This window comes from Neltuma alba, unplaced genomic scaffold, assembly GCF_004799145.2.
Source record: "Neltuma alba isolate B1F8T4 unplaced genomic scaffold, ASM479914v2 tig00005857_pilon, whole genome shotgun sequence".
In the NCBI taxonomy this organism is placed as follows: Eukaryota; Viridiplantae; Streptophyta; class Magnoliopsida; order Fabales; family Fabaceae; genus Neltuma; species Neltuma alba.
Genome location: NW_021634257.1, coordinates 243,957 through 316,045, shown reverse-complemented (window position 1 = coordinate 316,045; position 72,089 = coordinate 243,957). Strand labels below are relative to the sequence as shown.

The following is a 72,089-nucleotide window of genomic DNA, read 5'->3' as shown; positions in this document are numbered from 1 at the left end:
AAATGATTTAACTTAAATTTAACTAGTAAAAATATAATATATGTCATATATATAGATTTTTCAACTAAACAAAATTAATTTAAATACTAAAAACTAATAAATAGGCAAATCTAAATTATTAAAATTAACTACTCATTTATTTCTAATTTTCTATAGTCATTTATTATCAAAACTCAAAAATTATATTATATATAAGTTTTAAAATTTTTTCTAATCACTATAATAATACTACTATTAAGAAATATAAAATATATAGAAAATATTCATGAACAAAATTTGACGAAAAAAAGTAATTTTATGTACATAAATTATATTCAAAGCTTGCCCTCTTCTTCACTAGTCTGCTCCTCTCTCTCTCTCACGTACTATTTCTCTCTTCCTCATTCTCTCTCTTTCTCTCTGCATGCACCTCATCTTCTGCCTCCCCTCTCTCTTTTGTTCTTTATTTTTCCAACCACCATCACCAGTTTTTCTTCTTGCATTTAATCCTCCTCCCCTAAAGTCTTCCTTCTCAATGTCATGCCCCAGCTTTCCACCGAATTCCATGGAAAGCTATTTCCCTTTTTTTTAATATATTAAAATATTATTATTTTATTATTATAATAAAATATTATTATTTATTATTATTTTAATTTTTTTATAAATTCTAAAATAAAATTTAGGATATTACATCAAAAACTCATTTTACATCAAACACAAGATAATCGGTGTTAATTTTAAATATTACATCAAATTTGATAACATCTAGTGTAAAGACTCCCAAAAAATAACTAATTACCAGTTCTTCTCTTTATTTAAACTAAGAATATTTTTTATCCCAATTTTAGGGTTCATTGTTATTAATCAAGAAGAGAAAAATGCGTTTAGTAGATAATCATAAAATAGATCACATATTATATATTTTTGGTGGGGATGTGAAGGCCACCTTTACAAAATATTTTTTTAAAAAAAGATTACATTTTTATATTATAAAAAAAAACTAATAGTTGAAGGATGGGGAGGCTTCTTCATTGGACAAGGAGGAGGAGGCAGCAGAAGGGTCATCCATGTCACCATACTCGATATGCTTGTTATTGAGTAGGAGGTTGACTTTGTTGTTAAGGGCATAGAAGTGAGACACCATGAGATAGAGGCCGCAACCAATTGCAGCTACTCTTGCAAGGAGCTGGTCGAAAGGAAGTGGAGGTTGGGAGGGGGGGAGGGAGAGGAGGGAATAATATAGGACACGTTGGGACAGTTTTCTGCCATTTCACCATTGTGGGGCTACTACTGTAGTAGACAACGAAGATGGTGGAAAATAACAGTTGGCTTCTAATCTTAAATAAATAGTGAGAGGACATGATGACTGTTCAAGTTCAGGCTACTTTAAGGGAACAAAAAGGCAAGGGATATGCCAATATAAAGATTAGTAGCACTAGTTATTTCCAATAACTAACGTCATTTAAGTATGTTTATATCGGTTAGGTTAACATTCAACATAAAAAGTAATAATGATATCAGGCGTAATAATAAACGGTATAAACATTGTATTGTTATTCACAAAAATACCACTACCTCGTTTAATTTATTACATCATTGGCGCAATAACCGGGATAGATAAAGCGATGTAAAGAGATGTCTTTCTAGTAGTGAATATTTGATTACAAATGATTGTGCTAAGTTGTTAGTTTAAGTATTGAATTTGATTTTTTAAGAGATGATTCGATGATTCATGATTAAGAGGTATTTAAATGGAATCAAAACCATGATTTTAAAAATATTTTTACGGTGTACGAAGTAAATACGTGAAAGGGGGTTTATCTCAACTTGCAGACCCAAACACACCCTAACTCAATCATTTCATTTGAAAATCATGCTTGAATTAAATGTTTTATGCTTGTAATAATTTGGAAAATTTAAATATTTGATATTTGTGATTGTCAATAATGTATTTAAGTGATTTAAATTTGTGAAAAAAAAAGTTTCATCATATTTTCATATATATATTCTATAAGAAAAAGATATAAAAAAATAGAACAATAATATGTATTAAAAAAAGTGGAGTGTTAACATGCTCAAATTAGCTAAAGAAAAAATGATAAATAAAGACCCTCAATATGTGAAATTATAATTTGGGATCCTCAATTTGAAAAATGGCAAATAAAGACCTGGTTCCATATTTCGAATATGAAATTTTGGTGAAATGTCTGAAATCATAACTCATGTATGCCAAATGACAAGTTGACTATGGAAAATAATAAGCTCACTTTAGCGAATGACAACTTCAATTAACCAAATCACAACTTGGCTGAGGATATGTCAAATGACAAGTTGACTATAGGAAATGATAAATTCATTTTAGCGAATGATAACTTCAGTAAACCAAATCACAACTTGGCTAAGGGATATTTCAGATATTTTATTAAGATTTTATATTTGTAATATGATATTGAGTCTTTATTTATTATTTTTTAAATTAAAGATCTCAAATCATAATTTTATATAGGGTTAAGGTGTGCCCAGCACCCCGAACTATTTACCCAGGTGAGTCCAATGGCCTAAAGTAATTGTGGGTGCATCCAGTGTTCTAAACTAATTAGAATGGTGTGTCCATATCCTAGGCTAATATAAATGTTATGTTTAACCGTTACTTTCCTGACTCAACTTAAAGTTGACCCTAGATATTCTATATGGTAGACACATGGGCACCTGATGTGTATTATTCTTACTCAAAAGTCAATTTATTTAGAAGAAGAGGAAGGAAATAAATTTAATTTTGAGTAAGAATAATACACATCAAATGTCTATATGTCTACCATTTAGAATATCTGGGGTCAACTTTAAACTGAGCAGGAAATTAACGGTTAAACATAATATTTCTGTTAGCTTGGGATATGGACGCACCATTTTAGTTAGTTTAGGACACTGGATGCACCCAAAATTACTTTAGGCCACTGGACGTACCTGAGTAAATAGTTCGAAGTGCTGGGTGCACCTTAATCTTTTTATATATTGAGAGTCTTTATTTGTTTTTTTTTTGGGCTAAATGCATATTTGCATGGAGGCAGGCTTTTTCAGTGCCACCCCGCTAGGCCTGCAACAGGCGGCCCGTTGACACAAATTATTGGCTTTCTCCAAAATCAATCATGATACTTTATTTTCATAAATAGGTACTTACCTAGGCGCTTCTAGAAGCTAAATAACATTCATTTAATTTCGATGATCTTAGCGATGGCACGGTTATTCTTTTGACACGTTTGCGGAATATTTTTGATACTTTACTTTTATAAATTCACATTATTGTGGGTTTGGCTGTAAAAGGACCCGCCAATTAATTATGGTAAAGAGATAAGGGAGGACAGCAACAAATTGAGACAACCAAATAAGTTTGCTAAACTTTTCATTATTTCAAAGGGCAAATTCTCAGTGTTCGTACACATTTCTATCTCTTCATAACTCATTCTTTATGGGCGCGAGCCGAAAGAAGTTAGAGTGCGGCCCCAACACCCTTCATTTCTGGATTTTCCCCTTCTTTTTGGTGATTTAGCGTATCCCCTTAATTGCCTCGCATCACATGTTTAGATTTATAATCATTTTTAACTCAACAGTAATATTACCAACGTCTTTGTCACTTACTAGCGCGGAAACTCCTCCCTTTCAAAAACAATTTTAAAAATATTTTCATGTAAATTGAAATAAAACTCTTTATATATTTATTTTATATACCGTAAAATTATTTTTAAAATTATGATTTGTTTTCTATCCAAACACTATTTAAATAAAAAATTGTGCATTTGATTTATAATATTGAGTTGTTACTATATATCTCTTTAATTAAAAGAAAAAATTTAACAATAATTTGAAGAGGGTCTCGCGGTGCATGAAAGCACTCATAGAAGCGTACGCTGTGAGGAAACTAATTGGTGCTACTAAGTGTGGATATTTCAAGAAGGTATTTGGATGAAAACCAAATTATGGTTTTAAAAATAATTTTACGGTATACGAAGTAAATATGTTGAGAAATTTATCTCGATTTATGAAAAAAATACTTTTTAGAAATATTTTTATATGATACGAAACACCCTTCAAGCTCTATAAAAAATAATTGCAAATAAAGGTGAGATGAGGAGAATAAAATGGAGGAAAAAGAAAAAAAAGAACAAAGATCCTTCCAACTACACACAAGAGTGAATGTCTCAAGTAGTCATTTTTTTTCAATATGGCAGCGGGTGCGTCGTGGTCAGTAGCTAGCCAGTATGCTGCAGTTTGTTTAAACGTTTGATATAACTTGGGTGTGTTTAGATTAACAGTAAAAAAAATTAACTTTTATTCTATCTAATTTTTATAAAAATTAGTTAAATTAAAAATTAATTAGTGTAATATGATTTATATCTACATTGATTTTTTATAAATATTAGTTTGTTAAATTGAAACTTGTTCAAATGAGGAATGGAAAAATAAGCTTACTAACATATATCTCATATATATAATTTGATAAGTTTCAGAAAAATAATAAATAAAAATAAAAATTATTAAAAAAAAGAGTTAATACATTATTAAAAAAAAGACAATATTCATATCAAGTTCCTTATATCTATTATGTCAAATTTTCCGATTATACATGACTCTGTATTCTACTTTTAAAATATTTATATTTAATAGTATTTAATTATAAACTCACATAAAAAAATATAGCACACGGCCATGTGTGATTGAAAAACTTGATATAATAAAACATATGACCACGTTTAATTGGAGAATTTGATATAAAAGATATAAAAACTTGACCTGAGTATTTTTTTATACAAAATTGTTATGGAGAAAGTTTTAAGTACTAAAAATATATAATTAATTAAATATATTTAATTTGATTTTTATACACATGATTATTGAATATTATTTTATCTTTACAGATTTTTTTGAAGGTTTTAAATTTTAGCCCGACGTTAATATATTTATATGGTGTATATTTAAGGGGGAAAAAAAACTTGAAAGATGCTGTGAACTTGCATTGCACATTAGTTTATAACTGTACACCAACCCTATTCCTTTTTTTTTTTTTTTAACCAGGACAAGCATATTCCTTTCACACAAGAAAGAGAGAAGGGCGCCAGATCAAATACGAGTTCTTTTGGACGCAACATGGCGTGGGTGCCAGTCTCAGCCTTTTACAGAGGCAAGTTATGATGTAAGCCGTGAGCGAAAGAAGGGGGTGATATGATATGACAGCACCGACCTGACTTTATCCTTCCCTCTCCCCGTGCCGGATGCGGCTCTAGGATGCTCATAAAAATGATATTTGGTACGAAATATTAAAAATAAAAAATAAAAAATAGAATTAAGATTAAAAATATATGTTAAAAAATATTTAGGATGAGTGATTTTTTATCATATAGAATTAGAAAATCTTATATAAATAGAATTGAAGAATACCACCTCTTTTTATGATATTTCCTAATCCTACATATATGAGTTTGTCTAATATCAAATATCATATAATTACTCATGCTAAACATTTTTTTAATATAGTTTATACTTTTAATTTCAATTCATATTTCAGGGAGATATATGAATAAATTAAATAAAAAAATATTTAAAACTTAACAGGTTCACAAATTTTATAAAATAGCTAAATAAAAATATCAAAAACTTTAAGTTCTTAAAAATCAGTTAAAATAATTTAATAAACAAACACTGAAAACTATCATAATGAGAGTATTATATTACTAGGGCCTTCTTTTTTTTTTTGAGTAGGATGTGATCGCTGCCTCCCCCGGTATCCCACCCGTATCGTGGGCAGACTAATCCGGGGTTGCCCCCAAAGAGGGCGGGTGGGGTATCGAAGCGAGGACCTCGTGGCGGGAGCGCGCCTTGCGCCCCACTTACTGAACCACTAAGCCAACCTTCACCCCCTACTAGGGCCTTCTTTCAGAGTGAGAGTGTCATGTTACCCTAAATAATTCAGGGAAAAACAAAAATAAATTAGATAAGAATGGGTATTGGAGAAAAATAAGAATATTTTAAGTGATTTTAAGAACTTGAAGTTTTTAATATTTTTATCTAGCTATTTCATAAAATTTATGAACATGTTAAGTTTTAAATATTTGTTTATTTAATTTATATATATATTTTCTTCTAAATTTAAGTACCAAGATAAAAAGTAATTTTTCTACAAAATCTACTAATATTTATTCTACTTAGGAGAAGATGCTGGGTAAAAGAAAATGAGTAGCAGATATGATGAGGATGGGTCCTTAACGGTAATTTGCTCCACAATTTTAAACGAAGGGACGCAGGCCGAGGTTGCTGAAATTGGGTCCTCTGTTGTAATTTCCGTCAAAAATAAAAATGGAGATAGTTGAGCTCTGGCCCGAACGATTTCACTTTTTCACTTTAAAAAAATGTGAAAGTATAGCATATGGGTTTTGGGTAATTATTTTTACTGTTTATAATATTTTGATAAAATTGCCTGTTTGTTGGTTATAAACCGGCAAATTAATAATAGACACCTATATTGCTTAGACTTTCGTTTGGAGTTAACTTCATGAGCATCATCTCGACTTTTCACTAAATAAATCTTTTTTATTTGGGAATTATTAATTATTAATTTGATTCCAGCTTCTTTTACGACCAAATCTTTTGACCTTCTGCGACCAAATATTTGGTGGGACCCGTCTTTTGTGTGGAATTATTAGAGGCTGTTTCATAAGAACCACAACTGGCAAAAATTATCGTCAACCATACATGTGTCATTATTTCTTTTAGATTAAAAAAAATTAAAGAGATAAATTATAATTACTATAAAATCCATTTTGAATTTGTCTAAATATTAAATACATTTTTACTAATTTTATCTTTAAGTAATATATTTTTCATTATCTTTTTTTTTCATACATTCTCTTATCTTTTTTCCCTCACTCTTACCTACCCCCTATAAATAAGGCATATTTAAAAAATAAAATACATTTTTTACATACTTATTATTTTTAATTAATTTTAACAGTTTTTTTAAACTACACAATTCGATTATTTGGAGGCTTTTTTCACTCATATATATACCGTAAACAGTAAAAAAAATCCCTCAGATCCCATACAATTAAAAGTATTTACCAAGACAACGTATTTAAAATCGTCCAGGGTAACCAACAGGAATTGGTCCAAGTGGTAAACGGCTTGGTATCGCTTAAGCGAGGTCTTGAGTTTGAGCCTCAGTGTATACAGAAATCCCTATCGGGAGACTCATTCACCACAGCTAGGTGCCCGACCCGGGTTGGATTCAGATGTAGTCGGAGCAAAGTTCCAGTGAACTGGATGGGCAACAAAAAAAAATCGTCCAGGGTAAGAACAAGTTTAAAATTACAAGTCGTCCCAAACTAGTTCCCTTTTATGAATAGGTATGCTGCTCCAACAGAGAATTTCCTGTCTGAAACACTTCTCCACATAAATTCATCTTCTCTATCACTTGTAGGAGGGTTAATTTTCATCAGGAAATTTATGATCCAAGGAGGAAAGTATCTTTTCCACTGTTCTACATTCCCGTTACCATTTCGTAGGACAAAGCCCCTTACCAAAGCTCCTGGCTCTATTTCATTCAAGTATTGGGAGACAAAATCAATGAGTGGTTCCTGAAGGGGTATCCAATTATCCCACCAAAAATGAGTACTGTTGCCATTGTTCACTTTCTTACCCATTCCTGGGATGAAGGACTCCCATACACTGACTATACTCTCCACGTCCCAGACTGGGAATAAGGAAATTAGATCAATATTATTACCTTCTATTTAGTTGACTAATTTGGATAGATTAAAAAAAACTAAATAAATTACTTAATTATAATATATGTTATGTGATTTTTTGGAAATATTTGAGTGTGTTATTAGATTTTATATCAACTTATAAGTTAAGCAAATTAGTTTGAAAGAAAATCATGTATACATACCTTAAAGAAATTTATTTAATTTTTTAATATTTTCAAATTAGTTATCTGAATTTTATATTAAGGACGTGAGGTAGTGTTAATTAGATGTCGTTGGCAATAAAAAAGTAACAAAAAGTTAAGTTGAATAGTTAAATAAGTACCGATCGGTCAGGGAGTACTACATTATTGATCACAGGATATGCGAGCTCGACTGTTAATTAAACCACTGATGCGGAAAACTAGTAATGGTGCATTTCATGTGGTAGAAATTGTTTTTAATTCCTCCATTTTTATTTTTATTTTTACTGCTTCCCATCTTGAATTCATCTTCTCTCATCCTCAGTTCTTGACTGAAGATTTTTTTTCCCACCAAAATAAGAACAAGCACGACAAAAAAACGGTGACGAATATGCAATTCAGTTATATCATTCTTTCTTTTTTAGACTTCATGCCTTCGTACCAAAAAAAAAATAACTTTCTTTCTATTTCATGTCAACTAAACATATTTTAGACACACCCCCACACACACACAAGGTTCTCCATGGAAAGCCCAACCCTTATTTCCCTCTCATCTTTTCTTTCCCCTGGAAAGAGCTTTCATATGCTACCCAACACGGCTTCATATCAAGACGAAGACTACTAATTATCAAACTAGAAAGTTCTCTTAGAGTTTGATTATTATTTTTTCCCCAAATGAGAGTCATGTGAAAAATTTTTGAAAGTTAGACATAGTGGGAGATACACGACTAAAGATTAAAGCAAAATTAAAAAGGCCAATCAAGGCTATTTAAAATTCATACAGGAAAATGGTCGTTGATTAAATTACGCATGTTTAAATTTACCTAAATCACTTTAAGATACGTCTAAGCTCATTTTCAAAGTCTTCTTTGGTGAGCTCAAATTAGTTAATGCTGGTGTTCTGATGCTTTAACACATTCTTTTCTCCGTATTGATGAACACGTGAAATAGTTTAAAGCTTAAAAAGCTAAACTTTTGGATAGTGGAGAATAAATTAATAAAGAAACCATTGAGACTGTCCTATGTATAGAAAAAAGCCAGTAAGACCGTCCTAATAAATTGGAGCACTAGTTATCCTCAACCGGGCGTGGTCCTTGCGATGAAAATGGAAACCAGTAGTCCTCATGAAGATGAGAACAAGAGAGTTCTTTATGAGGCATCATACGAAGGGTGTGTTTTTGTCTTAAACACACCAATACAGGAAGATCCACTAATCCTACACAAAATTAACTCGAGAGCAATCTTCACTGAAACTCCCTTACACATATCAGCTTTACTTGGCCGCCTTGAATTCACAAAACTCCCTCTTACTCACAAACCCAAACTTGCCCTTGAGTTTGACTCCTTTCAAAGCACAGCCCTTCACTTAGCTTCTGCAGAAGGCCACGTCCACATTGTGAAGGAGTTATTGCAAGCTCGTGACCATGCATGCTTGATTCCTGATCAACGAGGTAGAATTCCATTTCATTATGCAGTTATAAGAGGAAGAACAAATATCGTGTTCGAGCTAATTAGTGCAAAGCCAGAATCACTGTGGATCCTTGATAAGAGGAAATATGTTTTCCACTTGCCTGTGATGTACAGTCACTTGGACATTCTTAAAGCTCTGATGGATTTCGATATCGAGGCTCGCATGCTCCTCAGTTTGAGAGACTTGGATGATAACACTACTCTAGATTTGGCTGCCATGTTGAAGCAAGTTGACGTAATTTTTCCAACTTTTGTGTTATTTTCAAAGTTGCGCTCTATTACTGTATTACTGATCATAAAATTTTTGCTGTATTATTACTGTGTAGATCGTAAGGTTCCTCGTTTTAATTCCAGCAATAAGAGAAGCTGCAAGCGTGCAAAATGAGACGGGGTTTTACAGATCACAAGAAAGTCTCCAAAAGCCTTCACATGCAACTCATGTTGATGAATTCTAGCAAAAAAAAGATTCAAGACAGCAAAATGGAAAGTCCTCTCCAGCCTCCACCTTCAACGACTATCCCGCAGAAGGGTTGGAGAAAGATTATAAAGATCATGGAACATAACTTGAAGCACAGTGGGAATTGGTTAGAAGAGATGAGAGGCAATTTGAGTCTGGTGGCTACAGTAATCTCAGCCATAATCTTTCAAGCTGTAAATAACCCTCCTCGTGGTTTCGTTCAGCAATTTATAAATCCGGAAGATCATGATGATCCACTTGGATGCTTTAAATACAAAACTGGTGGCAAGGCATGCCCTGGAGATGCAGTATCAGCAATTAATTACCCACCTTATTTTCATCCCTGCTTAAAGTACGATACCATAGCTTTCATTTCATCTCCCAGTGTCGTCCTCATACTCGTAAGTGGGGTTCCTCTCAAGCATAAGGCTGTGATGTGGATGTTGTCGATTGCTATGTGGATAACTCTCACATTCTTGACACTCACCTACATTAATGGCCTCTATATGGTAACCCCAGCTGGTGAAATTTTTGACTCAGCTTAGAAGATGGTTAGAGTATCACTGAGGATTTGGATTGGCTTCCTTGGGGTGGCTGCTCTGCTTATAACACGGCGCCTGACTATTTGGCAAGGCAAGAAAAAAGTTGAGAGAATTCAAGCGTCAGATTCATCCTAGCATCGGCAACGACAACATATGATGCCACTGTGTTTTGTCATGAGAACCATAGTAGTTAGGGATCTTTAGAATATGTTGTCATAGTCTTGGGCCAAACATAAGAATTGATGCTTCTTTCTAGAGTTAATCTGAGTTAGTTTTACTTACTTGGAAGTTCTAAATGCTCTGACATTTCCACAAGATTTTAATTTCCTGATGTCGGTTTTGCAAGTGGGAGTTGGTAATTGATTGGAATCCAGCATTAGATCTATTACATCATGAATAATGAAGTTTATTATCATCGCACAGTCCATTTATATATCTAGTTATAGAGCAAATGTGCCATCTTTTTAACACTATTCAATTACATCCAAATATGATGGGAGATTAAAATACTGAGACGTGTTGTTGCATCCTTCAAATAAGAGAAATCTTGAGGGTAAAGAGTCTCTCTACTTCTCTTCCTCTCTATTTCCATCCACTTTCCATCTCAACTATTGAGAGTGAAAGTTTAACAGTCCAGATTTCATGTTTTTGAAAATAGTTTTATAAAATATTTTTTATTATTGTTTTGAATTATACTCATTAAAATTTAGTAGTTTTATTTGATTTTTTTTTTATTTTTGAAAGTTTAACATTTTATTCATAATTTTAAAAATATAAAATCTAAACTGTTAAAATCTTAATCCTATGGCTGATATGAGAAGTAGGTGAAAATGGATGAAAAAGGAAATGGAGACACCCCTTGCCCAACTTTTGAAGTGTTTTCTATATCTTATTTGTGGAAAAACTGTTGTTAGATTATTCATTATTGTTTACCTCATTAAAAAATATTTCTTCAAAGAATCAATTATTAAAAATCGTTATAGTCAATCATTAAATGAGAGTGATTTGGTAAAGAAATTGACATCTGTTAACATATTTATTGAATCCAACTGATTTTAACTCTATTTCTTGAATTTTAACAACTAGTAATTCATCTCTTATAAAAAAAAAAAAAGAGAATGTGCAGAAAATTAAGAATGAAGAATTATTCGGAATAGATAGAGACTCAAGAGAAAATAGGCTTTTTATTTTTAAGTTATTTGAATAAAGCTCCATTAACAAATGCTTGGAGATTATTCTTTGGTATCAGCCATCATCCACGAGCTCAAGAGACACACGCACGCAATAATTCAATTATGTAATGAATGGGCTTTGCATTAATGAGAAGCAGGAGGAAGTTACTAGTGGGGCGAAATAAGTTACTACTCGGCGCAGGACGTATGGGCTGTCATCGATAGAGATATCAGAGAATTTTGCAGAGTCGTTCCTCCCTCACTAGGGATTAGGTCTAGTGAAAAAAATTAGTCCCTCACAAATTAGTAAACTAAAATTCGTATCCCTATTAGAAGAGGTGCTAATGACATTAGTACCCAATAGTGTCTTGAATATAATTGCTTCCACTAGTAAGATACATGTGCTTCGTAGGAAAAAAAAACTAAATTACTAATTTAGAGATATAAAGTAAGACGAGATCTAATTAACTAATTTAAAGAAATTAAGAAAGTTACTAAATTACTTAATTATAATAGATGTTACATGATCTCTTTGAGATACTTATGTGTATCATTAGATTATATATCAATTTGTAAATGAGAAAAATTAGTTTGAAGAAAAATGATAAATATAAATATTTTAAAGTAATTTAATAATTTTCTTACCTTTTTAAAATTAGCTAATAAGTAGATCTTATCTTGATGACTGAAGGTAATAATAACAATAATAATAATAGTGCCTCCCCAGTAAAGTATTAACCTAACCAATATCATTGTTGAGCAGTATAAATTTTGGAGTCCCAGCAATGCCGGCTTCAATATATTCTGGAAGCATGTTGTTATTAATAAAGATAAAAAAAAAAAAAGAGCATATTATTAAGCATGTGATGGGTCGTCTCCCAATGATTATATTTTATTGCTTTTGTAAATCAATAACACAAGTAACAACTTGTATGTTATTACAGGAACTTGCATGTGGGTGCTTGCTGATATTTACTAAAACTATCTTATTTAAATAAAACCGAAATGAAAGGCAGAACATGACAACTATCGTAACTGTTTTAAGTCATGTCTAACAATTATAGTTTTAAAATAAATTTCCTTTTTGAATAAACAGTCCAGTGTCCAATCAACTGCATAAACGTTCAAACTTCAAACCTGCTTCTATAAGAAACTTCACCCTCCCTCCCCCAGACACAGAGAGCTATCGCCTCGAACTCGAACTCTCTCTCCAGTCTCCAGTCTCTCCCTCCTCTGTCCTCAGGTCAGTCGTCGGTCTACTCTCCCTCTCTCAGCTTCCCTTCTCCCTCCTCACTCCTCAATTCTTACTCAGTCCTAATTTCTGAAATTAGGCCAAACTTGCTTGTCTATACTAACTTGGTCCTCTTTCTCGGATAATCCACATTCCCTCCCTGTGGAATCAATGAGCAGGGGGTCCTCATCCCCCAAACGGCAGTGTTTGGGGATGACTGACGTACTTTGTTTTTGTTTTTTTTTTTTAAATACAAATTTATTCCTGATCACACAACACTGGATCTTTTTAATGGCGCAGTTCTACCCATGATTTTTTTTTTGTGCATCAAAGATTAAGGGTAAAATCGCACCAAGAAAATAAGATCATGGGTAAAATTACATCAAAAAGAAAAAGACTATGGGCAAAATTATATTATTAGAAAATTGGGGTGCTCACGAAAAATAAGATTGGAGTAAAATTGCACCTTTAATGTTTTGAACTTTTTATTAATTTTTAATTTTTCTTACTTATTTGGATTAAGTTGTATTTAGCACACTAAATTATTTTCTTAATAGCACCTAGTATAATAAAATATTGTTTAGTATTACTTAGTATCTTCAATCAATTAATTTTTGATGTATCCTGCACACTGAATTATTTTCTCAGTAGCACTTAGTATTATAAGCCAATTTTTTATGCAATCAAACACCCTAGAATATTTTTCTAATGGCATTCAGTATCCTAAGCTTAAACTGCACCAAAATTAATATTTAGAATATTGGGTGTTGCTAAAAAAATAATTCAGAGTATTGATGAATACAACTTAACCCAAATAAAAAAAATTAATAAAAGGCACACAAGTTTTTTTACAAAAAAGGGTTTCCTGGCTCATCCCAAACGCTGCTGTTTATGGGACGAGCATGCCCAATTATGAGGAGGGCATGCGGACTCTCTTGTTCTGGGTTTTCTAAAACAAAATCATATCTTGCCAACTAAACTCATGCACTAATTTGCAGACCATTGATTAATACTTTTAACAATTTGTATTGATTTTCTGTTGATAAGGACGAGAACGTTTTGTTGAGCATTGGTTTGGCAGCTGGTGGTTGGTCTATAAATAGTTAACAAGCAAACGCACACAGCCACGTCAACAAACGAAAATGGAAGTAGTAATAGCTGATAACAGTGGAGAAAAGAGAAAAACGGATCTATACGATGCATCACAAAATGGCTCTGATTCAACTTTGAAAACCCTACTTCGGCAAGACTCATTGATCTTGCATACACTATGCTCACGAAGAACCCTCCTTGAAACTCCCTTACACATATCAGCCTGACTCGGCCACCTTGAATGTACCAAAACCCTTCTTGCTCACCGTTCCCAGCTTGCCCTTGAGTTGGACTCATTTCGAAGCACACCTCTTCACTCGGCTTCTGCACAAGGTCACATCCACATTGTGAAGGAACTGTTGCTTGCTCGTGGAGAGGGATGCTTGGTTCGTGACCCAGAACACAGAATCCCTCTGCACTGCGCTGTTATAAGAGGAAGAAGAGAGGTTGTGTTGGAGCTGATTAGAGCAAAGCCAGAGTCTTTGAAGTTGCATGATGACAAGGGAAAAATATTTTCCACTTGTGTGTGATGCACAACCACTTGGAGATTCTTGAAGATTTGGTGGCTTTGGATACTCATGACCCCAATGACCTGCTCACTGAAGGAGACTCGGATGGCAACAACTTGCATTCTCCATTTGGCTATCATGTTGAAGCAAGTTGAGGTACTTTTCACTTACGTTTATTATTAGATTCAGTTTGAGATCCAGAAAGACTAGAGTCAGCTGGATCTCCTTTCCTGCAGGTGAAGGAACCTCCTTACCTCAAACGTTTGTGTTTCGATCTTTTTTTTTTTTTTTTTTAATCCCTTGGCTCTGTTATATATATGTAAGTCACGAGCATAACAAATTATATCTGCTTGTACGTTGTTGTCTAGACTTTGAGTTACCTTATTTCAATTCCAAAGATAAGATCAGAAGCATCGAACTTAAAGAACGACATGGTTTATACTGCTGCCGATATTGTTCATCGAATTCCCAGAGACTCCAAGAGCCTTGAAATAGAAGTGATATTGATGGGGTTTGGGATCAAATGTGGAAAGAGAGAAAGGATTGATGTGGGGAACGAAGAAGACAGAAGTGGGAAGAAAGAGTTGTCGTTGGGAAATGTTTTGGAAAGTATAGACCAATGGCTAATGTACAATGGCAATTGGGTAGAAGAAGTTGTTGGTTGATGTGATCTTCATCATCAGTATGCTAAATATATATGTTCTCGGGATAATGACGTACGTGTTTTCAACCAAAATTATGTAGTGCTTCACATCTCTTTCATTTGCAATGTTTGACCGTACGAATATGGAGGCAGAATCTGTGGAAGTGAAATATGTCTGTTCTTTCATGGTTCAATGTTCTGACTCAATAAGTACAATCCTTGTTCATCAGCTTTATATCTCATTTTCGCTAACCAACTTAGGGTCTGTTTGGATTAGAGATAAAAAAAAAACTTATTTGCAATCTGACTTTTAAAAAATTTAGATGGATAATATGAATTGGATTTGAATTGGATTTTACAAAAATTGGTTTGTAAAAGTTAAATTGGGTTAAAGGTTGTTTGGATTATAATTAAATAAAAATAAGTTTAGGCTGTAAAATTGCCAAAATAGACATGATTTTCATTAAACTAATGAGAGAATAATGGGAGGAGTGAGAGAAAATTATTATGCTGACAATTTCCAATGATCCTAAACCCGATTGCCACTTGTAAAAGTCACCTCCCTAGCTTAAAGCGAATCACGCTTTTTTGGGTCCCAACTGTAGTTTTGTACAAGCTATCCCGAGCAGGCTTACTTTTTGAATCAAGCTTCTACTGCAAAATAGGCTACTTCTGGCCCATAAACCGCTATCTCAAACACACTTAGTTGTAACTCAACTTATCCAGGCAATACAGTTTATTTTCAGGGCTATTGTTGTTATGGTGGTGGATCTGACTACTTACTTTTTAAACTATCGTTATATATTATCATCATCGTTAGTATAAAAAAAAAAAACCCTTTTACAGCATTTTAAAAAGGCTTGTACCACTACTTATGAAACCGATCTAGGAAGTTTAATACTTTCTACAGCAGTTGTGATTCGGGTGAAAAAACCGGTATAGAAAAGTGAAGAGAAAGACGGGGAAACAAAAAAAACTTCACTTTCTGCAACCTTTGCTTTTAAAGCTGAGCAAGGAGCACAGACACAAAGACCGAGTTTAGACAAAAACTGAGAGCGAATGCGAAGTTTGATCAAGCACGAACACAAAGATTGAGAAGGGTTTTGCATTAATTAAATAACCGGTGTAAAAATTTATTTACCTTTTTCGCATTGGTTATTTAATTTCTACGACTGGCGTAGAAAATAATAAAAATAATTTATTTAAAAATATTAAAAAGTTAAATTTGGCTAAATCATTTTAATTAAAGAAACTTCTGAGCTTATTTTTCCAAAGTCTTCTTTGGTGAACTCAAATTAATTAATGCTGGTGTTCTGATGCTTTAACAGACTCTTTTCTCCCTGTTGATAAACACGTGAAATAATTTAAAAACTTAAAAAAGCTAAAACTTTTGCATAGTGGAGAATATATTGATAAAGAAACCATCAATATCGTCAAATAAATTGGAGCACTCGTTATCCTCCATTGGCATGGTCCATGCAATGAAAATGGAAACTAGTCATCATGAAGATGAGAAAATGAGAGTTCTTTATGAGGCATCGTAGGGTATGTTTCAATTCTAAACACGCTAATACAGGAAGACGCACTAATACTACAAAAGGTTTTCATTCAGTGCTCATCAGAACAACAAGCACTATATGCTCATCACTATAATGTAATATCAACCATCCAAAATATAATATGGATGGGTCAAATTTAAAATTTTTAATATATAATTTTTTAATGATAAATTTATGTTTTTAAAGATATGATAGTTATGATATTATATTTATTTTGAATTCTGTATCTATTGAAATCAAAAGTTGATTAAAATGCATAAAACATTTAAATTCAATCTAAGCCTTTTAAAATCAATATGGATGGTCTAAATTACAATGAGTATTCTATGCTCAATATTGTGATAAGCATGGAATCCATGTGCTCCCATACTACAAACAATTAACTTCACCACAATCTTCGCTGAAACTCCCTTACACATATCAGCTTTACTCGGCCATCTTGAATTCACAAAATTCCTTCTTACTCACAAGCCCAAGCTTGCCCTTGAGTTTGACTCCTTTCGAAGCAGAGCCCTGCACTTAGCTTCTGGAGAAGGCCAAGTCCACATTGTGAAGGAGTTATTGCAAGCTTGTGACCAGTTCCATTGCATTATGCAGCCATATGAGGGAGAACAAATATTGCGTTAGAGCTAATTAGTGCAAAGCCTGTGGACCCTTGATCGCGGGAAAACTCTTTTCCACTTGTGTGTCATGTACAGTCACTTAGATTTTGCAGGAAGGATAAATTTTATTGGTAAAATAAATTTTCTCCGATATGATTCAGAAAATGATTATAAAATTGATTTATAACAATTGATTATCTGAAACTTTTTAATTAACAGCTTATGGCAAAATCAAAATTTTAACTCAAAAAAAGATTTTATCATTAAGAGGGGTGCATGAATCATCTTTAACAAAGACAAAGTTTAGCTGGATATAATTTATTATAAAGTCGTTGACCAAAAAAAAATTATAAACTCAATGCAAACAGACACTTATAAGAGTCAAAATTATGGTTTTATTAAAAAATATACCAACATTCTTATACATGCAAAATCAATTATGAACTCAAAATTTACATGTCAAAATTAATTATGAATAAAAAAACTATGATTATCTTATAAACTATTATACATTTAGATATGCCAAAAATCAATTATGACACTTTACTTTTATAAATCGGTGCGCATATCCACGCGCTTCTAGAAGCTAACAAACATTCAGTTTGATTATCTTATGGATAGCCAAGTTATTCTCTTGACACGTTTGTGGAATATTTTTTTATACTTTACTTTTATAAATTCACATTATTGTGGGGCTTGTCTATAAAAAGACCCACCAAATAATTATGGCAAAGAGGTTAGGCATAGGAAAACAACGAATTGAGTCAACCATAAAAGTAAGCTAAACCGTTCCATCATTTCAAAAAGTAAATTATCAGTTTTAGAACATGTGTCACTTCTTTATTAAATCCCACTTCGACCAAAAAAAAAAATACCCGCTATTGATGACAAAAAAATGGTAAAAAAAAAACAGCACTATTATAGTAAAAGCGTTTTGTCGAAGAATATTTGGAGGTCCTGCGGGACTATTTAATACTACCTCCACTCTTTAATATAAAAGCTAATTGACTAATTAGAATAGATTAAGAAATTAGTTAAATTAGTTATTTGTAATACATAGGTGATGTCTTTTCTAAAATAACCTTACTAATCAAGTATATTAGCTAGGGCTATTATTATTACAAGAACTATATTAAAAAAAAAGATAAATATGAGAAACAAAGTGGATTGGAATTTTATATTTAGGATTAAACTAAAAGTTAAACAATGTCTTATATTAAGGACCGAAGATGGTATATATACTCCACCGTTAATTTTAAATTTAACATAATTTGCAGACTATATATTTATTAGAAAAACCAACAGATTAAAAAATTTTCAAGAAAGAAGAAGATAAATTGGATCCACTCTTTCTGTTTGTGGATTTTATTTTCACTTCAAGACGTTCCGCATAAAATCAATAATCCTCAAATTATATAATGTAAATGATTTCTCAATTAAATCGCAGTGAGTTTCATGCGCATTGAATTATTAGAATCATTTCTTGGAGGGAATTCCCTTACAATGAATAGAAATATTTTGAAAAAAAATGAAAAACAAAATAAATTGAGATATCATATTTAGGATTAAATTGAACTCTCGCAATTAGCTCTTTATGTTAAGTAATGGGGTAATATTATTGTTGAGTAGTGGCGTGGAGTCCCAATCGTACTGAGTTTACTAGCAACCTTTTCAACCATGTGAATGTGTCTGGCAATAGTTATATTCCATTGCATTTTTTTCATGTCAAATTGTCGTTGGTAAAAGAAAAGGTAGGTAGGAAGAGAAATCACAAATAAGGGAGAGATGAGGACAATAAAATGGGACAAAAAAGAAGAAGAAAAAGATGCACATCCCTCCAATTACACCTTGATCATAATAAGAGTCAATGTCTTAGGTGGGTATCATTTAAGGAGAATTACAATCAGGTCTTAAAGAAGGGATTTAATTACTTTAAAATCTATCAACAAATGAAGAGCATGTAATAACAAGTTTTAAAATAGAAATGACAATAAGTTTAGGATAGTTCCTTGTCATTAAGATGCTTTGGTAATTAAATTTCCTTTTTAGAACCTCTTAGTAATTTTTCCTGCCAGTTATTTTGAATATGATTGAGGTGATGCCATCGTATGAGTCATGTAAATGATGTAATACTAACCAGCTAGGATGCTGCTGTCTATTTAGACTTTTGACAAAAGATCACTCTACGATCATTGATCAACACTTATAATTAGTTTGAAACTACCTGGAAGATGAAGTGAACTTGCATTAAACATTGGTTATATCCAACAATCATATTGCTTTCACGCAAGAAACAGAGAAGACGACAAAGAAACTTGTTTTGTATTTGTGTGTGATGAGTGGGGGAAAAAAGGGTGATTGATATTATGACATTACCAACCCACTTGATCCTTCCCCAGGGCTATTATCCGATGTGGCCCCCGGCGGCCATGGACATCGCCTTGCCATATGTTGGTACGTGCATAGGGATATTCTTTATCAAGGAATGGGAAACTAATTTTTGAGATCATTAACCAAGAAAAGAAAACCCAGTTATTCTCAAGGAAGAATTAAATAGTAGTTAGGTTTATTGGGCAAAAAAAAAAAGACACTAGCTTGTTATATATATTTATATAATGTGAATTGGTTTTGTTAAGTTATCTCATTCAATCATTTTAATTTAGAAATTAATAAAAATCACACCAAAAAACTGTGAAAATTACAAAATTGCAAATTGGGATCTGTTACAACACTTTTTGATAACAATTAAATTGCAAATGACAACACAGTTTTAACGAAATACCTCATTTGCAATTTCACATTTTCCACAGCCTTTTCTTTTTCTTTTTCTCAATTTTCTCTAGAAATTGCTCCTCTAATTTTATTTATGTCACTTCCAATATGTTTCACAAAAATCTTATCTTATTAATCTTGTTTTAAAGTTTACCAACTTTCTAATTTCACCCTTATTTAATATGTTACACTTTTTTTAAAAAAGAACAATCTATACAATAATAAATTTCGAGAATTGAGATGCCCTTCTAATTGTTGTGGTTGTTATTATTCTTTGAGTTACATATAATTAAGCAGACTATTGGATTTTCGCCAACTTTTTTGATTATCAAAATTCTACATTGTTTGTTACGTATATATATTCTTTTTTAGAGACAATCTTATTTGAACTTAAATATTAACTCGTTATATTATAAGAGAATAAATTCTTCTATCAAACTAAAAGCCATTGGTAAATTTTACATGCCTAAAAAAAATCGATGTCCTGGCAATACAATAGAGACCTATATAGGCCCTACAAAACTTAATAATAGAGACCTATATTGTGTAGATTTTCAGTCTGTGGGTCATCCTTGTGAGAATTGATTATGTCGAATTTTTAGTGATTCATTCTTTGAGAATTACTAATTTAATCCCAACTTTTTCCACGACCAAATCTTTGAACTTTCTTCAACCAAATCTTTGTTGGGACCCTTTTTTTGTGTGCAATACTGGAGGTTGTTTCATAATCCCCCGAACTAGGACAAAATTATTGCCAATCATACCTGTGTCATTAATTACTTGTTTTATGTATTTTAAGTGATTATAATTTATATCAATTTTAAATCAAGTAAATCATAAAGGCCTACGAGACTAGGATCAATGCGCAGGAATCTCCACCCCGTCGTTTCTCTTATCAAAATATGTATACTGTATCCGTAGTGAAATATGTAACCAATAAATTTTATATGGTTAACAACTACATGTCTTATTTATATTCTTTAAACGACCACGGAAGAACGATGAAGACTTGAATTTTTTTTTTTAAAAAATTATAATACTTTTTTAAAAAATGTTGACCTGGTCAAAAGAGGACTTCCAAAAGAAATTGTTTACGGCTTACTGAAACAGCGAAGAAGTTGACCTCATATACAGTGGGGGAAAATACTTGGAAGAATATTCCGTTAAGGGGCACGAGACAGCAATTATAAATTGGAACACAAAGTTATCCTAAACTTGCATCACGCACTAAGCAAGCCAACCACATAATGATGAAGCAGATGAGTTATTCTTCTCTGCAAGAGACGGAGCTGATGAACATAGAGACTGCTCATCATCATGAAGAAGATAGGATGAGAGTTCTCTATGAAGCTTCACATAAAGGTTGTGTTTCAACCTTGAATTCATTGCTACAGGAAGACCCCGGAATACTGCAGAAAATTAGCTCACAAACTATCTTCATGGAAACTCCCCTGCACATATCAGCCTCACACGGCCACCTTGAGTTCACAAAAACCCTCCTTTCTCACAAACCAGAACTTGCCCTCGAGAGAAACTCTTTACAAAGCACACCTCTACACTTAGCTTCTGCAGAAGGCCACATGGACGTTGTGAAGCAATTGTTGGAAGCTTGTAAGGAGGCTTGCGTGTTTGGTGATCAAGAAGGAAGAATCCCTCTGCACTATGCAGTTATAAGAGGCAGAAAAGAAGTTGCGTTGGAGCTGATTAAAGCAAAGCCAGACTCTGTCAGCTTACGTGATGACAACGGGAAAAATATTTTCCACTTGTGTGTGATGTACAATCAGCTGGAGGTCCTGAAATATTTGGTGATGAAATTGAATACTGATGAAACCGACGAGCTTCTCATTGAGAGGGACTCGGATGGTAACAACACCATTCTCCATTTGGCTGTCATGTTGAAGCAAGTCAAGGTACTTTTCACTTGTATAATTAGCTTGAGTTTGAGAGTACATTACATATATACATATATATAACCGGTTTCGATCTTTTTCGGGTTCTTTTATGTATAAGTCACAAGCATAACAAATTAAATTTAATTTGCTTGTTGGTTGTTATTTTCAGACTGTGAGTTACCTCATCTCAATTCCAAAAATAAAATCAGAAGCGCAGAACTTGAAGAACGACATGGGTTATACTGCCCCTGCAATCGTTCACGGAATTCCCAAGGACTCCAAGAGCCTTGAAATACAAGTCATATTGATGGAGTCAGGAATCAGATGTGGAAGGAAAGAAAGGAGCGATGTTGGTAGCAAAGCAGACAGAAGTGGGAAGAAGAAGACGTGGTGGAGAAATCTTTTTAACAGTATAGACCAATGGTTTAAGTATAATGGCGATTGGGTAGAAGACATGAGAGGAAATTTAAGTCTGGTGGCTACTGTCATCTCAACCATAACCTTTCAAGCTGCACTTAACCCCCCGGGAAGCATCATCCAACAAGGTATAAGACCCAGCGAACCTGAATTTAACCTCACTACCAGTTCAAACACTTCTCGCGATGAAGGACCCCTCGGCTGCTACCATGATCCTGGGGATAACCACTCTCGCGGCCTTGGAGCCTGTCCCGGGCAAGCTCTGCTTGCTCATCGTGATCCAGGTTACTTTGGGGAATTCATAACCTACAATACCATCTCTTTTGTGGCATCTCTGTGTGTTGCCCTCTTGCTTGTAAGTGGAGTTCCTCTCAAACATAGATTTGTGTTGTGGCTGCTATCTATAAGCATGGGCATAGCTCTCACCTGCCTTCTGAACGCTTATTTTGTTGGCGTCGAACTTATCACCCCATACTTTGTGCATACCGGTCCAGGGGTGATGATAGCCACTCAAATTTTTATTGGGCTCTATGTACTGGTTGGTATATACATTGTGCTGAAATTTATTATATGGGTGGTGAAGAGATTGAAGGAAAAATTTAAGAAAAGTGAAGAAACTGAAGGGGAAAATAAAGTTGGCATCGGGAAGTCAAGTGACCACTCGGCCAATTAAGAGTTGATGTGATCTCAGTCAACTGGTGCGTCTTAGGTGTGCACAATAGCTTTTCCGGGGTTGATTACTATAATGTTCTCTGTGTATGCATGTGTGTGTGTGTGTGTGTGTGGCTCTCTCTGTGTGCACTTAATGTCTGGGTTGTGTTTTAGTAGTTTGCAGTCCTGTATTTCATCCAGATCAATAATTTGCATCTCATGCTTCAAGTTTTGAAGGTCTTCCTACTTGTTTATGTGTGTATGAGAAACCTTCTTTTCCCCATGAAAATAGAGATGTTATTTCAATGAAATCAAAGATTTATATGATTTAATTACTTGACGTTGAGGATTAATTTTAAAAATAAATATAATGCTTGTATAATTTCGATTAGAACAAGATTGTGATAGTTTAATTTAAAAAACAAAATTATCCATTTTCAAACACAATTCCACGATTGACCCTTATCTTGATTTTTTTAAGTCTTTATTCATTTTTTTTTTGGGTGAACATTTTATGTCTTTATTCATTGCATAGGAGACAGTATGATTAATCGGTACAAAAAAGTCGAAATTATATATATTCTATATATAAAAATAGATCAAACGAATTTAAGTAATGAATTCCAAGTCAAAATAGCAACTTTCTCACAGTCGTAATTTCTCTCTATCCAACTTCCATTATACTAGCTCGGGTCTTAAATATAAAAAGAGTTAGTTAACTAATTTGAGTAGATTAATGAAATAAATTAAGTTAGTTATTTGTAATAAATATGTGTTATATTCTCTAAAATATTCTTGCTAATCAAATATATTAGCTATAACTATCATTATTAGAATGACTATCTTAAAAAAAATGTATAAATATGAGAGAAAAAATAGATTTTAAGTCTTATATTTAAAATCAAAATAAAAATTAAATGAGGTCTTATATTAAAAAAAAAATGAAAATAGCATATATGTCTAGTGCTTTTGTGCGCCCAGATATTTGTTAGGGTTCAACCAAAAGCAAACGTAATTTCACTGTGCACGGTGAAAATTCAACAATGCTGCTTTATTGATATTCTCATTCCATGGCACTCTCATTTCCAACCTCTCATTTCTATTTCATTGTTTTTTTTTGGGTTAAGGTGCGTCTAGCACCCCGAACAATTTACCCAGGTGCGTCCAGTGGCTTAAAGTAATTTGGGGTGCATCCAGTATTCTAAACTAATTAAAATGGTGCGTCCATATCCCAGGCTAACAAAAATATTATGTTTAATCGTTACTTTCCTGACTCAGCTTAAAGTTGACCCTAGATATTCTAAATGGTAGACATATGGACATTTGATGTGTATTATTCTTACTCAAAATTGAATTTATTTCCTTCCTCTTCTTCTAAATAAATTGACTTTTGAGTAAAAATAATACACATCGGGTGCCCATGTGTCTACCATGTAGAATATCTGGGGTCAACATTGTAACATCCCGAATTTTCTGACTCAGGATGAGTAGAAAAGGGAAAGTTCATTAAAATTATTTAATAGCTCAATCACAATTGGGGAAAATTATGGAATATTGATTTTTTCAAGGTTTAGAAATATTTTGGAAAATTTCAGAAAAATAGTCAGGAGTGGACTTTTGATCTGAAATTCTTAGGAAAATTATTTATGGGTCAAAGAAGCTAATGGATAAGAAAAATCCATTTATGATATTTTGGTTTAATTTCTGGATATATCTTATATTTCAGAAAAATAGGAGAAGGGATAGGATTGGAAGAATAATTATTTAGGAGGGCAAAATGACTCAGCAATCATGTAGTATACGTGCTGCCTCCTCCTCAAGACGTCTGAATTGTTTCTCCGTTGCACAGCTGGTTTCCACGCGTCTAAATTCATTCCTCTATGTGTCAGCTGATCACCACGTTATATGCTCATTGCCTACGGTGTGTTCAGAGAAAAGAGAGACTGAGACGAGAGCGAGAGAGGGAGAGCACGGGGAAACAGAGTCGACGGAGCTGGAAAAGTGACAGGAGGTGGTATCCAGCGCATGCAAACTGATCAAACAATCCAGGTGAGCTTCACGGGTCCATTGTTGTCTTGATTTTCTGGTTTGGGTTCACGTTTCCGGTGATGTTGAGGAGAGAAAGAGATGAGCATCTGGGTAGTGAGTGAAACTTCTATTTAAGCTGAAAGTTTATGACAATGAAAGAGTAGAGCTTATTGATGATAATGGGACGTGTTTTTCGGCTTGCATGTAGGTTCCCTGCTCTGTTTTTGACTTACCGAAACAGGGGTATATGGTTTGGGAAGAAAGAAAACGGGGTTGCGTGAGTGTATTCGGTCTAACGGTCCTTCTCTTCGTCTCTGTTTCTTGTTTTCCCTGTCAGTGTATGTTATTGCTGTGATGGCGTTAGATGCCGCTGTAACAGGGAGATATATATATATATATATAAATAACTCGGGAAAGTTGAAGTTAGATTCATGTATGTATGGTAAAAGCTGATTGCAAGTGGCTGGGTGTTTGTGTTGTTCTGGCCGAATTGAGACAGTGTTTTTCTAACCATAAGTGCCGGGTCTTAATGGAAAACTAAAGGGGAGAACCGAAGCTTATGTGTGTGTATATAAATATATATGTGTGCGCGCTGTGAGATTGTAAGGGCTGGAAAAATTTTCAGTTATGAATGAGGGGCTTTTAGTTTGGTCAAGTGCATTTGCGATAGCCCTGTTTTGCTGCTTGAAACGGGATTGTGCCACTGGTCTTGAGGTGTAGGATTCTGAAGTATTTAAGGGGAGAAAAACCGTGAAATATATATATTATATGCTTGCAACCGATCATAAAAGGGGCTATAGGAGTTTACTCCCTCTTGTTTGGGCATAAAATGTTCTTTAGAGTTGCTGTTTAGGGTGGAGGCGAAAGGGAGTTATAGTTGTACGTGTGGAGTTGAAATAATCAAGTAGAATAAATGTGATATATATATTTATGTATATGTGTGTCTCGGTCATAGTTGTAGGAATTGATTTTGTATAGTTAAATGGTTTTGGAACATGAAAGTAGAAAGGAATGAGCTTGAGGAAATTATTTAATCTTAATGTTTTGAGATGTAAATAGTTAGGGGTTGTAAGTTGAGTTGCGGACATTGTCCTTAAAATATAATAAATAAAAATAGTATTTTTGACCAAGATGACCAGTTACTAAGTAAAGTAACTGTATGGTTTGAGATAAGGAAGGAAACCCTCCAAAGAGAATAGTTTAAATAAGAAAAATTGTCCAGGATGACCAACTATTAAGTGAGGGTAGAGATTGAAAGAGATTGGGATTTAAAGAGAGTTATTTAATTTATAAATTCTGTTGGATCAAGCATTAACCTACCCTTACTAAAATAATAGGTTTTGATATCTGCAAAAGCCCACCGAAGAAGCTAAGAGAAAGGAAACAAGTAAGGTTTGATTTTGAAGCAGAAGGTTCAGGTAGTAGTTCTTTCCTCCCTTACACTTGTGTATGATTGCTGCATGTCTGTTTGTGCCATATTGCTATTCAAAAAGCATGAGAACATGTAATCCTTAATTCCTTGCATGGATTATTTAGCCGTGATCACGTGTAGCTGATAGACATGGGGCAGTGATTGTCAATTATTTGCGCATTATTTATTCAGCTTGTCTATCTGTCATTGCGCATAAATGCTTAATTGCATTAGCTTGCAAGGTTATGTTCCATATGGCTTGTTTTGCATGCTTTATGTGATCTGCACATTTGTTTGATGGAAATTACTACTACGGGGATTCTTCGGAATCTCACCCCCCAATTTATGATGAACAGTGAAGGCTAGTAGCTAGAAGGACAAGAAGGTTATTTAAGAAGAAGGTGGGCTGGTTGAAGATCAGAGATACCTGTTATAATTCTGTAAATTGTATAGCAAAATATATGGGCAAGTAACTTTACTTGCTCTATGGAAATATTATTTTGTATCCTCTAGAAGAAGGAAGTGAGCATTGCCAGGTGCACGTATATGCTGTCAACCAAGAGCGTTGCTTTATTTTTAATATAATATTATAAGATTGTATAGTATGAAATTATTTTAGATGATAATAGATTAAGTTGAAAGCAGGGTTGATATTGGATCACTCATTAGTTATCTGAAGCTTTGAAATATTTGATCAACGGATTCTAATGTTAAAGGAAAAAAAAAAATTCCCTGTCTTTTCCCAGGACGGAAACCTAGCGTTAGTGATTCACAGACGTTAAAATGATCCTATTAGTATATAAAAGTGAGGTGTTGCAAACATTAAGCTGAGTTAGGAAAGTAACAGTTAAACATAACATTTCTGTTAGTCTGGGATATGGACGCACTATTTTAATTAGTTTAGGACACTGGATGCACTCAAAATTACTTTAGGCCACTAGACGTATCTGGATAAATAGTTTAGGGTGTTGAGCGCACCTTAACCCCTTTTTTTTTTCCAAAAAAAAGATAATTAGGCCCATGATAAATAATGTATGCCGTACACGTGGTTTCCCAAAATGGACTTTTCTTCTTTATGGACAAAAGGACAAATTTTGTTTACGAAAGGTCAGAAGATATACAGACGCCCCACGATCACAGACTTCTGAAAAGAAAACTCCCACAGCCACCGGCCGGACGTCGCCACGTCGCCACTGGCTCATTTGAAAAATTAACAGTGAGAAAATTATTTTTTATTTAAAATTCCATACCCATTAAAAAATTTCTAAAAATAAAAATATAAAAAAATTAATAAATCTGCAAAAAAAATTAAAACGAGTTCTCTTGCTTCTATGCATGATGAGAAACCTTTTGCCCATGAAAATAGAGATTGTATTATTTCATTGAAATTTTAGATTTATATGATTTACTTTAGTTTAAAGAGAAATTTTAAAATAAATATGATATTTTTATAATTTCAATTAAGACAATATTGTATATGTGGTTCGAAACCTCTTATCTTTCTTTCCTATCTTCTTCACTCCTCTTTCTTTTTTAACCTTTACATTAATATTTCAACCGTTGAGATTTAAACCCTTTTAAACTATTATTAAGATATTAAATTATAAAAATAAATAAATAATAAATTACAAATTATATTAAACTTTAATTCTAATGCTTTGTAAATGTAGTAAATATTTTTAAAAAAATTTATAAATATTTTATAGAAAATTAAAAATCTGCATCATTAAAATATATTAATTCAAAAGTTAAAAAAATGATGAGAAAAGAAGAGAAGAGTTTCGAAACCGAAGAAACAAGGATGTAAAACCGTGCATCGAGGGTGCCTAACAACTGCTAGTCTACTACAACAAAAACGTCACTTCCATGACCATTGCTAGGACCCTCGGTTGCTTGAAGTACTTAGGTGACAATGTTTTGTGTCCAGGCGAAGCCATATGTATGAGTGCAACAGATTCATAGTTTACAATACAATCTCTTTTGTTTCCTTCTTAATTGCTTCTGGGTGGAATAAGCCCTTTCAAAATTATATCCATATATGATGTGTGGGTGCTCACTTTAGGCATGCTCTCAAATCTCACATTCACATATATATAGAAATACATATTTCTTTTCAGTTTTTCTGTTTTTTTATCCAACCAACTTTTGAGGGTTGATTATTACTGTCATTTTTCTTGGTGTGTGCACTTCAATATCTAATGAATAATGGCGTGTGTTTTATATGTTTTCAACGCTACCGTCCCCACCTTCAGTCGTCTACTTATAACTTTGCTTTATTATTTGGCTACTGAAGAAAAAGATTTTTTTTAAAAAAAAAAATCAAGCCTCAAATATTACCACGTCGTAGTGGCTATTATGAAAACAGAGAGAATAAATGGAAAAAGAAAAAGATGGAAGCCACCAACAAGAGCTAGTCTAATTGGTATAGAGTTAGCTTATAATCGATAAAGTCATGAGTTCAAATTTTACTCCTGATATGAGGACTTTATTGGCGGTGGGCATATGCTTCATCTTTTATTACTAGAAACGCAAACACAGAACTAGTTTCAATGCTCATCAGTACCCTAAACTTATCAGATTTGGAATGTTGATATTTTGTTTGAATGGTCTGAATTTGATTTTTTTTATTTAAAATAATTATTTTAATATGTATAGAATCTAAAATAGAGATAATCTTTTAACTATCATTCTTTTAAGAAATAGTTTTTTAAAAATAATCAATTAAAAATTTTAAATCTAGACCGTTCAAATAAGATATAGACAGTCCAGATCTGATGAGTTTAGAACACTTATAAAACTGGTTTCACGCAAACACCAGGCCACTCATGTCTGGATGCGGTCATATTCTTGGCTTCATTATTGAAATCGCTTTTGTCAAACTACTTTTATTGCATTTCTTATAACTTCACTGTCGACTGTCGAGTGATGATTATTTCTTCTTCCTAGTTGTGTTACTGCGTGATTTCCACACAAAAAATCTAGTAGTAGTCATCAGTAAATATAAGAATTAATTATAAGTAAGAATCTTAATATTTAAACGTTTATTAAAATAAATTAAACAGTTTGAATATGACATACACGGAAAGGAGAAAAAAAACGACAAATGTGAAAAGATAAAATGAAGTAATATCTTACATTCAGGATAATATTAATTGATCGGAGACTTTTCCAAATGTTCGTTCCAACCTCTTATTTGTCATCTATCAACGTTCCTAATTTTCATTGCTCCACGAAAGAGAGGAACTTGCTGGTCTTCGAAGTTTCCCGAAGAAAAGCCATTTCTAATTAATTTTCAAATGTTGAACAAATCACATTATTAGATTAAGATGGCCATTTAAAATTTGAAAGTCGAAATGACAAGTGTTCTCATTCATTCTCTCCCTTTGGAAGGTCGTCAGCCGCCTGTTCATATTTTTAGAAACCGTGGTTCCCTCTAGTCCGGTGAGTGAGTCTAATTACCAAAGGGTTAATTGGATTACGTTTTGTGTTTGTATATTCTTGAAAGAGTTTCGCTGAATTGTTTTATAGAACAAGTTTTTCCAATATTTATTAACAGCACTTTCAGGAAGCATGCTAAAAACTGGGTCGTCAAAGGTTTTTTTATGTTTGGGCGGTGGGGGTGGCAATGACTACTTATGATTAAATTGAAATATTGTTTTTGAGTTTGAGTGTTTGGATTTTAACCATGGAAAATTAACTTCGTGTTATACGAAGTAAACATTTAAAAGGAATTTGGTTTGATAAAGCACAATAAACGGTTTTTTTAAAAAAATTGGTCCAAACAGCTTTTTTGGATCACTCGTGTTGTAAAACCAAAGCTACTAATGAATGAAAAAAAATTTATTTTGGGTATAACATCACATTTGAAGAGAACATTAGAGTCTGAAACCAATAGACTGACTGAAAGTGGAAGATAAAAGAAAGGAACAGACCTTCATCAACCAGTTTAGCATTTGGGAATGGGAGTGATATAGTTGTTTTCATTGAGCTCTTTAAGAAGATAGCCCCTTTTATAGAAATCAAAGACCATAGCACATAGATCTTCTTGGATTGAACTCCAATTTTTCTCATTCTGGGGAAAAAAAATCTAGCATGGAAACCCTCCACACTATCAGATGCAAGTTGAAAAACAGCCTCAGCAATTTCTGATATTGAAAGGGTTTTAAGCAACAAAGGTTCATGATGATTTGAGAGAACTGAAATATCAATATTTTCCAACACAGACCCTTATCAGAGATTCAACAACCAGTTTACAATTGGCATCTTTAACTCTGAAAGTTTTATCACAAATCCTTGCTGTATCCTTGATATCTTTGGAGAGAACTCAATTGACGTTGGACATATTGTTGATAAGGAGTAAAACTGAATAGTATGTACATAAGGAATTACATATAAATATTTAATTGGTGCTACATCCCATAATCAGGTTAAGATATTGAAGAATTATATCATGAACTTCGAAGAGCTATTGATTATTTGATTAAATGGAATAAAAAGGCACAGGGCCACCAAGCACAACCAAGAGAAGTATTCGACGGATCCGATGTAAGCATTTTAGGGGGACCGTTAAGATTAATTTCTACAGCATTTAGAGGTTTATATTTTATTTTATCGGATTATTTGATTGATTTGATAAAACTGGGAAGATGTTACAAGTTTTAAACGGATCCCATCTGAGTCATCCTCCAAATTGTAAAAAATTAATAAATTGGCCGGAAGATGTTAAGTTTTGAACGTGGTTTTCGTCGGCAATTTCAAAACTGTACGGGTCTTTTTTTTCAAAATATTTTCTGTCTATATAATGCCTTTCCCTCTGAACCAGACTTCACATCACAGGCCCCCCCGACAGATGTAAATGGAGTTCGCATCATGGCCAGCCATCATTATCCCTTTCCTCTTCTTCCTCCTCCTCTTCCGCAGTCTCCACGGCCGACGATATAACCTGCGTCCGGGACCAAAACCATGGCCTATCATCGGGATCCTCAACGTCATAGGCCCTGTTCCTCACTCCTCCTTACGTGCACTCTCCCAAAAATATGGACCCATTCTGCATCTCAAATTAGGCTTCAAAGACGTCGTCTTCGTTTCCTCAGCCGACATCGCTAAAGCCTTCCTCCAAACCCACGGAAACACCTTCTCATCCAGACCAAAAACCACCGCCGGAAAGTACACAGTCTACAATTACTCCGATATTCTCTGGGCTCCCTACGGCCCACACTGGCTCCAGGCCCGCAAGATATCCTTCACACAACTATTTTCTCGGAAAAGCCTAGAATCCAACGAGTATATCAGAAAGGAAGAGATGAAATGTATGTTGAACGAACTTTTCATTTCTTCGGGCAAAGCCGTACTGCTGAGAAATTACCTTTATGCTTTAAACCTAAATATTATAAGTCGTATGGTTCTGGGGAAAAAGTACGTGGAGAAGGATCAGAGTGGGTTTATCAGCTGGGAGGAGTTCAGAAGACTGGTGGATGACTTTTTCGTGCTGAATTCGTTGGGGAATATTGGGGATCTGATCCCTTGGCTCAATTTCTTGGACTTGGAGGGTTACACAAAGAGAATGAAGGATTTTAGTGTGAAGTTTGATAGGTTTCTGGAGCATGTGTTGAATGAGCACGAAGAGAGGAGAAAAGGGGTTGAGGATTATGTGGCCAAAGACATGGTGGATGTGCTTTTGCAGCTTGCGCCTTGCGGAAGACCCCACTCTTGAGGTTAAACTTCAAAGGCACGTAATCAAAGCATTAACTCAGGTATATAATATGCCAGTGTATATTCAATTTCGATTCTTTCTACTTTATTTTTCTCTTTTTCCTGATTTCTCTCTTCAACTTATCTATCGTTTAAACCAAACTTTAATAATTTCTTTTGTTCGTTGTATCTGAATGTGCTGTGTTTATCCCAGGATCATGACTACCTTTTGAGATAAAACTAAGACAATTTGGATTTTTACTTTCTTTTTGTTTTTATTTAATTGTTGGAAGCATAAGGTTTTTTAATGTTATCATGGGATTATCTCTGACGTGTTTGGTCACAGCAAATCAATTCAACAGGATATACAGACATATAATTAAGCCATATGTATTGAACTATTCAGAAGAACAAATGTATACGTGCTCACAATAAGTTAATGACATATGCTTTGTATACTACTCGGGACCTTGTGATAGCTCCAATGGATACCTCCAATGTAACTGTGGAATGGCCAATGTCAGAGCTATTGAAAGACCCTGAAATCTTAAGGAAGGCCACAGAAGAGTTGGACAGAGCGATCGGACGAGACAGATGGGTAGAAGAGAAAGACATAGTGAACTTGCCTTATGTTGAAGCTATTTTCGAAGAAACATTGAGACTTCACCCTCCGGTGCCTATGTTGCCTCCGACGACTTCGTCCATAGATGGCGACTCCAAAGTTTCAGGGTATGACATCCCGGAAGGGACCCAAGTGATCGTCAATGTCTGGGCTATTGGTAGAGACCGTGCAATATGGGACAACCCTAGTAAGTTTTACCCCCAGAGATTCATAGATAAAGATATTGATGTGACAGGACGCCACTTTGAGTTTTTGCCATTTGGGGCTGGAAGAAGGATCTGCCCTGGTTATCCTCTTGCTCTTAAGGTTGTTCATGTAAGCTTGGCCAATTTGGTGCATGGCTTCTCATGGAACCTGCCGGATCATATGAAGGAGGAGGACGTAAACATGGATGAAATTCCAAGGCTTACTAGTGTCAGAAAACAACCACTTGAAGCTGTTATTAGGCCTAGACTTTCATCCCTTTACCTCTAGTGATTATGCATAAGCAAGGAAAATAAAAACTTAAGGACGCGTAATAATATAGTAATGAAAATTAAGAAACCGATCAACTAGCGCCATTAATGTTTCCATTTTAATTTTATAGCTGGCAGGGGCTGGGGCTACTAATATTGGGAATGGAAATCTTTTTTTTGAGTGTGGTGGTCTGTGTGATTGGAGAATTGTCATTTAGCCTCTTGTTATTGTGGAATGTAAAAGCATATGGTCAAATGAATAAAAAATTATTACTTCATAGTATATTTCCTGTGAACTAGTGATCCACTGCTTTGGTATACAATCTAAGTAGGGTTTGGATTAGTAATAATGAGAATTTCCAACTTAACTCGATGAACCTAATTTACCATTGTTCAATTTTATGTTGGAATTCTTTTTTAAAAAATTGGATTTTAAACTACTTATGAAAATGAATAAATAACTGGATCAAATTCAATATCACTTGAAAATCTTCAGCCTAGAGCCTGAGAAATTACTTAGGATCATTCCTAAACCATCACTAACAACTATCTAATAATTAAACTCAATTGCCGATGGCTAATAGGGAAAAAATTGAGATGCTACAACGGAGAGTGCAGTGAAGAGAGAAGGAGAAGATAAAATATCTTCGGCTGTTTATTGGTTGTTTGATTAGAAAATTTGATGGGTTCGTGCCAAAAAGTATATCTTTTTTTTTTTTGACAAAATGAACCCAAAGTTGTTGTCTTATACAGAAGGTATTAAATTATTAGTTGACTTTCAGTGTTTGGTTTCCAAAATTTTTAGAACGAATGGGGGGCGGGGGGAATCCTGAGAATCTCATGAATATCCCATCACGCATAAAAGTCAAGAAGAAAAAGCATGGTGTCCCACTCTATGGGGGCAGAAGGTAAGGCACGGTTTCAATTATCATCACGTTGAAGAATATATTGAGTTGTGATTGAAAATTGGGAGTACTCTATTCTATATATAAAATTAAAATAATAATAATCATTTTTGTGCTTTCATTTTTTAAAAAATGATGATAAATATCTTGCTGATCTGCTCGCTCCTCCAAAGTTCCCAACCCTCGCACGCAAGCTTCAAATGCATAAGAGCAATTACTCATACCTTAAATACAATGAGCAAAAATTGTGAACTTTTTCATTTATGTTGACCCATAAGTCACACAAAAAAAAACATGTGATTAGCGATAGAATTTAGTGATAAAATTAGCGATGGATTAGTATGGAATCGAATTAGCAACGAAATTTGTTGCATCGCTAATTCTTCTGTCGCTAATATGGAATTTCATTTCAATATTCTAATATGTTTTCCACTTTGAAAAACTGTGACTTGTGTGTCTTTTCAACTATAAGAGTGATTTCGCGGTGAATTATAATTAAGGTCTTTATTTTTATATGTATAATTAAGGTCTTTATTTCTATATGTATGTGGAGGAGGAAAACATAATTACGTCACGTTCATGTTTAATAATTAGACTCATTTTTACCCACAGTTTTCAACAACGCACGCATCTCTCGTCCAATAATGATGATGCAGAACTAGGTCCATTCATAAATCATAAAATAAATGCTTCCATTTTTTTAAAAAAATATTCATATATACAACATTAATTATATTTAATTTCGTAACTTAAGTAAATTAGTTTTGAGAAAATGAAAAATATGAAAAATAAATTATATTAAAATTTTATATTTAAGATCAATTTCAATTCTCTAACTAGTTCTAGTATTAGAAACAAGAGGGAATACATTAATTTATTTATAGCCGGTCTGATTAATTCTGGTAAGACCATGATTGGGTCATTAAATTAGAAACTTGGGCCTTTAACGAGTGATCCTTTTTTTTTTCCCCTAAAAACAACATTTTGACTTTTCACTTGAGATATGAGGATGGTAACACAATGGCCTCCATGTATAGGGCAGTCATTTTGTCTCTTTGCTATTATTTAGCAGGGAAAATCATATTGGAAGTACCTGTATTTTTTTTTTAATTTCAATTTGGTACCTATGTGTTTTTTTTCTTAACTAAATCTTTAATTTTGCTCAATTAACATCATTAATCCTTATATAGAGACTAAAAATGCCAATAGAACAAAGTTATAAGAGTTAATGTTGCTAAAAAAATAAAATTAAATGTTTAATTAAGAGGAGAAAACACATAGGTATCAAATTAAAAATTGAGAGAAAGTAGAGGTACCTATGATATGCTTTTCCCTTATTTAGCATGTACAAAAGTGAAAAAGACTCAGAAGAAAAATCAAATAAAAATAACAATTATGTCTTATTTCAAAATACACTTCTAATTAAATAATGAAAAGAATTTAATTCAATGGAACGCTTGTATACACATATTGATCGTGGAAAATGCAGAGTGGTGCCTTATTCAAACAAGCTTGTCAATTATGAGTGGCATCATACCTAACTTCTATCGAAATTGGACATTTAAAAAAATATTAATACTTATATATATTAGGTACCATGTCCAATGCAATTCTTAAAGTTAAGCATGATTATTATGCTTTGTATTTTAGGGTCACAGTCTCTAAATTCATCTTTCCATATATAATATTACTTTGAGTATTATTTATGAGGGTAACATGCTAATAAATACCACGCAATTTAATTTAGCTTCAAAACTAACGGACCAAAGTAAAATTGTGTAAGGTAACAAGTAATAGATTATTCCATGCAGATTTTTGTTTTGTTGTATGATCAATATTTAATCAAATCAACGTTTTGAAAAGGATTCTCAATCAATTACACAATTAAAAATATCCAAACGCATTGCCCAATTTGTTCGTCATCATGGACCATCTTTCCTTGAGCCTTTCTAAATATGTTCATTTGTTTTTATCACTTTTAATTAGAATTATTACTTATTACTACTTCCGGTCCTTAATATAAGAATTAATTGACTAATTTGAATATATTAAGAAAATTAGTTAAGTTAGTTATTTGTAATAAATAGGTGTTGCATTTCCTAAAATATCCTTGCTAATCAAGTATATTAGCTGGAACTATTATTATTATAAGAACTATCTTGAAAAAAAAAGATAAATATAAGAGATAAAGTTAATTGGGATCTTATATTTAGGATCAAAGTAAAAGTTAAATAAGTTCTTATACTAAAGACCAGAGGTAGTAGCATAGAAGTTATCTTAAACTAGCTATGAAATAACTTGGAAGAGATGGAGATGTAGAAGATGAGACTATGAGAATTCCTTACATCTCAGTCATAAACAACTTGGAAATTTCTCAGAACTTGCATTATTTCACATCAATTATATATGCAGCCTATACTTTTTGACAGGAGCAAGAAGCCGTTTGGACGTTAAATTCTTCATAACGGAGGCTGCTCACGACTTCCCCTTTCTGGATCATCAAAGTGAATGTAACGAACCAGCTTCATTGTAAGATAGCAAGATGGGCTTGGATTATGAGGAGGGTGTTATTGGGCTGATGAACTTGGGCTTAGTCAGAGGAGAGATAAAGAAGATATAGGGATAATTAATCCATAGCCCCTTATAGTTTCAACTAATTTTGAATCAGGTTCTTATAGTTTTTTTTTATCAGGTCTTTATACTTTCACCTGTTTTTAATTAGGTTCTTGTATTTATTTATTTATTATCAAGTCCTTATAAGTTCACCTTATTTTTAATTAAGTCCCTGAATTTTTTATTCTTTATTTTATAAATTCTAATAGTATTATTATATAAACATAAAATAGTATATGTTATTTAATATTAGTTTATAAACAATAATATTCTAAAGATATTGAATTATTATAATGATTTTATTTTTTTCAGCAAAAAAATTAATTGTTCTAAAAAATATTCCTGAATTAATTAATTCTATTACTTTTTTATTACATAACTATTAATTTAATTTAATTATTAATATTTTATATTTCAGTATCGATCTATTAAATTAATTTTATATTTAATTAATAAATAAAATTAAAACTATATGGACCTGATTAAAAATTTAATAAAATATAAGGACTTAATTAAAAGAAAAATAAATACAAGGATCTAATTAAAAAAATAAAAGTATAAGGACCTGATAAAAGAAAAAAAACTATAGGGACCTGATTCAAAATTCATTGAAACTATAAGGACTTGCGGATTAATTAACCGAAGATATATATAGACGGATAAATGGCTGCGGAGGGTGTGGATTGATTTTGGATACTTCTCCCTCTGCAGACTCTCTTTCTCCCTCTGAACCTTCTTCTGTCACTTCTTTTCCCCTTTACTGCTATATTTTCTGATTGTACTGGAAAAGTGCTCTGATTTTCTTGTGTTTAATAGCACTATGACTACATAATATTATCCATTGGAATCCATATATGAGCACATTATTCTACTGTGTTTCCTCTGTCTGTGTGATCGTCACAATGTCTCAACAAGAAAGCGACCAAATGAGCATTCTTTTCGAGGCATCAAAGAAAGGGGACTTATCAGTGTCAACAATCACATATCTTCAAGGCCTTCTCATAGTGAGTCCAACTTTTTCGCTTTTTTGTCTTTCCCAGTAAAATGATTTTCCAATCACTTGTGTTTTGGTTTGTGGTTGTTGGGGTTGTTGCTGTGTTGTCCACATTGCGCTTTGCTTTCTGGCTAATGAAAAAGGGGAAGAAGAAGTTCAACACCCTCCGATGATATTTGGTGATCCAGGGAGCGGAATCGAAAATGCATGATCTATGTGTATTAGGAAACCAGTTTTATTGCTCATCACTTTGATGAACACCATAAGCTCATCAAATCTAGATCGTCTATATCTTACTTGGATGGTTTAGATTTGATTTCTTTAATTAATTATTTTTAAATAGAAAAAACTATTTTTTGAAAGAATGATAGTTAAGAGAGTATCACTATTTTAGATTATATACATATTAAAATAATTATTTTAAATAAATAAAAATAAAAAAGAAATCAAATCTAGACTATCCAAATAAGACATAGACAATCCAGATTTGATGAGCTTTCAGTACTCATCACTTTGATGAGCACAGAAACTAGTTCCATGTATATGTGTATTTGATACTGTTACTGTATAACTTTGAACTGGTTATAATTAAAATTGTTGCTACTGCACGCTCGAGCCGTCTATTTCACATTCTTAAATATTTTTCACGAGTATACGAAATGAGAAAATGAAATTGAGAGTGGAAAATAAAATTGCTATACACAGAAAAAGTGTGAAAGTACAACTTTTGTGTTGTTTTATGTCCCACTAATATGATAGAATAATACATTAAACTCGAAGCAAATTAGCTGGTCCCCCCTGAGGATTTATAACTTGATTATACATTAGCTTACAATTCCTTGTTCTTTCTGAATGAATTTATATCATTCCCTTCCGCATACTAGAGTAAAAAGAGCCAAAAATGGTCTGAACTTCATATTACTATCAGTCATATATCAGAAAGAAAAAGAGAGAGAGAGCAGAGACTGCAGGAGAGGAAATATTGGAGGATATAAAGTATCCTCCGGTCCTAAATATAGAACTTATTTTATAGTGTAATTATACTACAAAATAAATATTATCTTTAGAACCGGATGAGTAATGAATAATTTAGAAAAGACGAAACCTATAAGAACTTGTCTTTCAGCAATATGTCCTTTTTATGAATGAGTGGTGATATGAATGTTTAGTCACATGGTAACAGCCAAACTTTAATAATTAAGGAAAACAAGAAGAGGAAGGGAGGGCAAGAGATAAATTAAAGAGAGATTAAAAATCATATTTAATTGTTATCCAAAAAAATCATATTAAATTTGGTAAGCAATATTGCAATAAACCTCTTCTGTTATCCCTGCAGCCTTTCCCTTTCCAAACTCAACATTTCCATTTCAACAAGCATGGTCAATGATTTTTCATCCAAAGGTACCCTCATTTCTATTATTTTTCAAGAATTGGACGAATTAATCTTCAGAGGTGTTTTAACTTTCTCCAAGCCAATTTCGAAAATTTTGTCAATTCGTTAGATTTCATAGCAAGGGTCAGCTTCTAAGCATCAACATTGATACTTCATCATTGGATATATCAAAGCAATTATTCCAGTTTGAAAGTTCAGTAATTATAGCATTTTTTCTTTTGCCAGCAATAAGTTATAGCTATTTAATTGATACTCCATTGAGTACTTTTATTTTCCAACCTCTCATTTTTTTATCACCTATATATGAGGAGAGTTGTTATATAAATAATAAATAATAATTAAGTCGTAGTTGACTCAGTCAACACATCCGCTGTCAACATGCGAAATATATAGGAGCGATCAAGATCCCCTGTTCATATTTTATAAATTGTGCCACATCACACGAAATCACAAATAAGATACTACCTCCGGTCTTTAATATAAAAACTAATAGACTAATTTGAGTAGATTAAAAAAATTAATTAAGTTAGTTATTAAGTAAGTGCTATTTTTTTAAAAATATCCTTACTAATCATATGTATTAGTTAGAACTACGATTTGATAAAATATTTAACTGTGCAGCTACTACAGTTACCTTAAAAAAATAATAAATATAGGAGAAAAAGTGGATCAGGTATTGAATACCAAACTTACTTGTCTATTATAAACTTTTTTTGCCTTTTCATTTTGGTTTAAAATGTGAGAAAATTCGTGATGTATAGGAAAGTGCATTATTTATAAACAAAATTCATTCTGATTTTTATGTTATCCTAATCTAGATTAATATATTTTATAAACAAGATTAATGCATTTTTTATATTTTGGATGTATGAGTTTATCCCAATGCATCCCAATGAAGTCAAGTCATTAAATGCCTTCAAACTGTATCGGTCTCCGTCAGTCCATTATTCACTGCCATGATGGAATCTTAGCTCCATGGTCCCAGTGTATAACGTTGGACCGATTTTTGTCCAGAACAATGACAAACTTTCAATTTCGAAATTTATTCAATTGATTCTCTTGTAATTCATTGTGACATTATTTTTTTTATAAATAACATTTTGAACTACAAAATACAAATATCTTTTCTTCAATAATTTTCATTAGGCAAAAAATATTTTCTCACGGATATATTCTAAGATAAAATCTTCTCTCAGAATTTTCCATGACAAAACAACATTACTTACAATCTATTTCTCTCGCACTTTGGATCGTGAGAAATTCTCACCATGTTTTCTGAGTTTCTCATGGATATGATTTCGGCAATCAGAAAACTCTGATTTTCTTGTAGCAGTGGAGGAATTTATTGTTAAATTTAGACAAATAAAAAAGTTATTGACACGAAGTTGAAAGAAGATTCGATGATTTTTTTTTTAAATAAAAAATGTTAATATAATACTTCCTCCCATCCATGATATGAGAAGTTGGTTTTTCTAACATACTAAGAAATAAAAGTTTAGTTATTGAATTTATCCTGAAATGATAGAGTTTTCTTATTTTCCCTAAGAAATGATTAAAGTTGCCTTTAATATTATACTTTTATTTATTGTATCTCATATTTCTCTTGTTTAATTTTTCCCATATTTAATAGAGACGAAAGTGAAAAATCACATTAATTATCTTAATAACATCTTATATTTTGTTTCATATTTTTCTTTTAACCAATGTCTTATATTATGAACTATCAGGAGTAGAAAGAATGTAAAGATGCATCTAATAATATCTTGTCAATTATCAAAAGCAAGTGGGGAGCAAATTCTTCACAGAAATATGGGAAACGATGAGATCGAAGAGGTATTTCTAGGCTTCATTATAACGTCAACTATCAAACGTAAGTGGGGCAAATTCTTCAAACGTAATTCATTGGTTAGAGGGAGGCATAATTCAAGTTGAAAATCCTGATATGGTGAGCCACACCCTTTGTTCCTTCATACTCATACATCTCATTTGTTATCAATTGAAGATGCCCTTATCTGCATATTGCATTAAACGGGGGACCTGCAACTATTCTAACTTAATTCGTATAAAGCGTCAATTTTTCTTTTTAATATAAGTGAACAAATCAATTCGTTAAGACAATAATTTTAATTGAAAGTTCAACGGTCCCATATTCCTCTACCTCACTTGTTATATATTCCCTCTATTCCTTTTTATAATGTTCAAAGTTATTAATCCTTTCGTTCATTTTTATAAGATTTGCTTTAGGGTTAACTGATATTAAATATATTTTTTTATCAATTTTACTCCCAATTAATTTTTCCCCTACATTATCTTTTATCATTTTTTTCATTATTACTCTCTTTCATTTGCCCTCTTATAAATAAAGGCACATTTAGGGGGGAAAAAATGTTTCTTACATATTTATTTCTTGTATTAATTGTAACAGTTTTTTAAAACAATATACGATATAATTACTTGGAACTTACAATTAAGGACAAAGGGTAGAGGAAGTATTAACTCTAGTTGTCATTAGAAGATTCCCTCATCAGTATTAACTGACAAAAAGAGTCAGATTCTTATTTTGATGTAAATGGAACAAATCAATAATTGTTACAGCGTAGGACGGTCTTTTTAAGTTGAAAGTTCAATTAGGGTGAGCTGTATGGTTGATTTCGTGCCTCTCGTTTCCTACTCTATATTCCTTAGTAGTTTGCATTAACTTTGATGTTTTGATACGTTAATTAATTCGTCAGATGAAGGCAATCATTTAAGTTAAAAAGTTAAACTATGGTAAATGACTAAATGCTACTCGATAATGATACTGCATATGTACTGATATTCATTCCAACATCTTGCTCCTAACAGCGAAATACTTCTCTAGTCCTATTTATAAGACATTTTCAGTATATTTCACACAGATAAAAGAAAACCTTAAACTGTATTAACTCTCCATTAAAATATAATTTTTCAACTTTATCCTTATTTAATATATACACTTTCAAAAAAATAACCATTTACACTATAATAAATGAAGAATAAAATAATACATTTATGCTAAAATTTTAATGAAGTGACTTATAAATAAATAGAACAAAAAAAATCTTCTCTCTCTATCCAATAAATAGGATAAGAGGAGAAACAAATAATATACATAGAAAGTACAACAGAAGTCGGATGGTGAATTAGCTTTTCTTTTTTCTTATAAATTTACATGAAAATATAGGGATTGATAGATATTGTTTCCTTTATGTTAATAGAGATTATAATAAGCGTAATCTGGATTAAATCGTAGGATGTAAACTAAAAATTTCGTTGTAAATTGTATAGCTAGTGGCTTTATCGAATAATGCCTCCCTTACAGCTAGTGGCACGTTGGTCATAGTGACACAAGTACATATATGCGTGTGTGTGTCTTTCTCAGTTATTCTGAGTTAAATGATGCTGATGGCTCCCCTATGAAGTATTGTGGGGTCCCTATAATATTGGGTTTGAAATCTTTTAGAAGCATGTCATGATAAAAATTACAAAAACATATGTGAAATGAAGCGATTGGTCTATAAATAGGCCACAACCAAACGCAGATATGTACATCAACAGCCGAAGATGGAAATAACTAATAACAATGAAGAAGAGAGACGAATGAGAGATCTGTACAAGGCAGCACAGGAAGGCCGTGTTTCAACTTTGAACCCGCTACTCCAGCAAGACCCATTGATCTTGCAGACTTAGTTCACAAACAACCTTCTTTGAAGGAACTCTTCTTGCTCACTGCCCCAAACTCGCCCTTGAGTCGGACTCATCTCAACGCACGCCTCTTCACTTGGCTTCTGCACGAGGCCACATCCACATTGTGAAGGAACTGTTGCAAGCTGGTGGAGAGGCATGTTTGGTTCATGACCAAGAACACAGAATCCCTCTGCACCATGCAGTTATGAGAGGCAGAAGAGACGTTGTGTTGGAGCTGATCACAGCAAGGCCAGAGTCTTTTGAGGTTACACGACGACAAGGGGAAAACTATTTTCCTATGTGTGATTTACAACCGGTTGGATATCTTGAAAGATCTGGTGAAATTGGATACTGATGGCACCCACGAGCTGCTGATTAAGGGAGACTTGGATGGCAACAACACCGTTCTCCATTTGGCTGTCATGTTGAAGCAAGTTGAGGTACTTTTTACTTGCTCTTTCACGTGTGTGTTTCCATCCTTTTCTGGTTCTGCTATGTATAAGTCACAAGCATAACATCTTATATTTGCTGATTGTTCATTGTTGTCTAGACTCTGAGTTTCCTCATTTCAATTCAAACAATAATATCAGGAGCATTGAACTTGAAGAACGACATGGGTTAAACTGCGGCGGATCTTGTTGAGCGAAGTCCCAGGGACTCCAAGAGCCTTTAAATACAAGTCATATTGATGGAGTGCGGAATCAAATTCGGAAGAAAAGAAAGGATTGATGGTGTTGCGAGCCAAGAAGAGAGTGTAAGATATTTTAATTATATATTTTATATTATATTATATTATTTTGTTTTAATTAAAATATCCAAAGTATGGCCCGTTAGTCAGTTAGGCCCAGTCCAGGTAGGGTTCTAGACTCAGTGCTTTTTAGTCATTCTTGACCTTGATGGTGGGTTAAGTTTTGACGGTTAACTGAGTGAGCATCTGTGAAAACCTAATACATAGCTCTTGAGGTTCCCTGACTGGCGGCGGCTCTTTCCCAGTTCCATCACTATGCCCACCTCCCAGTCAGAAGAGATCCTGATATCTTTTCTACTCACAACATCTGAATAATTTCAGTTATTCTAATCTAGATCAAGGCCAAAAGCATTGTGGATTGCTTCTCCAGACTATCTAGCATGGCGAGAGGTATTTATAAGTCTTCCGCTGCTACTCTGATGATTGTAGAATTCTATATGACTATTTGGATAAATATATGTGTTCATATAAATTGTTCTAACATGTGGCATCAGAGCCTGGTTTTTGGATCTCTCTCTGCCTGCTAAGCGTCACATATATATGTTTTGATTTGCATTTTTTTTTATATATCAAAAGGCATATGTGATTTGGGCTATTGGTGCGGAGGGGATTGATTTCGACCTCCCATGAGCATCGTGCTTTTTGAAAATGCTGCGAGTCACCGTTTTCGGCCTTGAAATCAAAACTTCGAATTCAACTCTAATTTTTGTTGGGCTTCACTTTGTGAAATGAATTGGATAGGATTTCTGAAACAAATCTTTTGCATCTTGTCGTCTCTCTCTCTCTGTTTTTTTTTTCTCCGCCTTAATAATCGTCGGAAAGGAGACCCATAATCTTGTTTCCTTTTGGGTTCATTTTATATTTTGTCTTTGACACTTTTTGTGCGAAATCACAGTCAAAATATTGTTTCACTTGCCTCTTTGGTCATTTTGAAAACTCCAAAAGGACCATTCTATCACGTTTTGTTTTCGAGTTCAAGAAACAAAATTTTCCAGGAGTGGCGGAGAACATTGCTCCATGTTGTGTGAATCAGGGTTGCCTCTGTGGGTTGGGAGTCGGGTAGGTTAACCCGACTCAATGGAGATGGTGATCCAAACGCATCATGTGGTGGCCAGGCGTGAAACATTGCGTTTCACTTATTCTAGAAGCTGGGCTGCGCGTTTTGGGTTGAAACGAATTGGGCTTCTCTCTAATTTATTTGTTTATTCATTTGAACTTTCAGTTTCAGGTTTAGGCCTACTTTTGGGCTTCTGCAATGTTTTTTAAACTTCTGTTTTCATTTTCGTCAAACTGGGCCGAGATTGGGTTTTATAATTCTGGATTTCTACCTTTTCCAGTTATGGGCTCACGGGTTTTATAATTCGGACAGTTTTGGTTTATTTTCAGAAATAGTTTTTTGGGTTGTGAAATTTATTTCCAATTTTCGGAAAATTTTAGAATCGTTGCTGTTAGGCCTATCTGATTAAATTTCTGCAACTTTTTGGGCCTTTAACTCTGGAAAAATATTACTGGGCTTTTAGTCAAATTTCAGAAACTTCTTGAGCCATATATTTGTTGTTCTAATTTCTGAAAAAATAGGCTAATTTAAGTTTTTTAAACTTTTCGGCCTGATTTAATTGCTTTGCAATTTTCTTAATTTCCAGAGGTCAGATATCTGAATGAATACTTGGGTTTAAATCATTAGTTTTTTATTCTGGAAATTGTTCTGTGGGCCTTTATGGTATTAGTGCTGTTTGGAATGGTTTGTGTGATTTTTCAGAAATTATTTGAGCTAAATAAATGTTGTATGAGTTCTCTAATTTATTATTTGGGGCTCTTTTTGGGTCTGAACATTTTTTGCTTGTTTCTGAAACTTTAATTTTTGGGCTCTATTTTGTGTTTTGTTATATGAGCCAATTTTGTTTTATTTCCAGAAACAGTTTTTGGCTAAATAAAGTATTATTTAAATTGGTTTTTATTTATTTAGCCATAAGGTTTATCTATAATCTATTTCATGCACCATTTAAATTGTTTAAATAAAAGAGAAATCAATTTAGCTATTTTAACATACTGTGAAATTTTGCAAAATTCTTTTTGTCCGCTATTTAATTGTTTAAACATTTGTTTTAGGCAATCATATATTTGTTTGAGTTTTGCAAAATTATATTTGATTTGAAATATGCTGAATTTGATTTATTAAACAATTTTTGGGTGCATAAAATAGTGGGAGAATTTAATTTTAGTTATTTAGTTGCTTATGTTGCTTAAATTAATTGGTCAAGTTCTCCATTATGCTGTGCATATATAAGATTTAAATGCACATAGTTAATAATTGTGATTAGCATGCAAGGTTGATAAGGAGTAGCCACAGCATCCTCTTACATAGTGCATGGATAGATAATCACATACAGATTTTAAAATATCAACTATAATCAATGAGTAATTATAATTTGATCACATAAATGGTTTAGTTGATTAAATTATGTAGTTGGAATTCTCATTGATATTGTGTGTGTATATGGACTTTAATTGTACATATATGACATTAGTGATTAGCATATATATTTGTTCAAGGAGTAGCCACAGCATCTTTATTCACATGTTGTATGCATATTTAATCACATGTGGATTTAAAATATCAATTTTGGTTAAATGCACAATCAATACACACAATGATTTGATGTCTTTGTGATGCAAATGTAGAGTTGAGGAGTAGCCACAGCATCCTTACATGTACATGTATTTGTCTTAATAGACAAATCATCACATAAAGATTTAAAGACATCACTTGTAATTAAATATGTAGTTATGGTTAATCTTTGCCCACAGGTAGATAATTATAATTACATATTTAATTAGGGTGGGATAGAAACGGCCTTATGATTCCTAAGTAGCCCATAGGTATTAGAAATCTAAATGTGTTCTAGTTTCACCAATTAGAGAACATAAATTTTGCTATGCTAAAGTCTTTACCCACAGGTAGACTTCAGTGATACAAAATTTATGATTGTATGATTTACATTGGTAAATGTATGCTTAAATGTGATGGTCAAATGCCTCATAAAGTGTTGTTGTAAGCATGATTAAAAGTTAATTCTTTATTTTGCAGTATTATTGTTATCTTTTGAGTTAGAGACAATTATTAAGCCTAGAAGAAAATAAATGTGACTTCTTCAACTAAATTGAACTTGACATCAAGAAAGTTCTAGTGCCTATTAATTCTAGCATGCAAAATGAGATAGTATCATGAGACTAAATTGTCTTAATACAATGATCTCAATTAAGAGCTGGTTATGGGTACATAATGAATGGAACAAAAGTCAAGAAATGGGATGAAGGATGAATTTGAGAAATTCTCATAAAGAGTCATTGCATTGTATGCGGACTATAAAGTGATTCTCCATAAAGTGTATTGGCACAAATAATCTCCATTACTGTTGGTGAAAGAGATTCTTAATTTATTATCTCATTAGTATGAGCTATATACGTTTTCATAAATACATGCAAGATTAAGTATTTATTGAAAATGTATATATTAAATGATTGGCTCAAATTTGAATAAGGATGAGATTTTGAATAAGGGTTATTTAGTCACCAACCTTAAGACCATAAAGTGATGTGCATATATAAGAATTATATGTTAATAAGGAAAGGTCTGATTGGAGATAATGATGGATAAATTATTGCCATTGGTGCATTTAAAATCTCATTTTGTTTGTACTAATCATGAGAAGGATTTCTTCAAGTTGTGTGGTGCATAATAGTTTCAAAGATCTTCATGAAAGGGTCAAAAGGTTTATCAAGAATGAGATTTAATGATCTCTTAAACCTTATTGATTCCAATTTATGTATAGTTTACATTAAGAAATACGTAAACCATCGCACAACTTTAAGAAAGCTTGAAGAGTTATGATTAGTAAAAGATTACATGTACTATTATTTATTGTAAGTTTGTGTTCTAGTAAATGGAATTACATATTTTTCCTATAAGTGGCCTCTCACAATGTTTGATCACTATTTGCCTTATAATTGTGTAATGTACAAGGCAAAATTGGATGGTTAATCTGACAAATAGATTAATGTAGTGAGATCAACAAGGGAGATAGATGGTGAGTACATCAATGATGGACAGTAACCTAGTCTATATATTAAGTTTCTTCATATAAGAAATCACTAGGTAATGTTGTTGAGAGAAGAAACATAATATTAATAGACATATTGAGCAATAAGGTTTACAATTTGTTTTTCCTTTTCGGGTACACACTCAAGACAATTATGTATATACTAAATGAGATTCCAACCTAATTTGTATTTAAATTCTTTTGAAAATCTAAAGAGTTGGAAGCTTAACTTATTATATATACTTGTAGAAAAATTGTCTTATGAAAGAAAGAGTGTAGAAGGAAAATATTTCTTGAGACTTATATTGCATATTTTGATGAAAATGCATAAAAGTCTCAAGCATCCAAATGTTTTGTCCATCATATTTTAGTATAGTATTTGGAGGAATGCCAAATTCATTATTATTGCCATGATTAGTGGGAGTGATCAAACTAATCAAGAATGATCACATATAAAGAACAACCTCTAATTATGGTAGAACATTGGTTTGGCATGGCACTCATCTTGTTAAGGTGAATGTAAAACCATCATGAAGTTCTTAGATTCACAATTGATCATGTTTGAAATTAAGAGTATCAACATTAAGAATTCCGTCAATTATACAAGGAGTATTTGAAAATATATAAGGGATATCTCAAAATTGATGGGTGATACTCTTTTTCTGCAACTTCAATCTCATTAACAGATTGAGTTAAGATCAATAGTGATTGAAATTTGGTAATTCGCTGTAACTACATGATGTACATAAAAGTATTCAGCTAGAACATAAATATAAATATGGAGTATGACCTCAATTTCATATTTCAAGAAATGAAATAAATTCCAAATAAAGGCATTGCTTCATAATAGATATGTGAGATTTCAAGGCAAACAATAACGTTTGAATATTTGTATAGTTGCTAGTATGCAACATTAAGTAATACAAAAGAATATTGTTTGCCAAAGATTCTCTATGGAGAAAAGGAACTTATTATAGTGAGATATTACCTCCTATATTAATGAATAGTTCCCACCATATCTTCTTGGTACCAATGTCTATATTGATTTGGAATATTGTTAGAATCTTTCCAATTTTTGATACAAGGAGAGATACATGAATTAGTAAAAGAGGTCAAATAGTTTATACAAGGAGAATTTGGTCCATGAGCAAGTCTCAAAATAGTGATGACTAATATATCATGATATACTCACATGCATGATCAAGTTGAGAATATCATGGTTTTGTTTGTATCACTTGATTAGTGGGAGTTGGGTCATCTATAATTTGCATATAGATGATCCATATATTGTTCATATTTATGACTCAAGGTGTTACAAATGAGAGGATGGTCATTGTTCAAAAGTTGTGATATTATTGGTTAAGGTGCTGTATTCTTTTAGAATACATAAATGGATTATTCTCAAGGTACTTGAGATTATCATAAGTAATATATAATCACAAGTACTTGAACATCCACGAATAGATGACATTTGTCATGTGTAACATACTTGATACGAGGATATGATCAGATTGTCTATATGTCTCTAATATGATCATCATGTAAAGGAGATGATGAGTATTTCTTCTAAGTCAATTGGTAGGATATTGCCTTGTTTAAATGTGCACAAAATGGGCAATGTCATTACAATGAATATTAGTTGGAGTTACAAGTAAATTAATACTTGAATGATAACTGAAAAGCTATAATGGTGAAGTACATTACTAAATGTACATTAGGTATCATGCTTCACATATATGAGTCAATTTCTTTGAATGATTAAGATCGTTCAATTTAGCTGGATGAGTTAGCAACAAATTGTTAACATTGTGATACATATTCATGCTTAATGAACAAGTTGCATCATGAAGGAGTGCAAGATTGCTAAACAATCACTGATTGTTTCCTTTCATCATGAAGTGTCTCTTGTAATCATTCATAGAGGCAAGTTGTAAGATTGTTGATTAATGAATTTCATCATAGGATTTTAAATTATTGAATTAATTTCAAATTCATCAAAGGTGTTTATTATATGACCATGGATTTAATTGGTCATAAAACACATAAAGCATAAATCCTTTGAATAAAGAGCATGCTATTAAAAATGTCAAAGGATCAATATCTTATCAGAGATGGATCACATGTAGTGATCTAAATGAGGTGTTATCAAGTGATGAAATTCAAATTTTGGTTTGTTGTCTCAAGTTTGGTACCTGAATTATGTGAGATTAACAAACATTCAAGTTGGAACCGAATAAACATTTAAGGTTTATTCATAAAGTTATAACCCATTAAGTAAGGATGCTATTTGTAATACATGGAAGATAATACTCGATTAAGGGGACTTATCGCCATGATTCTAATAGTATTGCCTTAATTAACCTTGACATGTCAACTGACATATTATGAACGGGCCAAGTGGGAGAATGTAAGATATTTTAATTATATATTTTATATTATATTATATTATTTTGTTTTAATTAAAATATCCAAAGTATGGCCCGTTAGTCAGTTAGGCCCAGTCCAGGTAGGGTTCTAGACTCAGTGCTTTTTAGTCATTCTTGACCTTGATGGTGGGTTAAGTTTTGACGGTTAACTGAGTGAGCATCTGTGAAAACCTAATACATAGCTCTTGAGGTTCCCTGACTGGCGGCGGCTCTTTCCCAGTTCCATCACTATGCCCACCTCCCAGTCAGAAGAGATCCTGATATTTTTTCTACTCACAACATCTGAATAATTTCAGTTATTCTAATCTAGATCAAGGCCAAAAGCATTGTGGATTGCTTCTCCAGACTATCTAGCATGGCGAGAGGTATTTATAAGTCTTCCGCTGCTACTCTGATGATTGTAGAATTATATATGACTATTTGGATAAATATATGTGTTCATATAAATTGTTCTAACAGAGAGATGTAGGAAAGAGAAGTGGTCGTGGAGATATGTTTTGGAAACTATAGACCGATGGCTTGTGCATAATGGAGATTAGCTAGAAGACATGAGGGGGGATCTGAGCACCGTGGCTACTGTCATCTCAACCATGACCTTTCAAACTGTACTTAGACCTCCAGGAAGCGTCGTCCAACAAGGAATAAGACCGAACGATCCCCTCGGCTGCTTGCCGTACAAAGATGAGTCTGAGCATCATGATGGCTCTTCCGGACAATGTCCCGGGGAGGCCATGCTTGCTTATCGTCAAACACGTCTTTAGCCTCTTCATAATGTACAATACCATCTCTTTCGTGACATCTCTGTGTGTGGCCCTGTTGCTTGTGAGTGGGGTTCCTCTCAAACACAGATTTGTGATGTGGCTGCTATCTATAGGCATGGGTATAACTATCACGTACCTTACAAATGCTTATGCTGTTGGCCTCGTCCTTATCACCCCGGACGTTCATGATATCGATCAACTGATGATCATATCCTCTTGGAGTTTTAATGCTTTGCGTGCACTGACTATTGTATACAGCATGGTGATTTGTTATATGGGTAGTGAAGAAACTGAAGGCAAAGGAGGCAACTAAGTTTCGCAAGTGGTCCGGTGATCACACAGCTAATAATGCTTGATATGATCTCAATCAATTCATGCGTCTTTGGTGTGTACAACTTTTAATTTCAGGGGTTGATTACTGTTAATGTTCTCTGTGTACGCGCACACACTTATATATGTGCACTTAAGTATTATATTTATATTCAATGAATGGCTTGTGTTTTAATTTAGATGTTTTCAGTTCTGTCTTCCTCATCTTCCCTACTCATCTCATGCATCCTCATCATCATAAAAGTTGTATCTCACGCTTCAAATTTTGAAGGCAGTCCTACTTTAGCGTATGAGAAACCTTCTTTTCCTCATGAAAATTCCTCTTCATCGTTTCATTTCAATGATGATGTATAAACCATTTATACATTGATATGTATAAACTAACGCTTCTTCATATGGATCATCAATACCTTGTATATTTTTTTGGTGGGGGGGGGGAGCTAGCTTTTAGTTTAGATACAGAGAAAAATAAGATTTATTTTTTTTTTAAAGCTTTTTCTGCATTCTCTCCTCCCTGTTTTCTCTCTATCCAAATGAAAGTTGGTTACATCATTAAATTCATTAAAAAAAAGCTTCTAAATAAATTTGCTCACACTATCATATTGCTATTAGTAGCGAATAGTGAATCTATTCCGACAGCGTCTTGCGGTAGAGATTATGCTAGGAAGAATAATTGGAGGATTTTTAATTTTTAACTAAAAGAGCAGACAGGTAGGACCCAGAAACTCTCAAATGCAAGAGGAGCTCACAGGTCACTAGCTTATAAGTTATAAGATCCCTAATAGCCACATGTCACTTGCTTTTTTTTTGTTTTAATCTAACATGCCGATATTATTTTTTAGTTACATTCAACACCTTAAATTTTAGGGTGTTTGATACACTATGAATAAAACTAAAGTGTTAGAAGTAAAAAAAAAAATATATTATGTATAAAATTACACCATTAAAAAAAATTAAGAAGTTGGGCGGTACACTTAAGAAATAAGATCAGGCTACTGAGAATGTCTTTACCTAATATATAATAAACATGCATTGTGAAAGTTATATATCGTAGGTTTAAAATTTTAATAATATATTTGTTTTCAAATTTACCTGAACTAACTTTTGAAAGTTTTGACAGAGAACGTTTAAGTGGAAACTAAACTATAATTTAGAAGTAATTTTACAATAAACGAAGTAAGTATGTAAAATAAATTTTATCTTAATTTACATAAAAATACTTTTTAAATGTGCTTTTTGATTATACCAAACGGCCACCCTAAATCGCAGAGACATTATTTTATTACTGTATTCACGTAAGTTTCTCTCTATTTTCCGCCACAATAATATCACAGATAAAAATATTTTAGTTTAAAATTTTCTGTTCAAATTAAATGCTTTGTGAGAAATTAAGGAATAGTTAAATGACAGCAGTCAATTGCATCAAGATCATTAAAAGGGTTTAATTCTTTAATCACTGTATTGGATAATACTTGCAATAAGTTTTTTATATTCAATATGTCAAGTTCTCCAACCACATATGATCATGTATCCTATTTCTAAAATATTAATATGTAATAATATTTAATTGTAAATTCACATAAAATGAACAAGAAAAGGCACATAACCCTTGAAATAATAAATATAAAGAACTTGACCTAACTGTTTTCCTCCACAATTTACCTTATTGTTTTCATCACCTGAACTAATCCTAATTAATGACAAGATGTAAGTAGTTCTATACAATCTTTTTCTGATTTTTATTAAAAACAAAGAAAAAGTAGAAAAAATCATTAAAAAAAAGACTTTAGAAATAAACAAAATTATAAATAGGGACCCATTACAACATTAATATGGTTTTGATAATAATTTTTATGAATGGATTCTTGTGTGCAATCTTCCAATTTTAATGATGTTTTATTGCGATTTTTCCCAAAAAAAATAAATGATTTTCAGATTGTTTATAAATTTTATAAGAACTGATTTGTAGTTTATCGATTTTACCAAATAAATATTTAAACTATTCTTTGTTTGCTTATAATATTAAAGAATTGTTTTATTAATGATTTTTAAATTTAATGGTATCTTTATTTATCTTTGTACTTTCATCAATATTCTTTCTCATCTTTTTCACTATTACAAAAAATGAGATATAATATTGTAGCCCCAGCAAATGGGAGCGTTTATAGTATTCGCATAAGCAATTTTTATAATAATGGCTCTGCTAGTGGAAGCATTTATATGCCTCATTAGGAGTGTTTAGAGAGCCTGGTTGTCCGTTATGACCGCCCAAGCCCACAAAAAAAAAGCTCAACTCACCCTAAAAAAATAACCCGAAAGAAATATTAGACATGTTCGGGTTGGGCTAGGCATCGGGCACAGTATGCTGCCCCCGCCCATTTAGCCCTACCCGCAAAAATACATATAATTTCATTTATATATATTATTCACCTCATTTATCTCATGAATCAAACCCATTATTGCATCAATATTCAAGGTTCCATTATAGTTATTTATTTTTGAATAATTTTGAGAGTTAGACGTATTATTATTTACTGTGATCTATATGACCATTCTCTTTTTAATGCAAACATTATGACCATTGACAATTTGTATATTGGTAGACAAGTAATTATATATCATTTATTTTGAACATAACTCTGATAGCCATTGAAAGGATGGTCGAGTTATTTTTGAAATTTATTTTGCTTCTTGTTTTCTTTAAAACTGTTGTCTCTTTAGTTAAAATTAAAAGATGATCAAGATAGTTTAAAAATTAAGAAAATTAATCTTTGAGTCCCTATAGTTTTTTTTTGTAATTCAATCATTATACTTTGACTTGTTACAACTCAATCCTTATAGTCTTGACTCGGTGGTAACTCAGTTCCTAAAATTTGACTCGTTGGAACTCGATCCCTATAGTTTTACCCATTTTATAATTTAGTCATTATATTTTTAAAAAATAAAATTATATATCTAATAAAAGGGGGGACTAAATTATAAAATGGGTAAAACTATAAGGATCGAGTTGCAACGAGTCAAATTTTAAGGACTGAGTTACAACCGAGTCAAGACTACAAGGATTGAGTTGTAATGAGTCAAAATATAATGACTGAGTTACAAATGTGTTAAAACTATAGAGACTAAAAAAAATAATTTTCCCTTAAAAATTTATTAAAACAAAACAAACTTTTTTTAAATATAACTGATTCCATCCTGTAACGAGTATTTGGAGTTATGAAAAAAAAGATATTAATATTTGGTTAAGAAATTTTAGAAACTAGAAAAGCAAGTAAGTTTAATAAAATATGCTAACAATATTTTTTTTTGTCGCAGTCCACTCCTTTTAGCTATTATCAAATGTAGCTTCGTGGTATATTAATTAATAATAATTAAATTAAGGCCAAGTTGTCATTTTAATATAAAGTTATTTTAGATTATTTAGAGGGATATAAATATATAATTAGTTAATTAATCTAATATATTGATTTATTGGGCATGGAAGCCCGCCCAGCCTAGTCCGCATTTGCCCAGTCTAAACTTACTAGGGCCTTTCATAGGCAGGGCTGGATAATGGGTTGTATTTTTCAACTCGTTTATTTTTCGAACTAGGCATTGGGTAAAGAGCCAACCTTGCCCAGCCTACTCATGTGCAGTCCTCACCTTCATCATGCAGTTGACTGATTAAACGTGTGGTGGATAAAATGTGTAGTGTCTGGATTCATGATTTGGCAATTTAATTTTTTGTGTAAAAAGCCACTTAAAGTCAAAAGTAAAAAGTTATTTTTGCTTTTTCTTTTTGAAAAGTAGAGAGTCAAAGTTAAAAAGAGGTGGATCCCATTTTTAAGAAATTCACATTTTCTCTTTTTCTTGTTGTAAGCTTCAAATAATTAATTCACGGATAATAAAAATTAGTTAAAATTAATTGAAAGTAATAAATGGGTTATAAATATATTTTTTTTGGGCCATGATGTAAGTCATTTTAATTAATTCATCAAGTGACTTATATTTTGGATGAAGTTATTCTTCTAGAAGTGATTTATATTGTGGACCAAAGAAAGTACTTTTGATTTTAAACATGCCTTTATAATAAGTGAAATAAAAGATAAGAGAAAATATATAAAGAAATGTAACTAGAAAGTATAGCATAAGAGAGAGAATAAAATATATAAATTATTTGATAACATTTATATTTTTTTTGTTATTTTATAATTAAACTTATTTTTTACTAATAATCCAAACAACTCTACTTTTGTAAATTGACTTATTTACAAAAATCAATCCATACACAAATCACATTATTCAATCTAACTTTTACCCAATTAATTAAAAATAAGCTACTTTTTTGTCGTTAATCTAAATGGACTTAATATCAATCTGCACATTCGATTATTTTTAGAAGTTACCAAAAATAGATTTTCAAATTATAATTAGAAATATTTTTTTGAGAAACTCTTCATGAAGCACGCCAATCCACTTAGCTTCTGCAGAAGGCCAACGTTGTCCAAATTACCATTATAATCAGCATTATATATTGCTTCACATCAAAATTGCAAACAAGTTATTTCTATATATTTGCATGTATCCAACAATTGTAGCCTTCAAAATCATATCTCCCGTTCTTTATGTGTACATATATATATTCTCAGAAATGGCGATAATTCTAGGGGACAATTTTGCTCAGTTGATAACTCATTATTTTGAATATCTTGAAAGAATATTTTAGGTGATTTTTGAGGAGTTATCAATAGGATTTTGGATGATTTAAAAAAGTTTTGAATAGAAATTAATTGTGAGCGTTATTTGGGGGATTTTCTTGTAAATAGCTTGGTTTTAAATAAATAAAAGTAGCTATAGACTTATCTTATGTCAGTTTTAATTTTTATTCTATTTCCTTTTTTTAATATTATATTTTCTTTTAATTTTTTCTTTTCCATTTATTTTATCTTCACTTCTCCTCCCCTTTTATTATTGCCGAAACGGAGAGAGGAAGCTTTTGAAGCTGCTGAATCAAGACACAAAACGGCACCGTTGGCACATGGGAGGAGTGGAACGCACCGTTGGGAGGATTGACGAGGGTTCTGTTTTGAAGGGGATTATCGTCCATCATCTGGAGGAGGCCGCCGAAACTGGAAAAAAAGGAAAATCACGATCATCATCTTGGAGGGCCGCCGAAAGGGGTTTCTTGGAGCTGTGAGGTTCCTCTGAGAGGCGTCGACGCTGGTGAGAACCAGAGGGGGAGCCGAGATTTCATCATCGTGTTGTGAGCAGAGGAGCGCCGAGCTAGGGTGAAGGTCGATCGACACTGTTCATCATCTTTCTCCCTTGAATCGTAGACGCCGAGACTGGTTCGAAGCAGGAAAGTGGCGACAGCAATGATCTTGAGAGAACGAGTTCAAGCGACGGCAGTGAGGAGAGGAGACCATTAGCAGTGTTCTGTTTTCTTCCCTTGTTCCTATTTTGTATTCTGATGGAGTCTGATCTGAATCTTGTTGCTGAAACTGATTATATCATGTGTAGCTAAATTTTTTTTTACAGCCTAGAGAAACTATGAGCTTGTTAGCAGACTGATTTTAATTTTACTGAATTGAGGATGCTTAATGTTAAACTTTGATTACTTAGTCTTGTGCTTTATTATCCATTTGATGACTGGCCATCATTAATTATAAATTTGAGAATTAAAGTTTTCTTTGACAAAAGAAATTTTAATTGGGCTTTTAGATTAAGTAATAAGGGATTGAATGATAATCTAATTTGTAATTAGGATATAAATATATCTAATTGTCCCATATAATTGTTAATGAGTGAGACCGAATTGTTTAGTTTTTTAGTTAATTATGCGAGACATTAGATAATTAATTTAAGAAAAGGTTATAAGTGAACCGACAGACACTTGTAGCTAATTGAACTCTAGATTAACAAAATTGATATTAAAACTAATCAATTCAGTGAATTAAGGTTCAACAAGCTAGTAAGGGATTGGTAATTCTAAGTTGTTCTTTTTAATATTTGTCTAGTTAATTTGAGAAAATTTTGTTTCGTTTATTTTAATTTCTTTTTATTTGATTTTATTAAATCTTGATTTTTTCAACTTAAACGAAATAAGAATTTTCATTGCTTAATTAATATTAATTGAGTTCTTCGTGAGATTGACCTTAATTTGTGAGTGTCTATTTTTACGACCTGTATACTTGCGATGTCTCTTAATATTTGGTGGCATCATCAGTGTTTGTGGGAATCGAACACTTTGTGGAAGCAAACAAACAAATAAACAAAAGGATGACTCTTGTTGTCATATCAATTATAACTGGAAGTTGCAGGCGCTAGCCAATTTATATTTGAGGAGACCAGCCGGCTGACTACTTTCTGGCAAAATGAGATTTTCAACCTTCCACATTAGGCTTATCGATCCTAACCTTTCTCCTAACCGATTTGCCGCCTGCTTTTTTCTCCAAGGCATTCTTCCATAGCGCATTGGAAGCATCAGAAAATATCATTTTTAAATCGTTAAGACTAATTAAAATATGCTATAGCATCTTCACATAGTATGTGCCGAAGCAGAAAATAATCCCATTCGAGGAGTGCAACCAATCACGCTACCGGTTCTGAGGACGATTATTAATTAATATTATTAGTATAAGCATGAAAATAATCAAAATCTAGCCATTTAAAAACCTATGTACTAATTTATATCAATACGTGTATGTATGACGTAATAATAAGTGAAAAACTTCACCACTTTTAATATGTTTTCCCCCTTCTACCAATTTTTTCTTTTTCTTTTTCTGTTTGGTAAAAAAAAAAAACAAAGGTTGGATTAGTCAAAATCGGCGTAAAGAAATACTGCCCCAGGTGTGATTTGGAGTAAACGGTTAGTTGGGTGACGAGAATATTATTAGTGTAATGATAACATTTGCAGGTGAAAATTTGGAAAACGATATATTCAAATAGGATTGTCGATAAAGTATTGTTCATATCGTGTGATGTTGCTTTCACAGATTGAGTTGTGGACGTTGGTTTCACATAATTCGACAGAAACTTGAACATTAAGTAATCATAAGCAACACACTTTTGACAGATTCTTTCAAAATGATGTGTATATATAATGAAGAATACATACAACTTTCTTATTCACACAAGAGAGGCTATAATAATCAAAATGGGGACTTCCCATGGTGAAGAGGACAGATTGAGCGTTCTTTATGAAGCATCACGCAAAGGATCTGTATCAACTTTGAACTCACTTTTACCAAAAGAACCATTAATCCTCCACAAGATCTCACAAATGGCTTCACCGAAACTCCTTTACACATATCAGCCTTGCTTGGCCACCTGGAATTTACCAAGGCACTTGTCACATACAAACCCAGACTACCCATTGAGGTTGACTCTTCCCAGAACACACCCGTCCACTTGGCTTCTGCAGAAGGTCATACCGAAATCGTGAAGGAACTTCTTAAAGTTAATGACAAGCCATGCTCGTTTCCTAATGAAGAGGGCAAAATTCCTTTGCATTATGCAGTTATGAGAGGGAGATTAGACGTTGTGAAAGAGTTGGTGAACGCGAAGCCTGAGTCTCTGAGCTTTCTTGATAATGGAAACACTGTTTTTCACTTGTGTGTGATACACCATCATTTGGAGACTCTCAAGTGTTTGGTGGAATTGGAAGTTGCCATTTCTGGGAAGCTTCTTAACTTCGCGATTTCTGATGAAGTGGGCAACACCGTTTTCCATTTAGCTGTCGGGTCCAAGCAAGTTGAGGTGTGATATCCTCCCTGATATAAAGAGTTTTCTTTTCACATGAACGGGTTATATTTTTCGTGAATTGTTGGGTTTAATTTTTTTTTTTTTAACCCCAAACTCATATGTGACACTTCCCATAATATACTAACATGCAAGTTTAATATTTCAGACTATAAGGTACCTCCTATCAATCCCATATGTAATAGAAATGGCAAGCTTGAAGAACGATATGGGTCTTACAGCCTATGACATCCTCAAACGTAATCCAAAAGATTTCAAAACCCTAGAAATACAAGTCATGCTTACGGACTATTCTGAATTAGAGCTGAGAAGAACGGGATCCACACGCATTCACACTCATCACCACCAGTTGCAAGACCAAAACCTCAAACTCGAAAGAAGAAGAGAAACTGCTTCATAAAGATTTTGAAATGGATTGGAGGTTGGTTCAAACACAAGGGTGACTGGGCAGAAGAAATGAGGGGAAATCTGAGTTTAGTGTCTACCGTTATAGCCACCATGACATTTCAATCATTAGTTAACCCACCTGGGGGCTTCATCCAACAAGGTTTATCTCAAAGCTCATCCAATATTGAAGCCCTAAACTGCACTATCCTTTCTAACAACAAGTCCTATTGCCCTGGGGAAGCGGTCTCATCTTTTCGTTCCCAAAGTCTGTTTCTTCGATAAGTAATTTACAACACTATCTCCTTCATTTCATCACTTAGCGTCACCCTCTTGCTTGTGAGTGGAGTTCCTATGAAGAACAAAGCTTTGATATGGCTTTTATCCATAGGCATGTGTATCACTCTCACAACCCTAGCCCTTGCCTACTTAACTGCTCTTTGTCTGGTGATGCCAAACCATCTGCTTTGGAATAAAGCAGGTTGGACCACCGTTGCAGCCTCAATTTGCGCCTGGTCTGGATTGCTTGTGCTGATTGTAGTGTTAATCACACTGCGCTTTATAATTTGGGTGGTGAAGAAATGTGCCAGACTAATCAGAAAGCTATTGACGTGTGGAATTAGAGAAAGTTGATGCTGTTTCTTTATATATCACATTTCAACTAATGCTGTTTATTGTCCGGCCGGTCACAAGTGGCATGGGCTGCTTTTAGGATATTAATTCATGTTATATTATGATTATATGTTTCTCTTATTTCAGGTCCGTTTTAAGTTAGTACTTTGTTAGATAATTTAAAATTATCGTCATCTCAATCTACTGATTAATTAAAGTTTTCTGTGAAATTAACATGTGTTTGTGTACAGAAGTCACGTTTAAGAACGTTTGGCATCAAAATAGGGAAGAAAGGAGAATTGTTAAAACCCATCCACGCCAACTACCGGAAACAAAGTACCAATGTTGGAAGAGAAATTGTTTCATAAAGATTTTAAAATAAATAGGAATTTGGTTTAAATAGATGGATGATTAATGGGTATAAAATATGAGAGGAAATCTAAGTCTGGTGACCAACTGTTCTATCAACTATAACCTTTCAAGCTTCGATTAATCCACTCGATTGCTTCATTCAATAAGGTTTATCGATCTCATCATCAAATGTTTTGTCCTGGAGAAGAAATCCCATCCTTTCGTTACCCAATAGTATGTCTTGTAGCCTGAGCCGGATTGCTTGTTCTAATTATATCAAGCTGTAACCATGAAATTTGTTTTTTTTATCTTAAAGCATATTAGAGTGTTGTAATTTTTGTTTTAATGGGTTGAAATTCACATAATAATCATAAGTACCTAAATTTATTTTTCAGCAAAACTTTGCATTCTTATAACTTGAGTTATTGGCGCTAGCTATTTACAATTGGAGTAGTTGCGACGAAGGACAAACTTCACTTATTACCAATTAATTCACACTTGAACTATATATGGGCCAGCCCATATATATATGGGCCAGACATGGATGAAGGAAACCAGCCGGCTAACGTCCTGGCAAAATACTTTAGCTATATATATACATATATATATATATATATATATCTTGACTTTCGCTTTCGCTGGTCACATTGCACGTTCCAAGCTGTTGTAAGCCTCTGTGTGTGTGTGTGTGTGTGTAAGAAGCTTATATAAACGAATCATATATGAAGCCATGCACGCAAGAGAAATGAGAACTCATGTGATAGTGACAAAATGAGAGATCTTTACGAGGCATCACTTAGAGGGGACGTGTCCATTTTGAACTCATTGATGCAGCAAAACCCGTTAATCCTGTTCAAGATTTCAACAACTGCCTTCACTGAAACTCCCTTACACGTATCAGCATTGTTAGGTTATGTTAAATTCACAAGGGCCCTTCTCATGCACAACTCAAAACTCAAGGAAAGTTAGGAAATACAATAAACTATGTCAATATGCGTAGGATCAGGCTCGAATGATATTTCTTTTTCATATAAAGGATTTGTAGAGGTTTCAAAAGAATTTTAAAACACGCTCATATAAATTTTTTATAATTAGTTATGAGTTTTTAAATTTAAACAGAAAACTTAGAAGTACCAAATGTAGTAGCCCAAAAGTAAAATGAAAATTTTAATTTATGGGCTTCAATTAACGGTTCGTCTGCATCATAACTTCCAAATATGTAATAAAATGTTAAATTATGGAATTGATAGGCCCAGTCTCTCCAGACAATTATGTTTATTCAGGAACCCATTTACAATTTCATACATTTAAGGGTTTTTATTTGCGATTTTTCCTTTCTGTTTTAAGCTAAAATTAAAAGTTTCACTGTTGTGAGCTATTTGTTTTATTTCCTTTGTACCTGCAATTTCCTTCGCTTTATTCCTTCGTAACTTGCAGCTAAGGAGACTCAGTTTCTGATTAATTTTGAACCGTTAATTAGTTAGATGAAGGCAATCATTCAAGTTGGAGGTTAATGTATACGTGGTAAATGCTACTTAATTGATTATGATATTGCATACTAATATTCACTCCAATAAGATACATAAGGAATCTTCTAAAACATTTTCTTGGTCGGTAATATACGGTGTCATGTAATATTTACTTTAATGGTTTGTCTTTTTTATCCCCGATTTATCTCATGTTAGCCTCAAATTATTTTGAAGTCATGTTTTAACTGGTTGGGTTTATTGTCTTTACATTTAATGAAGTTTACATACTCTTAATTAATATTTAAGGTACGTAAAAATGGAATCTTTGGCTCTTTTTTGGCAAAGTTTAAAAATGTAACAAAATTTTCTTAATTTGCTTGAGTTAGTTGAAAACATTTTAGTCATTCTTCTGAAGTAAACATATTGCTAAATGTTCATTCACAATAATTAAAGATTCTCAAGCGTTGGAAATATAAACAAAATGAATATAGGCACTAAAAATAGATTAAAAAAGTCCCGCTGAAACAGGTGTTGAAATAAGAGATAAAAAGAACTGGACACTAAACTATCTTCTTCAGTAATAATTTTATTATCCCATGCAACAACACACCAGGAACAAACACACACATATAAACACAACACATACACTAACATAAGTTGGCAGCAAAACAAAAACCACTAAAATAACAAAATAACAATGCTCTTAATCCTGAAAACAACTCATGCAGGATACCATTGTTTGTCTCTTGCCGACAACAAGAGGCATTAATTGGCAGATACAGAGCAGCAGAAGCGACTTGTTCGCTTCCTGTTAGTCGTATTACGACATTTGTTGGCAATCTTATTGGCAATCCAGATGAGAAAGCGCATTGTGTTAAACAACACAAGTGGTAGAACAAATCCACAAGTCCAGAGAACAAATGCACACAAGGCCACGAACCCTAAATAACCAGCAGAGTCGACCAAGATGTAGACGGCAAAGTTGTATGCAACTGCAAGACTGAGGACAGAGAGAGACATGCCTATAGCTAGAATCCATATGGCGGCACTATTCTGCAAAGGAACTCCACTTACAAGCAGGAGGGTGACAGAAAGTGATGCATAGAAAGAGATAGTAATACAAGCTGCATACGACAGAAATGCTTTTCGTTCATTAAAGGATGAGACTGCTTCTCCGGGACAAAGCTCTTTATCATCAACGGTTTTCACGCAGTTGAGGGGCCCAGATGGTGGGGGGGCAACTTCTTGCTTTGGTAAGTCTTGTTGAATAAAGCTTCCCGGTGGATTAATTAAGGCTTGAAAGGTTACAGATGCCATAAAAATAGATGCCGCACTCAGATTCCCCCTCACTTCTTCTATCCAACTAGTATCAACCCCACCCTTCAACTGCTTTCGCATCCATTTTAAAATCATTCTAATACGCTTCAACATCGATGTTTCAGATTCTCCCGTGTCGTCCTTTGTCATCATGAGTTCTATTTGTTTGATTTTCCAGTCTTTTGGACTACGTTCCAGGATATCCACAGCCGTAAGGCCATCTTCGTTCTCCGTCTTTCCTAATTCTCTTATTTCTGGAATTGACAGCAGATACCTTATAGCCTAAATACAAACACGTTAGTAGGGTATTTGGATCAATCAACTGCGATTTGTGAAAGCCATGAAACTTTTTCTATGTTGTGTTCATAAATAATCATTTTCTTGTCAACATTAGAACTAGCCAAATGTTAAATGTCGGCATAGAGTAACCCACAAACTCCTAAAAGGGCAAGACAATAAAAACAATAGTAGTGCTTCTTCATAACAGGATAAAGGGAAATAACAGCACATAAGAGGTCTTTGAAAAAAAAAAAGTATACATATATATTTTGTTCTTGCTAAAAATTTGATAAACACTTTTAAAAGTAAAACATTACTAAGACTCGCTGATAAATAAAGTACATCAAAGCCATTAGCGTTAGATACTGTCGAGTTCATCAAATGGTAAAGGTGATGAAGTGGGTTGTGAACAGTGATTTCACAAGCTTCAAGATACTGGCGAGTTCATCAAAGGGCAAGAGTGATGAAGTGGGTTGTGAACAGTGATTTCACAAGCTTCAAGATACTGGCGAGTTCATCAAAGAGCAAGAGTGATGACGTGGGTTTTGAACAGTGATTTCATAAGCTTCAAGTCATCCTAATATAATAAAAATAAAGAGCTAGTACATGCAAGCTTTCTTTTTTTGAAAAAAAAAATTAAAAGAAAAGAATAGAAGAATAAAGTATATATTATGTACCTCATCTCGCATGTACATGACGACTAAATGGAGAATGGTATTGTCCGTACGATCACGGTGCGTAAAGATGGCACAACGAGGCGCCCCCACAGTAACATTGGCAGTGGCATAGTCCAATTTCACCAATGCTTGCAGAGTCTTGAAATGATTGTATATGACACACAAGTGAAAAACATTGTTCCCTTCTGGGTCACGATGACCTAGAGAATCTGGCCGCGCTATGACCAACGCTTCCACAACCTCTGTCCTCCCCCTCATAACTGCATAGTGCAGAGGAAGTCTTTCTTTTCTATCAGCAACCAAGCATGGCTCATCATTAAATTCTAGCAGTGTCTGCACGGCCTCCAAGTTATCCTCTGCCGAAGCCAAGTGGAGGGCTGTTCTTCCAGAAGCATCCCTTCTAGTGGCGAGGTCACCATTACGATTTAGAAGAACCTGTGTGAATGAAGCATGATTTAGCAGTGCAGATAGGTGTAAGGGAGTTTCACAGCCGTCATCTGGAATGTTGTCAAGGATAGATGCGTTTTGCTGCAACAAATTCTCCAAAGCTTGCACATCCCCACGACGTGCTGCCCGATAGAGAGCACTCTGTCCATTCGTTTGGTTGTTACTTACACTGATGACGTGTTCCATCTCTCGTGTTAGATAATGCTCACTAGCTGGCTATATGATATCCTTTATATAGAGATGGCTTATTATGACTTGTCTCCTAAATATAATACTACCTCCGGTCCTTAATATAAGACCCTATTTGACTTTTATTTTGGTCTTAAATATAAGACCCCAATCCATTTTATCTCTTATATTTACACATTTTTTTTTCAAAGTAACCCTTCTAACAATGATAGTTTTAGTCAATATACTTGATTAGCAAGGATATTTGAGGAAAGACAACATCTATTTAGGACAAATAACTAACTCAACTTACTTCCTTAATCTCCTCAAATTAGTCAACTGGGTCTTATAATTATGACCGGAGGTAGTATCTATTTTGTAGTAGAATTTATACTATAAGGTCAACGTTATATTTAGGACAGGAGTACTACAATGTGAAATATTTATAATGTGGAATATTTTTTACCACGTTTTGAATAAAATTGCCTTTAATATAAGAACACCGGTGAGCAATAAAAAAAGTTAAAATTACCGGTGGAGTATAGCAAGTAGTCGTGAATTCGGGACCTCCAAATAGCCTTGGTTAAATAGTGTTTATTATATAAGCAGTATTGGCTTACAATCACAGGGTCATGTTAGTTCTAATGATTCGAAATTCTAATGTTCAATTAAATAACAAGGTCTCAATTCCAAGAAAATAAGCTACAAAAACTAAAATTAAAGAAAATTCTAATGAGTTATGTGTTAGTTTTTCTAAAATCTAAAGCAAAAAATGACACAGGGATCATTGGCGATGAGTTTGCGCTAATTCGGATGATTATGAAATAACATCCAATTTCACATCGGAAAACGGGTCACAGCAAAGATTTGGTTGTAGAAAGTTGAAAGATTTGGTCGGAGAAAAAGTTGAAATTAAATTAATAATTCTCAAAAATGGATTACCAAGTGAAATGTCGAGATAATTAATGCTCATAAGGATGAGTCTAATTTAATTAACACTATTCTTGATTTGTGGCTATCGTGTTGAAGCAAGTTAACGTAATTTTTCTAATTGTGTAAATTATCTCATAAATTATTAAACATCTATATATATATGCCAAAAATTTATTATGATGCTTTACCTTTTATAAACAGGCACTTACCCACGAGATTCTAAAAGCTAAATAACATTCATTTTCACTATCCTACAGATAGCAACTAGCAAAGCTAAATAACATACATTTTCATTATTATACAGATAGCAACTAGCAAGATTATTCTTTTGGCGATGACAAAAACAAAACGTTATTCTTTTGACGCGTTTGTGGAATTTTTTTTCATACTTTACTTCTATAAATTCACAGTATTGTGGGTTTGTCTGCCAAGAGACCCGCCAAGTAACTATGGTAAAGAGATTAAGCAGGACAGCAACAAATTGAGCCAACCATATGCGTATGCTAAATTTTTCATTCTTTTAAAAGGTAAATTCTCAGTATTAGTACACGTTTAACCTCTTTATTATATGAAAGTAATTAACATTCTTTTTCTCAAACAAGTAATCCACTTCAACAATTTATTGTGACCATAATTATCATAATGCATGATTCTGCGAGCGCAAAACAATACCAATAGAATAATAAACACATACACTTTATCGAAGAGTATTTGGAGGTCCGTAATTCGAGACTATTTAATATACTCCACTGCTAATTTTAAATCTTAACGTAATTTCCAGACCATATACATTTTCAAAATTTTCAAGAAAAAGATATTTGGGGATTTATCTCACAGTTTGGAATTCAACAATAGATGATGTGGATTTTTCACTTCAAGACGTTCCTGATAAATTAGTCCTCAAATTATATAATGAGCATGATTTCTCAATTAAACGATGAGTTTAAAGTTTTTTGTTATAATTATTTCACATGCATGACCTGGTTACGTACTACTAACTTCCTGTCCTTTATCTTTTTGGGACTGAGCCACAAAATATGTTAGAATATGGCCCAACACTTTTCTTCCTTTCTGGTTCTTTTTCCTTTTTCGTGATTTACTAACATATCACCTTAATTGTCACGTATCCCATGTTTTATTTTAATTATTTTTAACTTATTAACAGTAATATTACCAATGACTTTAATTTGTGATTTAGTAGCATAAAAATTCTCCTATAAATAAGAGGTCGTGAATTAGATTTGGAATCTTAATTTATTAGTGTCTGTCTTTCTAATTAAAAAATTAATTTTACTTGACAATTAATGATATAGTAATTTTATTTATATTTATTATTGTGGAGTAATGCTGGGTAATAATTGTATTCCATGTGATTGTATTTATATAGTAATTTTATTTATACTGGGTTTAGCAGTCTTTTCAACCATGTGATTGTGCCGGGCAATAATTGTATTCCATTGCAAAATTTTCATGTTAAATCGTCATTGGTAAATTTGCTGGAAAAAAAATGTCATTGGTAAAAGAAGTAGGTAAAAAGAGAAATCACAAATAAAGGAGAGATGAGGAAAATAAAATGAAACAAAGAAGAAGAAGCAAAAGATGCACGTCCCTTCAATTACACATTGATAATAAGCGTCAATGTGTCAAGTAGTGTCATTTAATTTCAATATAATTGATGTGATGATGTCATCGTGTGAGTCATGTAAAAGATGTAATACTGATTAGCTAGTATGCTGTTGTTTATTTAGGGTGTGTTTGGTATGAGGGATTTAGGAGGGAGGGGAGGGATTTTAATCATTTCCCCTTATTTGGCAATACACAAATTTTAGGGGGGGAGGGAAAATTTTTAAAATTTCCCCTCCCCTCCCCTCCCCTCCTCAACCTCCCCTTCAAAATTGGGAAGATTTGGAGGGAAAGGATAATATTTTGTCATATTATGACTATTATGCCCATATTTTGTCATGTTGTGACCATTATGTCTATATTTTGTCATGTTATAACCATTATGCCCACACCTTAAATAAAATAAGAGCAAAATTATCCATATTAAAATATTTTTCCCTCCCCTCCCCTCTTTTTTTATAAATCCAAACAAGATAATATTAAAATCCTTCCACTCCCCTCCCCTCTCCTTCCTCTCATTGAGCCAAACATACCCTTAGGCTTTTGAGATCAACACTTGGTTTGAAACAACTTGGAAACCATTTGAAATGGTTTATAAACAACTTTTTAATTATAATTTATAAAATATAAAGTAAATATGTAAGAGTTTTTTCTTAATTTACGTAAAATAAACTTATAAATACTTACATAAATAATGGTAAAGATGATCTGAACTTGCATTAAACATTAACTAGTTATATCCAACAACCATATTCCTTCCACACTAGTGCACAACAAACAGAGAAGACGACAAAGAAACTTGTTTTGTATTTTTGTGAGGTGATAAGTCATAAAAAGAGAGGTGACTGATAGATTATGACAGGCATAGTATTGAAATCCGGATCTGGTTGGACCCAAAACCGGTCACTTGGCGGCTCGGTTAGCCCCAATGAACCAGAAAAATCTGACCCAGTGGGTGACCTTGACCAACCGAGGATGCCCGGTTAATCTGACTGATTTAGTGAGTTAACCGGGTTGCCTCTCCTTTTTTTTTCTTTAATTAAAAAGGAAAACTATTTTGATCAAAAACTGTTTTGCTTTTTCTTTTTCGGTTTTTGATCATTTTACTTAGTGATTGAATGATTGTAGGGAAGAATATTTTATTATCATATATCTATTTTGATATTTTGCTATGATGAATACTTAGAGATTTTATTAATATAATATTATGATTTCAATGTGTCAAAGGAATCACAAAGAAAGTTGGAAAGAAATTGTAAGTATTTGATTATTTTATTAGCAATTCAAGGTACTAAATTGATAATTAGCCTTTCGATAGTATGATAAAAATTTAAATAATTTTTTAATGTTTTATTTTTACTGGTTTGATTTCTGGTCGGATATGACCCATGGACCTTTGTTTAGTAATCACTCCAGTTTTTAGTGCCTTGATGACAGGACCAACCTAACTTTATACTTTCTAGAACCCTTATCCGATGTGGCCCCAGGCTGCCATGGACATCACCTTCCAATATGTTGGTACATATTAAAAATATTCTTTATTGAGGAATGGAAAACTAATTTTTAGATCACTAACCCAAAAAAAAAATCACAAAAAAACCTTAAAAATAGAAAAATTATAAATAGGGATCCCGTTATAATATTAGTATTGGTTTTGATAATAACTGATAAGCGAATGATAATAATTTTCATGAATAGTCCTTATATACAATTTTTCAATTTTAAGGATTTTTTTTACGATTTTCCCCTAAAAAAAACCCAATTGTTCCCAAGGAAGAATTGATAGTAGTTAGTTTTATTTTACAAAAAAAAAAAGTAGCTAGTTATAAGTGTATAAGAAAACGCAAATTGGTTTTGTTAAGTTATCTTATTTATTCGTTTGTACTAGAAATTACTCTTCCGATCTTATTTATGTCAATTCCAACATGTTTCATAAAAATAAAAAAAATATTAACTTATTAATCTTGTTCTAAAATTTAATGTTTTTTTAATTTTATCTTTATTTAATAATATATTACACTTTCTAAAAAAATAATAATCTATACAATAATAAATGAATAAGAATATTATGCATTAATATAAAAAATTTAATAGCGCGACTTATAAATAATCTTTCTCTTCTCAACTTATAAGCAGAATCATTAGAGTACTCTATTGATGAAAACATTTATTAGACATGTGCAAACAATAGAGAGAATTTAAGAGAAAATTATATTTTTGAAATGTAAAAGATCATTAAAATTTTATATTTAAGATTAAAGTAAATTTTTCAACTAATACCATATCCAACATTTCAAACGAGTCAATATGGTAAGGCCTGGCGCCTGTCTCTCGAAAAGAATACGTGCCAAATAGCTTGTCGCAGGAGACTCGTAGAATAACAGGACTTAGAGAAGATGTCATATCATATCAAGGGCTCCATTACATAAAATAAAATGATATGAACATAGATATTCATTTTAATGATATTAATTATCAATTATTTATTCATTGAATTTCAGTTACCATAGATGAAATTCTAAAGTGAATTAAGATGTTTTTCTAATTCTTGTTGTTGTTATCAAGTAGACTCATGGTTTTACGCCAACTTGTTTCCTTATCAAAATTCTATATTTACAACCAAAAAATAGAAAAGTCATGGGAATACAATAGGGACCTATACAGGCCCTAGAAAACTTAATAAAAGAGACCTATATGGTGTAGATTTTCGTCTGGAGTTCATCCTTATAAGCATTAATTATCTCGAATTTTCACTTATTCATTCTTTGAGAATTATTAATTGAATCCCAACTTTTTCTACGACCAAATCTTTCAACTTTCTTCAACCAAATCTTTTTTGGGGCCCGTTTTTGGTGTGCAATACTGGAGGTTGTTTCGTAATCACCCGAACTAAGACAAAATTATTCCCAATCATACCTGTGTCATTACTTGTTTTATATTAAAAAAAATAATATGACGAGTGATTAAAATTTATATCAATTATCAAGTAAATTATAAAGACCTACGGGATTAATTTTTCTTATAAATAGTAAAAGAAATAAATCGCCACTTGATGCAATAGCTAATCCTACCGCTAAGAAATAAGATCAGTATGCAGGAATCTCCACCCCATCGTTTCTCTAATCAAAATATATATACTGTATATATAGTGAAATATGTAACCAAGAAATTTTGTATGGTTAATGACTACATGCCTTATCTACATTCTTTAAATGACCACAGAAGAATGATGAAGACTTGCTTTTTACCACGAAAGAAAACAAAAAAATTGACCCTATAAAAAAAGGGGGGACTTCCAAAAGAAATTGTTTACTACTTACCGAAACAACGCAGAAGTTATTGACTTCATATACAGTGAAAAGAAAATTGGAAGAATATTCCGTTATGGGGCACGAGACAGCAATTATAAATTCGAAGACAAAGTTATCCTAAACGTGCATCGCGCGGTAACTAAACCAACCACATAATGATGAAGCAGATTTTCTTTTTCATTGTTTTGGAAAAAAAAAATTTATTAGCCTGAGGGTTTTACATGAAAAGTCAATAAATATATTAAGTTGATATAAAATTGGTTGATTGGCTTTAAGAAATGTAAAAGAAATTAAAAAAATTATATAAATGATGTATGCCGTACCCGTGGTCTCCCAAATGGACTTTTCTTCCTTTTGGATGAAAGGACAAATTTTGTTTCCCCAAGGTGAAAAGATATAACCAACATATATTATGGCCCCACAACGAGTCAAATGGCCCCACAATCACAGGCATACGCAACTTAGCATGTTGCGCAATACGCTGATCTAATACTCATTTTCTTTTAATTTTTTAGTGCAAATCTAGCAAACTCGTTTTCATCGAACGGTCAGACTTCGAGTCAACAGGTTTGAATATAAGTTGACAACAGGAAAACTTGGATTTGGATCAGTAATTTATAATCAAATTAAAATCTTGTAAAGTAACCCATTATCATATCTTTACCCATCTCTTTACATACTACCTCAAGTTAACTTACCCTTAATTTGTTGCTTTGTGATTACTTCAAAAATTAACCGAATTAATGCAATATAGTGCACAATCCGGGTCATATTCACTTTGAGGAGCCGAAAACGAAATTAAATTCTAGTAAATAAATGCAAGTAACCTAAACTATAAAAAGGATTTTTGATTTGATAATTGCTAATTAAATGCCATGAATTAAATTGAAATTAAAATACTTTTTTTTGTTATTTTTATAAAAATGATTAAAATGAATGAAGATTAAAGAAATGAAAATGAAACACACAAATAACAATGATAACAATCAATCCTCCAATTCAACAACGCAGACAATCATCACTCTAAAAGGTGTGGGAGTTAAAACAATGAATTAAGAATTATAATTAAGCTTATAATCTAACAACCGAGCCATCTCGAGTTGCCACAAAGTATTTTTCTAAAATCCCAACTTACTAACTGCAACCAAAATAGTAAAATGGGATTAAGGATACTAAAAAACAATACTTAATTAGAACTCTTAAATCCAAAATAACAGAATTAAAGCTAGCAAGAGACAATATGATCCAAAATTCCAAGCCACCTTAGAAAATCACAATATATTAACTCCAAAATCAATACAAATATCATAACCACAACATTATAATTGAAATCAAAACTATAAACAGCCTAATGTTAAATACTAAGCAATAATTCAGTCACAGTAATCTCCAAATATAATCAGATTAAGCAATACAATTATCCCAACAATTAGAAAAACTATCCTAAGACCTAGGAATTGTTAAACAATTATTGAGTAAGAAATTAAAGCAACTAAAACTCCCCTTTGATGATCCAAGCTCCTGCCATTATTGTTGAATTAGAAGATTATGAAACTCTAGCCTCGATTTGCCATCAAAAATGCCATAATCAGAGCGCTGTTACGGTCTGCCATTGAAGAAGACGGTGACGGAACTGATTTCGCTGTCTCACTCTTGGTTCACTCGCCGT

At 32.9% G+C, this 72,089-nt stretch overlaps 4 protein-coding genes and 1 pseudogene across 4 annotated transcripts; 4 read left to right on the top strand and 1 right to left on the bottom strand.

Annotated features, from left to right (window-relative positions):
* The first annotated feature begins 9,020 nt into the window (after window positions 1–9,020).
* LOC114748919 (ankyrin repeat-containing protein At5g02620-like) lies at window positions 9,021–9,840 on the top strand. Its single transcript, XM_028937383.1, has 2 exons — window positions 9,021–9,620; window positions 9,712–9,840. Exons 1-2 carry the CDS (start codon window positions 9,021–9,023, stop codon window positions 9,838–9,840), a joined length of 729 nt encoding a protein of 242 aa, XP_028793216.1.
* An 11,374-nt stretch (window positions 9,841–21,214) lies between these two features.
* Window positions 21,215–22,946, top strand: LOC114748918 (uncharacterized). The gene is made up of 2 exons (XM_028937382.1): window positions 21,215–21,874; window positions 22,026–22,946. The coding sequence occupies exons 1-2, from the start codon at window positions 21,215–21,217 to the stop codon at window positions 22,944–22,946; spliced, it is 1,581 nt and encodes a 526-aa protein (XP_028793215.1).
* An 8,272-nt stretch (window positions 22,947–31,218) lies between these two features.
* On the top strand, window positions 31,219–33,150 carry LOC114748917 (flavonoid 3'-monooxygenase-like; annotated as a pseudogene).
* Window positions 33,151–56,123: 22,973 nt separating this feature from the next.
* Window positions 56,124–58,852, top strand: LOC114748916 (ankyrin repeat-containing protein BDA1-like). The gene is made up of 2 exons (XM_028937380.1): window positions 56,124–56,278; window positions 58,342–58,852. Exons 1-2 carry the CDS (start codon window positions 56,124–56,126, stop codon window positions 58,850–58,852), a joined length of 666 nt encoding a protein of 221 aa, XP_028793213.1.
* A 3,578-nt stretch (window positions 58,853–62,430) lies between these two features.
* LOC114748915 (ankyrin repeat-containing protein ITN1-like) lies at window positions 62,431–64,571 on the bottom strand. Its single transcript, XM_028937379.1, has 2 exons — window positions 63,939–64,571; window positions 62,431–63,264 (listed from the first exon to the last, which is right to left on the bottom strand). Exons 1-2 carry the CDS (start codon window positions 64,569–64,571, stop codon window positions 62,431–62,433), a joined length of 1,467 nt encoding a protein of 488 aa, XP_028793212.1.
* Window positions 64,572–72,089: the final 7,518 nt, after the last annotated feature.

Coding starts and splice junctions, on each gene's coding strand:
- LOC114748919 (XM_028937383.1), top strand. CDS start 9,021: ATGGAAACCAGTAGTCCTCATGAAGATGAGAACAAGAGAGTTCTTTAT. Junction 9,621..9,711: donor CCATGTTGAAGCAAGTTGAC/GTAATTTTTCCA, acceptor ATTACTGTGTAG/ATCGTAAGGTTCCTCGTTTT.
- LOC114748918 (XM_028937382.1), top strand. CDS start 21,215: ATGAAGCAGATGAGTTATTCTTCTCTGCAAGAGACGGAGCTGATGAAC. Junction 21,875..22,025: donor TCATGTTGAAGCAAGTCAAG/GTACTTTTCACT, acceptor TGTTATTTTCAG/ACTGTGAGTTACCTCATCTC.
- LOC114748916 (XM_028937380.1), top strand. CDS start 56,124: ATGGGAGGAGTGGAACGCACCGTTGGGAGGATTGACGAGGGTTCTGTT. Junction 56,279..58,341: donor GAAAGGGGTTTCTTGGAGCT/GTGAGGTTCCTC, acceptor TTTTACCAAAAG/AACCATTAATCCTCCACAAG.
- LOC114748915 (XM_028937379.1), bottom strand. CDS start 64,571: ATGGAACACGTCATCAGTGTAAGTAACAACCAAACGAATGGACAGAGT. Junction 63,265..63,938: donor TCATGTACATGCGAGATGAG/GTACATAATATA, acceptor GTTTGTATTTAG/GCTATAAGGTATCTGCTGTC.